The sequence below is a fragment of the Borostomias antarcticus genome (assembly GCF_949987555.1).
Source record: "Borostomias antarcticus genome assembly, chromosome: 9".
NCBI classification, from domain to species: domain Eukaryota; kingdom Metazoa; phylum Chordata; class Actinopteri; order Stomiiformes; family Stomiidae; genus Borostomias; species Borostomias antarcticus.
In genome coordinates, this window is record NC_140242.1 from 15,632,019 (window position 1) to 15,704,107 (window position 72,089).

General features: G+C 44.4%; 1 protein-coding gene across 1 annotated transcript; it reads left to right on the forward strand.

Annotated features, from left to right (window-relative positions):
* Positions 1–1,580: 1,580 nt before the first annotated feature.
* Positions 1,581–52,483, forward strand: LOC311312850 (phospholipid phosphatase-related protein type 4-like; the record flags this gene model as incomplete). The annotated part of the gene is made up of 7 exons (XM_084442857.1): positions 1,581–1,661; positions 7,079–7,264; positions 33,543–33,672; positions 33,901–34,096; positions 47,627–47,684; positions 49,386–49,559; positions 50,852–52,483. The coding sequence occupies 7 exons, from the start codon at positions 1,581–1,583 to the stop codon at positions 52,481–52,483; spliced, it is 2,457 nt and encodes an 818-aa protein (XP_084298983.1).
* Positions 52,484–72,089: the final 19,606 nt, after the last annotated feature.

A 72,089-nucleotide genomic window follows, 5' to 3' on the forward strand; every position in this document is an offset into this window, starting at 1 on the left:
TTCCAGTGGGGATGGACCGTCTGGACCCAGGCTAGAATGCCTGCTCTGGAGCGCTGAGCACACTTGGAAGGAAGGCACACAGATAAAGGAGGCTTTGTCATCTGTGCTGCAGTGCTGTATTTCCACATTCTCCGCACGAAGGGTAAACAGCCAAGCTGTCACGACTACAGCCGCAAACGCCTTAATAAAAACCGTGACAGTCGCTGAAACGCTGCTATCCTTTGATAAAAGCGGAGAAGTCCTACCTTGGACAGCTCCAGGAGTTAACACCAGAACAGCCTGACTTCAGAAGTGGCAGACAACCACATAAGCCTATGCCTTTTAAACCTATGTGTACCTCGTTGTGAACAACCAACCCTTTACTTTTCGTTAAGAACCAGCTGTTCGTGGTGTCTTCTACAGAGATTGAGTCATTGTATCGATACTTTCAATGTGTCTGTTTTGGTAATTACCTTTGCTGCGTGAAACCCAGCGCAGGCGCAATTCGGGTGACTTTTTTCCTGAAAGGCAATTTACAGATCGTGCCTTACCCCCATCTCCCCTAGATTCCCCCACCGAGTAACATGTCTCCTGACTGGCCAGCTAGGTTACACATTAAGCATGCACACTAGTGTCCTTTTACTAGGCTGGTGGTCAGGTAGCTCAGGTAGGAAGTCAGGAGCAGCCATAGGCTATAGGCTATGGTTACAGAGTCTTCCACACATTAGAATGATCATTAAGAAACTGATTTGGAATTGCTGATTAACTGTTAATCCCCACACCAAGCCTATAGAGGGTCATATGTGGCGATTACACTTCTCAAGTTAAAGTGATAGCGTGGTTCAGCACCTGACAGCGCCGCTGACTGTCAATTCTCATGTCAATCAGCAAACAGTTCTGATCGGCCGGTGCACCAGCCGCAAGCATGTGTCGTGAGATCGTGTTGTATCTTTCAAAGATACTTTGCAATTCACAATTCACTTCATTTGTGCACTTTTCTGATCTTGTGCGCTGTTAAAATTGGGTGCGCTTCATGTGTGGAAGAATCCGTAATATAGTGATAATGATCATGAACTGAACACTGAACACATCTGCATGTCAGGGTCCACACTATAACGTGCAACACATGGAATATACTAGCCTAGGCTACTTCAGGGCAAGTGATTGATTTTTAGCACTTGCCAGTTTTAATTCATATCGTTTCACAACATAAATTGATTCATGTGTAGACTACTTCAATGCGCCTGCGCACATTCATCACGCACGGCGGAGCGAGGCTTTAATAGGCCTACTGGTCCCCGCGCTGCAGGTGTCTGTCGAGTCTGAAGATATGCAGGTCGCTGCTCTGTTTTATTAACGACGATAGACTGAGTGTAGGTTGGAAGATTTCGTATCTTTGGCAAAAACCCATGGAGCGCGCATCTATATAATAAAAACCGCACACTTGATCCCCCAGCGTCACTCCGGAATGGAGCAAGCGGTAGCAGGGCGCGTATGATCTTCGCACGCCAGACGCGATAGCGGCGTACATTTCAGCATTACCCCTAACAGGTTAAAGCTGTTTTATTCTCGAAACAGGAGAGGACTGAGGCGCCCTGACCATGGCTTCGATAGAAAGACCCAAAGCGATCATTATGACCAAAGACAGCGTCAGCCTGTTGCCCTGCTTTTATTTTGTTGAGGTAAGTTAGTCTACCCTCCTCTCCATCACTGAAGCTTCGCTTCACACAGAACACCCCATTCTATTCATATTCTATTCTGTTTGATTGCCTTTAATTGGCACCTGCACGCAACTCCAGATGAGACGACAGATGAGATTAACTATGGGTTTGATGTTGGCCACTTCCATCGTGCTGTGACACATGGATTCTGATTTATCTGACTAAACTGCATTTTATCAAATATAATATCACATTTTGATAAATGTTTTAAACTAGTTGTGATTGGATTGCCATGTCTCTCAATTAATCTACCCCATAGAAATAAAACAGATTATCCAATTTGAGAGTTTGCAAATCTAACTGGGTTTCGATTCCTACAAAGGGGGAGTATGCATTAGTGTATTCACAGCAATAATAATAATAATAATAATAATAACATTTCCCACAAATTCACACTATATATATTAGAGTGCAGTCATGTTGTCAGTTTAGTTCTGGTATGTGTGTGGTCTGTCAGTCTGTATCCCTACAAAGTGTAACATCAAGACACCACCCCTGAGAGAGAGATCAGAGTTTGTCTGAGTCTGACCTCCATAATTGTGCAGCAGAGGTGGTTGGAGGACCACGTAGTGCTGTCTGAAGAATAGGAAATAGGGTTTAGCTTGGCCAGTTTGTTCAAGTCTCAATGTGAGACACGTTCAGTTCTCATTTCCATCACATTGAGTAAGAGTAATATCTCATCCTCTAGCCTGCAGTGATGGAGGAGCCAGAGTAGGTCTCTAGGTCTTTAGATCTAACAAATAGAGATACTTAATCGCTGGGTCACTGAAGACGTCTCTGTTAGTTAAACAGGTTGTATTGCCAGGTCCATGACAGCACAACACCACCAAGTACAGCTTAGATAGATAGATAGATAGATAGATAGATAGATAGATAGATAGATAGATAGATAGATAGATAGATAGATAGGACAAATAGATAAAAGCTTTTACTTAGACATAGAAGAGCATACTGAGACCAGGTCTCTTGCTGCGTTCAATTTGGCCCATAAAGTTGTGATCTATGAGATACTACTCACAGTTTTAACTAAAACACTCCTCTCGACTTGTTTTCTCCACTCGTGAACTCGTACCCCTCCACCTTACCCCGAGTTCACTCTGTAAGTCGTGATCAAGATGGCAGCTCCCTGTGTAACTAAGTGAAACTTTATTAATACCTTTTTATTAACATTTCTGTCTTATTTGTGTCTCATTAAATCAGTTGCACAATCAGTACCCAACTGTTATCAGGCCATGTTTGCTACCTCTTTTGTATGAGCAAAATACCTCATAGTGCATTGTTATCTACTGGTTTGGCAAACAAAGCTAACGTCCATCTTTGTTCCGAGCTGTTGTTGGTGTCTACTGTGATGCATTTTCCTGGTGGATGATGTCGTTCTCTGTCTCTCCCACCTGCCACCTCACCACTTCCCAGACAAATGGAACGCAGCATCTTTTTCACATGTGCTCTGCTTAGAAATAACATATACAGTAAAAATAACATATACTGTACAGTAAAAATAACATATACAGTAAAAAGTAGCAAAGTACAGTCGTTACCTGAGGGGTTTTCTTTCCAGGGTGGAACTAATGGAAGCATGACGCTTAGCCAACAGCCGTTTTCGATAACACGGACAAGGTCTTTACATTTCAGATATTAGATCAAACTTCCTGTACTGTACCTATATCTTAACCTGACCTCCGGTGAGTGTTGCTGGAGGGCTGGAGCGCTTCGGGGGTTTGTGCAGCAAGTAAAAGAGCCTTTAAGCAAATGCTTTCAGACTGAGGGACACTCATTCTGCTTGTGTTCGCTATGCCGGGGGACTGGAGGACTTAAAGGGCATGGAGACAGGGTTACAGCAGTCACTAGAGGGATCTGCTTTGAACAAAAGGAGGGTTAGGAGTACTTACAGTGATGGGTACTATTACATCTCACAGAGCGAGGTTCAAAGAAGAACGAGAGTAATTTACTGCTTCGCAGACTCATAAACACCAAGCAAAGCCTCCGTCAACACTAGGGCTCTAGCAAGTCTCCATAATCACGAGGGTACTAGCTAGTCTTCTTCATCACTAGGACACTAGCAAACCTCCATCACTAGGGCACTAACAAGACTGATTTATCACTAGGACACCAGCAAGCTTCCTTCATCACTAGGGCACTAGAAAGCCTCCATCACTAGGACACTAGCAAAGCTTGCTTCATCACTAGGACAGCTAAGCTTCTTCATCACTATGGGACTAGCAAGCGTCCTTAATCACTAGGGCACTAGCTAGTCTCCTTCATCACTAGGGCACTAGCTAGTCTCCTTCATCACTAGGGCACTAGCTAGTCTCCTTTATCACTAAAGGTTAAGGTTAAAGTCCAAATGATTGTCACACACCTGAGTGTGTGAAATTTGTTCTCCGCATTTGACCCATCCCCTGGGGGATCGGCAGCGGTGCCGCGCTCGGGAATCATTTGGTGATGTAGCCCCCCAATTCCAACTCTTGATGCTGAGTGCCAAGCAGGGAGGCAATGGGTACCATTTTTATACTCTTTGGTATAACTTGGCCGGGGATCGAACTCCCGACCTCCCAGTCTCAGGGCGGACACTCTAACCACAAGTCCACTGAGTGTACTAGCAAGCTTCCTTCATCACTAGGACACTAGCAAGCTTCCTTCAACACTAGGACACTAGCAAGCTTCCTTCAACACAAGGGCACTAGAAAGCTTACTTCATCACTAGGTCACTAGCTAGTCTCCTTCATCACTAGGGTACTAGAAAGCTTCCTACAACACTAGGGCACTAGCAAGCCTCCTTCATCACTAGGGAACTAGCAAGCCTCCTTCATCACTAGGGTACTAGCAAGCCTCCTTCATAGGGGACCTCCACCACTGTGCTTCTAGCCGTGCTGGCATCCTCCATGCTGATGCTAGACTCTAAAAATAGCTGCCAGCCCACCGAGCCGAAGCCCTACTCTCCATTAGTATACATCCATTATTCAGACGTCACTGGGCTTCATTCTTGTAATCACCCCTGCTGAGGGTTCTGCTTCAGCCAGGCTGGAGGGCCACCTAGCCCCTCCTCCGACTGACGACCAGGCCTGGAACAGGACTCTAGGGTGTCAGTCACACCACACCTGGAAGCCTGGATATGAAATGCACCAGAAAGTTGATTAGGAGTAATATTGTGTAACTCGTCAGTTTGCTTTGGTGAGAGCTGCACGAGTGCAGATAGTAGGTTAATGAGTAAACACCCACATTCTGTGATCTGTTGTTATCAAACCTTTAGTATCTCTCTAGGACCTGAGACCTGTCGTAGTAGTGTAGGAGGACGGCAGCGTGTGGGTCTTTCTGCTGAATGAACGGCCCCCTGTGCCACTGACCTATATTCCTGCTATCCTGCTGTTAGAGAAGAGGGAAGGAGGGGAGGGGAGGGGAGGGGAAGAGGAGAGGGGAGAACAGGGAAGGGGGGTGGAGTTATGACCACTTCTATATGGCACACGTTCATATGCAAGCAGAGAAACATCCAAATACTCAGATATTTAGGCCTTTTGACTTAGTTCTCTGAACTCCAAAGATCCCCCCTCTCCATCAATCCCATGTAATGGGATGACTAGCTCAGCGATTTGACATTCATGAATTACTGAGATCACTGGACAAGTAAAATATGCTGGCTACACATTTTTGGATTTATGGGCAATACTGCAGGTGGCGGGGGGGCTGTGATTAGATAGATAGACAGACAGACAGACAGACTCAGACATACAGACAGACAGACAGACAGACAGACAGATAGATAGATAGATAGATAGATAGATAGATAGATAGATAGATAGATAGATAGATCGATAGATAGAGATCGATGGATGTATTTGGCTCATAATAAGGAGTTAGCTTCCTGCTGCACATGACATGCTCCTTGTCCCTATATCCTATATCCGTTGAGCTAGGCTAGGCTAGCTGTTAGTGCCGACGTCATGCCTTCTACTACGCCACTGTTATGAATCTGGAGAGTCAGCTGCGGACCCGTGGATACTGCCGTACTTTCAGATAACTTATTTAGCAGACATATGCATTTTTATGTCTGTCTGGTGCTCTGAAAAATATAGCCTGACTTTCACGTGCCAACCAATCCCTGCTACAGTAGCCTGTGTTTAGAGACCAGTCTGCATGCCAGTCCCAACACAGGCTACCGGCAGACCAGAAGGACAGTCTCCTGGTTCATATACCGTCAGACCAGGAAAGTCTCATATACCGTCAGACCAGAAGGACAGTCTCATATTTCCAATGCATCTCTGCTACATGGAACAACAGATGGTGCTGAAAATAGTTATATGTTTGTCTAGGGAACATTGCTACCGCATCAGAAAAGGTGCATCCACTAGTGTGACCATGGTCTTAGATACCTTTAATTAGAATCTCAGGTTGGTATACTCTCCTCATGTATTTGGCTTTGTAATGTATGAGCACTCCCTTTCCTGTCATCACACCTCCATCTCGTGGCCCATAAAGGCTTCTTCTCTAAAAAAGGAGGAGGTGCGATGCAATATCCTGTTTGTCTGTGAGGAGCTGCGTTCTCTGGGCACTCAGAGATAACCACTTGGCTGAGCAGAAGAACCGTGACAATTATGTTTAATCAGTGCAGCAATGTGTCCTATCATAGCCAGCAAGACACACACAAACCGCACCACAGCATAGAGAGGCTTTAAAAGCTGATTTGAATGCGTGTTGTGACTGTTTTCATAATTTAGAGAGATGTTTTCCTTTGTGTGATTTCATGGTTGTGATTTTGTCATAGATGGAAACTGTTGAGTTTTTTTCCCCCACTGAGGGTTATAGACACAAATGATCAAAATTATCAAACATTTTTCGTACTTTTATGGGATTGATAACTAAATGCCACAAGCACTTGACATTCCGTGTGTGACTGAAGAGAAACTGGACGTCTCTCTACTTCCCTGAGGTTACACCAGGTCTTTCTCTTGCACACCTGCTCTCTCATTCATTCATTCATTCATTCATTCATTCATTCAAGCTTTATTTATAATTACACTGAGTAGTTAAACTCTTTTACTGTGTAGCAGAGTAATTACATAGCAATAATCAACATCAAGAAAAGAAAAGGTTTTTGACATAAACAAGAATGAACAACATTACATAAACAAGAATAAATAAACAAATTACATCAACAAGAATCAATTAACAATTCAAAAACAGTTTCAGAAAATTTAAAAACCAGAAGAACAATAACAACAGTAGCCTAATACACTTTAACCAATTAAAACAATTACAAATCTCTGGAACAATAACACTAATGAGATCGTCCAACAGTACAACAACACTGACACTGATTTCCTCATTATTTTGTTTATGTCCTTGTTTGTTTGTTTGTCTGTCGACATCCTCGCGGGCGGCAGCTCCCTATCCTGGTGTCATTGGTGGCGAGCCTATACTTCCTGGAGCTGACGGACATGTTCAAGCCGGTGCATTCTGGGTACAGTTGCCATGACCGCAGCCTGAGCCTTCCATACATCGAGCCTACCCATGAGGTCGTCCCCCTGCTCATGCTGCTGTCACTGGCCTTCGCCGGACCCGCCATAACGGTCAGACCCTGGAGCTTACACCGCAAACGCACACTCACACACACACTCATACACACACACACACACACACACACTCTAAGGCAGGCAGTGAACTACAAGGCAGTGAACTACAAGTTACCAGGACAGAGGAGTCACCAGGTCAGCCTTTGCTGCAGGTCATGTTTCATTCATGTTGTCCAGTAGCAGTTGTCACACAGACATCCTCAGGTCTCAGTTGTCCATGTGGATTTACACAGCATGTGGCTATCTTGTCTCTGCAGGGCTTTCTGTATCTGTATCAAACTCCAAACTGACATTTTCTATCAGCTGCTGTTGTGATGCTGTGATGTTCCTCTGACGTCCTGAGAGCGCGAGGCGAGGGATCCTGGGGTTTCAGTCCGTCTCTTGTCAGAGTTGTCCGCCAGTGGCAGATACGCTTCAGCAGAGCTGCTGTCAGCCAAAGTTTGGCCGCCGCCCCGCCACAAGGCATGATGGGAATGTGAGAGCTGAAGACTGTCAGTTGTAAGCTACTGCGCCCTGGCCTCCACAGTCCGACACACATCCTGAATCACAATCACAATACATGTTATTGCCAGGTAGTTTTTACACATACTAGTAGGTATGTGCTGTGGTCAGTTGGTGCATAACACTTGCAACATTAGACAGGGTGCAGGGACTAGACAGGACAGTGCAATCCTCCACGTTTTCTTCTGAAGAGTGAGCTTGCGTTCCCCTCTACCTGGGTCTAAAAGTATAGGATTAGCGAACAAACCTAGCCTGGACCCAATCTCCTATTTTTTTTCCTGCTTTTCTGTGTGTATTTTGAGCCTGTATTTGTATTGATAGTGTTAGTGTTTGTGTTGACCTGCCCAGTGACTGCAGATGGAAAATAGCTGGAAGCTGAATCTGGCATCTCTTCTCCTTGTGAGAGATTAATATTTACCTCTGTCCCAGTGACATATTTACCTCTGCGACAGTGCGTTTTCCTGAAACTCAGTGAAGGGGTGTAACATGGGCCAATTTAGAACCCATTACAGTTTGGAGCGGATCCGAATCATGGGACTGGTCCATGAGCTGCCCAAACATGGCCAGCCATTCACCTCCATTTATTTTTTGGACTCGGGACTAAAAAATGTCCCCCATTCATTGTCAATAGGGGGAATTGAAACGGCCATATCACGACATGGGAAGGTCACAGAGACACAGGGTTTGGACTGGCACAAAGCTCTCGACCTAACGAATGCAGTAATAATGTACCAAACATGTCCTGCTCACACGCACTTGTGCGCGCACAGAGCCATGAGATGCATTCATGGGAGGATGTCTGTGCTCTCTTCTGGTTTTGTATGGTCACTGACCTGTGAACCTATAGCCTGACAAATAAATAAATTAAACTGAACTAAACTTTTAGATCCATGTAGGAGAAGTGAGTGGGCGGAAAGCAGGCAGAGGGAGCCGCAGGGCGAATGTTCATCTGTCGCTCAGTATGATGAAGGTGTTGGTCCCCAGGCGAACTGCCTGATGGGAAATATAGTCCAGGGTTATTTTTCTACTGTGGCCAGGTGGTCAGGTGTGTGTGTTAGAACTGTGGGGTTGTGGGGGAGGAGAGAAAGTGTGTGTGTGTGTGTGTTTGTGTATGTACGTGTTTGTGTGAGCATGCATGTGTGTGTGTTTGTGTGCGTACGTGTGTGTGCATGTGCATATGTGTGTGTGTTTGTGTTGTATGTGCGTACGTGTGTGTGTGTGTGCGCGTGCATACGTGTGTGTGTGAGTGTGATGTTGCAGTGTTTCCAGCCTACTCATGCATACGTGCTTTGATTAGTTCACACTTGGATTCTCCTAAAGCCTAGAGGCCTAGTTACTCTGCTTCAAAACGACAAGATGACTGAGCTGTGAGCCATCTCTCTGGACTGAAAAACAACGCGATTTACAATAAACTGGACTTAAAATGGTTCAGAGGAACACGTTTTAAAAACAAGAAATGCCCAACTGTGAAATTGCTGGAAAAACAAAGCTTTACTACCTTTAATTAATCTTAAAATAAAATCTTAAATTAGCTCTGTTGTGTCCTGTGTACAGTGTAGGTTTCTGAAGCTGGGATTTACGCATGATTGATCTGCCGCCAGATTCAGTAACACTTTCCCAGTCAATACTTTTCAATTAACAAGATGGTTCACAGCAATCAAACTTAAATCACATTGTGTACACGCTCAAATGAATGTGTAATTAGGATTAGTTCGAAAATGAATCACAAGTGAACACAAGGCGTTTGAGATAGGAGTGCAGATTAACATGGTTAGATAATCCCCATGTAGATTGCTGAGTGGGACACAGTAACCTAAATACCACATACATAAACCATCAACTCACATTAAAGTTAGATAAGATTATAATACCACATACTGAAACTTATCAACTCATGTTGAAGTTAGATAAGATTATAATACCCCAATACAACACACACAGTAAACACACACAATACAACACACACAACACAAGACACATTATAGACAGCTCTGCTCTTGTCAGTTCAGTCAGTGTTTTGGAACATTTGGAATACGTTGAATACGTTTGGAATATGTTAAATAACGCTGTTATTTAATGTGTATTGTGTGTGTGTGTTGTGTGTGCTGTTATTTAACGGTCATGTTTCTTATGACTGGCTGGGATGGGCTGTTTTAATTCTGTGGTCTCGGCTGTGGTGATGACAGAGATTCATATTGACTCACAGGTGTGGTGGGAATGTGATTCCAATTGTCTGTGCTCCACTGAGCAGAGCAAGGGAGTGTGTGTGTGTGTGTGTGGGGGGGTGTTTGTGTGTGTGTGTGATTGCCTGCTGCCGTCACAGCCTTTATTTTCCGCTGACCGCTTTAGCCTTGGAGCCTGTCTGTTTAATACTGTACCTGTCAGTGATGGACTGGTGTACATAGGTCTTGTAATTTCTTGATATTCTAGCAGCTGCTTGAGAGTTATCTTGCTACGGAAAATATAGAGTAAAGACAATTTGGGCTTAAGCAGGGGTGTAGTGGTGACTAAAGAAGTGGGTATACTCTGACTAAAGAAGTGGGTATACTTTGACTAAAGACGTGGGTATACTCTGACTAAAGACATGGGTATACTCTGACTAAAGACATGGGTATACTCTGACTAAAGACATGGGTATACTCTGACTAAAGACGTGGGTATACTCTGACTAAAGAAGTGGGTATACTCTGACTAAAGACGTGGGTATACTCTGACTAAAGAAGTGGGTATACTCTGACTAAAGACGTGGGTATACTCTGACTAAAGACGTGGGTATACTCTGACTAAAGAAGTGGCTATACTCTAATTAAAGAAGTGGCTATACTCTGACTAAAGAAGTGAGTGTCCTGTAGCAGAAATGTTACAGTTTTTACATTGGTGGTGTTTAAAGAAGTGGGTATACTATGGGTCCATGGATAAAGAAGTTGGTATACTTGGTATACCTCCATATCCCCTACTCCACTACACCACTGGGCTTTAGCCAGGATGGTCTGTGCCCCACATGGCTGAGCTAGCCTGCAGCGCTGAATCCTGTCCTTGTGTTGAGGGATCTAGTCCAGTCCTGGGGTGGGATCAGGTCCAGTCCTGAGGTGGGATCTAGCACCAGTCCCGGGGTGGGATCTAGCACCAGTCCTGGGGTGGGATTAAGTCCAGTCCTGAGGTGGGATCTAGCACCAGTCCTGGGGTGGGATTAAGTCCAGTCCTGAGGTGGGATCTAGCACCAGTCCTGGTGTGGGATCAAGTCCAGTCCTGGGGTGGGATCAAGTCCAGTCCTGGGGTGGGATCTAGTCCAGTCCTGAGGTGGGATCTAGCACCAGTCCTGGGGTGGGATTAAGTCCAGTCCTGAGGCAGCGCCGTTGTTTAGCGGTGAAAGGTGATGATGATTATAAGGGCCCACAAGCAAGCAGGGCCCACAAAACAAACAAGAGGTCCCTCTTTCTATGACGAAATTATTCTGCATGTAGATCAGTCACACTAATGCTGCATCAGAATTCAAATTAAGCCACAAATAATGCAATACAGATGAAAAAGGTTTTAATTTCCTGAGCAATATCCCCCTTCTTAAATGGTTTGGTCCATGCCATGGTTCATACTGGCAAGTCTCTGGCACTGTCTCTGGGACTGGCATGTCCCCCTTTTGACATTAACGTCACTATACCGACTGGCTGTCAAATACTAACACTAATAGCCTAACGTTAAATCATAAACATCAAGCCCATACATAAATCCGGGCACCAGAAAAGAGTGGAGAGAGAAGCCAGGAGAGCAGAGCGGGAGCCCATAAGGTTTTTTTTCCACAAGAAAGGTGAGAGTAGCTATGTTAAGATGGTCCGTCAGTTGCCCGCGGTCTCACATTAACCCCCTACTAACACAGTGGGTTGCAGCAACGTTGCACATAAGTTGTACTTAGGTAAGTAGCAACATTACCATCAGGCGATGTTGTGACAACGTCCATCTATGGTCGAAAATAACTTTACCCTCCTAAGTCTAATTAGACTTTACTGCAACGTTGCAGAAACATTGGCAACATGGGTCCCTGCAACGTCATTAAATAACGTGACAGTTGTATTACAGTCCTATTAGGCTAGCAATCGGGCTATCCCGTGACGTCACTGCTTGCTTGGTTCACAGTTGAAGTAGGCAGGATTCTTTGCCAAACTGCTCCTGTCTTTTTTTCTTTTTTTACATTTTCGCTTATATCCTTCATATTGTACTGTATGTTGAGGTTAATAACTCATCTTAGAAATGTTATTGATTATATATTTCCGTTTGTTATAAATTGAATGCTTTTTCATTAATAAAAAAAAAAAGTAGGCAGGATTCTCTATCACTGCGACCCATGGTGGAAATTATGTGTTTAAAGGTGCCATCTCCTCCGGAATGTAATCAATGAAATAAGAGATTTGACACATGAATGCTCAATACAGATAAAAACAGAACAACCAATCACACTTCTGACCAAGTGAAATGATTGGAATGACCTGTCAAACTGCCTAATCAACCTGCACACAATTTGATGTTTCTTTTCTAATCTACTAACGGTTTATGCCCCCTTGCTGAAAACAGAGCTGGAGGGAGAGCACCTTTAAATGACACCCTCATGAGCAACTGGACGTTAGTTTTACATTTTCATAGTCACAGCTAATTATTTAATATAATTCGGATTGTGATTGAAAATCAACTATGATCAGCAGAATCAATAAAGTTTGTCTCCAAGTATTTGCCATTTAAGGCATTCTACTAACTTTTCGGTGTCGACCAAGATATCATTTTTGTGTGTTGGCTGTAAGCAGGGGTGGGGGGTTGGGGGGCATTGGGAGTAATAACAATGTCAGAGAAGACCCTGTGCAAGACCCCACGGTACGCTACTGCATTATAGACAGACAGTGCTCATTACAATAGGAGTAGGACACTTCAAATCCTATAGTAATTAATTTTTGTATAGGATGTGATGCACCAGTCGCTGTACGCCTATGTGGTTTATTTTCAGTGATTAGACTGACTGTTGACTGGCACAGCTTTAGGTGGTGATGGAGAAATGAGCTTAATGTATTGATGTTTTTTTGTGCGTGACTTACAGTGCCAGCGCACCTAGTATAGCGTTCGTCCGGTCATCACTCCCTCCCTCCCTCCCCTCCGTTACTGCGGACAATGTTGGCCTGCATTTCTCTGTTGGCACCACAAGAGGCAGTAGTCCCAGCACACCAAAATCAAGAAGGACACCAAAATCAACCCGCCGATCTACACTGCACAAGTAGAGTAGTGGTGAGAGCATTGGACTCCCACCCTGGAGACTGGGGTTGAAGACCCGGTGGGGATGACTTTATGGGACTATACCCCAAACCTCCACATGTTCATCCTTTCACTCCAACCTTTACCCCTTGCCTTATACTGTAGACCAGATCCTGTCCCAACCCCAACCCATATTCTAACCCCAACCCACACTAAGGACTGGAAGAAGGACACCAAAACCCACCCGCCGATCTCCACTGCACAAGTAGAGTAGTGGTGAGAGCATTGGACTCCCACCCAGGAGACCGGGGTTCCTGGTGGGGATGACTTTATGTTATCATCAGTGTAACTGCTTTAGCCTCTGACCGCTACCATTAATGTTATGGAAGCTGCTGCTAGTTGTTGTGAGCCCTTGAGCTAACTGGCTATCCTGCTCTTATTGTGCTGGATTAGCATTGGAAGTGTAACCCACTTCTGGATAAACATACGCTAGCTAGGTTCGAAAGGAGCAAGGTATAAAGTCAGTGCAATAACCACAACCACAAGTAAATCCAAATAGTTTGCAACTTAGTTTGCACTTTATATTCAAAAGGTAAGCAAACACAACATATATACAATTACAATATAAGAAAAATAATAAACTGGGCCCAAATAAAATATGAATGGTATTGTGTGGATGTAAATCATCCTTGTTCAGGTGTCCTTGGTAGACGTCCAAGACTGTAGTTCAGTCAAACTAGTCGGGATCTGAGCTGACCCAATGTCTGATTTCTGTCTCTCACTCAAGACGTGCTGCTGTGTTGGGCTGGTGCCATGCCAGCCTGACTGGCACAATCCTACCACAAGGCTGATGGTCAAACTGCTGTTGCAGTACTGTAGCTATGTAGATCCTGAATCCTGGAATCAAGTTGGGTGGCTCGCCATCAATTGGTTCTCTGGATCATCCTCATGGGGTTTTCTCAATAAGAGAAAAAAGACCTGACCTGCACACAAACAGGCTCACAGTCTTTCTATTGGTTGTACAACATCATTTCTAAATCTAAATCTAAATCTTTGGAATCAACTGAGTACGGCTGAACACAATAGCCTACACTTGTATGAAAATAATATTATTCATCATTCTGTAGTCCAAATTTCACCTTCTCAATTATTAATTGTAATCCAAATTCCTCATTCTCATATACAAAGTAGAATGGTTTTGTTCTACACAATGTAGTCTCACATATTAATAAACTGCATCATCCATAATATTTCAAAAAGAATAGTACACAGTTCAATATGGAATCTGGAATATGATTAGCCTATCTCGTGAAGTGGTGAGGCTAGCTGAAATGATTTCTGCCTTTTCTTTCCTCAAAGTAATATGCTCCAAAATAATACTAAATTGTCTCTATAAATTCCCAAAGCATTCACTTTCAACATACAAACATTCCAAACACACCTAACATTTGTTACACATAACTTAGTGTTCATTGTCCTTAGTTATCGATCTCATTGCTACAACATCGCGGCTACAACAATCTCAGCACTAGCAATGGAGGGAAGCTAGATTAGCCTAGCTCTTACCGAGTCGATGCAGCAAGGCAACAACCGATGACAAGAAAATGGATATAAAGGTTGTTGGTGTCCTTGCAACTTGTAGTAAACACTAATTCACTCTATCTTAACTCTGATCTTACTTCTGATTAATTCTACCCGTTTTCTCTGTAAAATAGTTATGCTTTTTCTCTCGACGTTTCTCTTCACGAGGCAACATGAGCTCCGCTCAGAACTTGTCCAGACAAATCTGGCTGAATATCGCGAGCTCCCGGTTTTTCAAAGTAAAGGTCCCTAATTATTTAAGGAAGTGGATACATTTATACCAATGAGTTTACCGGTTACCATATAACTGGAGCATCAAAAAACATAAAGTTACACATGACTAATTAACTCATGGCTCAAGTTAATAGTTTACTTGTTATAATAAACTATAAGCAATTCTATTTAACCCATAATTTCAGCTGGGTTACAGAAGCATTGGAACTGATGTGTCCAGGTGACAAGACCTATCTTTATTTATCAAACATTACCGTCCTACCAGTCCCGCACAGAAACAAGCCAGCCAACACACATAAGCCAGGCTTGACCTGGCCTGGTTCAAAAGACGTGTCTATGAGAAATCCCATTCATTCTCTCGGCATTATGGAACACCTCCACTAGGGGGCGATGAGATTACTTTCCCTCCCTATAGATGGGTTCGCCGCCTACGTCATAGCAGAGTGCGCACGCAGCCTCTAGGCAAAAAGGCAAACAAACTCGCTAGCCACAGTAGCCAGGAGCTCCGTTTCATGTAGCTAATTATGCCTCAAAGCTGCTGTGCTGTGAACTGTACAAACAGAAAAGGACAAGATGATGGCCTCAGATTCTTCAGCATCCCCTCGAGATGTCACCCTTTTCAGAGGAACCGCCGAAAGCTGTGGTTTAAAGCCATAAAGAGAGCAGATTGGGGACCAACAAACACTTTTTTGTGTGGTGCGCACTTCATCTCTGGTAAGTTATCTAGCTAACTTCACCTCAGGGTTTTTTCTCATCAAATTACATTGATTTGACTTGGTTTAGATATTTATTTGTTCACTTACCGGTAATATAAGATTTAAGTAAACAGAAGTAACTCATAACCTGCACGCTAAACTAAGTTCAGGAATTGGAAGCCTAATGATAGCTAGTTAACATTAGCTAATGCGAGCTAGCACGCTACCTAGTGTTAGCTAGCTAAGTCAAGGCCCAAACTTGGCTAACGTTTAGACAATATTGCAAATACTCCGACAAACTATTGCAAACCTTTTTTCTGTTACTGCTGGCTTTGTGTTCGCCGCGAACATTTGCAGAGACATAAGCGAACAGTCTGAGCTGGTAGTTTGTGTTAGTAATGTGACTCTAAAATGGCCGCTGGACATGTGAATTGTTTTTGTTTGACTCTGCTGAATGTGAGACTCACATTGGGAGCTTGCTCGTGTCAGGCTTTTTAAGGCCATCACGAATATTAGGCTAATATTACATAGGCAACAGTGAAGGCGAAGCCAAGATAATGCTTTATATATTTTCCATTTGTCTGGAAAGTGGGAGACTGAGAACGATGCCACCCACGAGGTAAGCGGGGTATCATGGACAATAACGTTAGCTCGAAACAAAGATGGAGGCAGCTTTTTTTGCCACATTAGTAGTATCGGTGTGTATTGTTGGAGTTCACGAGTCAAAAACAGGCGTCCCTGTTAAAACTGCGAGTAGTAACGCGTGATTCACGGGCCTTATACATTTAATCTGTGCACTGCAGTGGCTAATGCCTAAACTAGCTTCATGTTTCCCACACTGATGATTGACCGCCATTGACCGCATCTGTCCTGGGCAGATGCCAGCAGAGAATTTAAAAAAAGGAATAGTATAGAATAGTGGCGTGTCACTAATTACTTATCGGCTGTAATGACTTGTTGAATTGTTCAGTTTTAGTCGCTTCTTCCCCTCTGCCTACTTTCCCATAGGGTCCTTATGTGTTTATAACCTGAATATTTTTTGTTTATTGGGCAGACTGTTTTGCAGCGTGGAGTTTCTGGGGGAGGACACTGTGTCGGTTGTCCCAGTATCCTGGCTCTCCAAAAAGGATGGGTTAAGAACATGTTTGTGTGAACAATGTTTCTGATTGGTGTGCTACTTTTCAATTGTACAGGGAAGCGGGTACTAACATGGTTTCACTCACAGTTGCAGATGTGTTCCTGGCCAATGAACAAAGTCAGCCAACGGATAAAGAGCTGTTTGGAACCTAACCCTGGCTGGGCGCTCCACAGAGTCCTGGTTTTCCCAAAGTCCACAACAGGTACTGTTTGCATTTTAAGCTGTTAAAAAATACTGATGGGGGAAAAAAATCATGACTCATTATTCTGAGGAAAAAGGATGGCTGAAATGTATTGATTATGGTATAATATTTATGCACACAGATCATTACGAAGGTGCCAGGCTCATGGCAAAGGTCTTCGAGCAGCAGTCGTCAATGGACGAGTGCCAAGACGTTAGAAAGAGATGGCGCAACACGCGCTATCACTCCAGTGCTGAAGGTAATATACTAAAGTGCATTCAACAGTCCCAAAAGAGTAGTACTTTTGAAATCGAGTAATCTGAGCTAATTTACTGATATTTCACTAGATATTCCAAGCCCCGGGCAGCCATTGGTCCCCACAATGCAGGCCAAAGATAGTATGCCAGGTGCCGGAGTTGAAAGGCCTCTGCCGGCTGTCCTGTACAATCCAGGTATGCATGTTTGTGTTGAAATTAAATGAATGAAATGTCTATGCCTGCTGCACACTGATAGTTGGATTTTTTATTTTGATTACCATTTTACTCATCTTGCAGATTTTCCAAGCTCGTCCCATGTGAGCGAGCGGGGCCCAGACCCCAGGTATAGCACCCCAGCCAGACCAGGTAAGAGTGGCATGTACTGCTGTGGTGTTGTGGTGTCTACCTGTTCCATGTCTTAATTTAGTTTCCCTCCAAATGCCAGAAGCCAAAGCCAACACCATAGTGTCCTGCTAATCCCTTTACTGCTAATCCCTTTAGGTTTTCAGTTAGCTCTGTGATTGGCTTTTTTAGATTGAATACCATTTTACTCATCTTGCAGATTTTCCGAGCTCATCCCCTGTGAGCGAAAACCATATGAGCCCAGGCCTCATGTATAGCACCCCAGCCAGACCAGGTAAGAGTGGCATGTACTGCTGTGGTGTTGTGATGTCTACCTGTTAATGTCTTAATTTATTTTCCTTCAAATGCCAGAAGCCAAAGCATGCTGCCAACACCATAAAGTTTCCTGCTAATCCCTTTCCTTTATCCCTTTTGGTTTTCAGTTAGGTCTGTGATGCCGTCGACAAAGAAAACGGCTCCAGCACCATTGACTCCATGTACCCCTCTACCCAATTGATGCTGCTCTGCAGATGCTGGTATGGAACTACTTCATGTTGCATGCAGGGATATATTTTGAGTTTCATTTAGTTTTATGTCAATGTACTTATAGCCACATCTGTGTTTATCTAGATTTCCAGAGGTCTGTACATCTTGCGGGAGCAACTCCGTGAGCTTGCGCAGAGTGTGAAGGACCGGGAACATCAGAGGAAGATGGTGAGTGTCTGCAGGGCAGAACCTTGTCTTATTTTTACAGGGAAGGGTACAGTAAATGACTGTCTTTGTTTTGCAGACACAATACCTAGCTTAGCAATACCTTAGCAATACCATCAATGTTCAATGTTCTAACATGTAAGAAATGTTTCATATTTTTTATATTTTTTAATACATCATCTTTGTTCCATGACCGATGTGAATTGAAACCATTACCTTTCTTGATAACTTAAAGGTGCAGTTATCGTCTCCATGCCGAAGGCCACGACGGCGGAGGTGGCCGCCCAGCTGCAGCAGACATTAAAATATGCCTCTGCTAAATGCAGAAGGGTAAGTGATGTCTTCTTTTTTTTTTTATTTCTCCTACCCAGTGACACGGCATGGTTCCAATGATTGTGTACCACTTTTTTGTGCATATATGTGCGTTGTGTATTTACAGCCATTTCATTATGTCTTTAGGTATCTGCAGAAGTCTGTCTGAGCACAGCCCATCCAAGCACAGTCCATCTGAGCACAGCCCAGCATTCTGATGAGGAAGACTTCCCTTCCTAGCTGCCCCCCAGCCCATCTGACACCCACCCCCAGCCTATCTGAGCACAGCCTGTCATTTTTTTTGTAAATAACTTTTTTGTAAATAACTTTTTTTGTAAATAACTTTTTGTTTTTATGTTTTTTAAAATCCTTTTTGTTTTTAGAACTTGTTTATTATGTTGCAGGCCAGACATTGTGTGTACTTTTTTAATATAATAAATTGTTCTTAACTGTTAATGTTGTGTCATCACTTTTGTACCATAATTTTGCTTGCTGCATTGACTATGGCATTAATAGGCTCTTTGCACAAGCTCCACTACTTCCTGACACGATGACGTTGTATTTTATTATTGTCCTTATTTCAGCTCTGCGTTGTGTTTTGATTTCAATAAAAGACGGCCCCCAATATCACACAATACCACACAGTCCAGTGTCTCCTTTTCAGGTGTATTCCAAATGAATCTCTCCAACACGGGATCTGAGCCTCAAGCAGAAGTGGTTTATTACAGAAGGTTTGACATACAAAAGACGATGGCATGGCCTAATGTACGGTTGACCTCTCTGTATGCTGTCTGGACCCAAATCAAAGCATTGGTCTCGTTGCAACGTTCTTATGTGGTTTGAGTGTCCCCACTCCCTCGTCTCTTCTCCGATAAGACTGTCTCTCTGGTTTCTTCTGTGGCCTTGTTTTGTCCCGTTAACCTACGCCGCCTCGGCGCCCAGGCCTTTATCTCAAACCACAACAATGGCGTTTGGCACAGAGTGTACCAGCCATGGAATGTCTTTATCTCATAAGTCTATGGAAGAGAGACACCGTTTCTTACCGAAAACTCAAGCCGACAGCCATACTCAGAGGTCAATCATCATAATTAGGAAATAGCTAACAGGATCATATTAAAAGGCATTTCTCTGAAAATCAACCATATTCAACACACTCTACAGGCGTATTTCTTTCCTGTCCTATACTAGTGGATGGAAGTGATTGATCAGGTGTGCTGCACACCGGATTCATCGCAATTGCTATCCAATAGTATAGGACGGTAAAGAAATATGCCTGTAGAGTTTCAGGAAGTAGTGGAGCTTGTGCAAGGAGCTGATTTGTTTTGTAATGCAAATTATAAATGTAGCCAACGGAAGTGTAGACCACGTTGCAGCAACATAACAAAGTCATATAAACGTGTTACTTTCTGTCCACGTTGCAGCACCGGCGACAAAACGTGCGAAATATACATCGAAATCACGGAAATCACAACGTTGTGTGCACATTGCAGGCACGTTGGACCTGCATGTTGCAGCAACTTGTGTGCAGATACCGCGTTTGCGTTGCATGCACGTTTAACTTGACGTTGAGTGGACCATACAAAAGTCTAAATTGCACATTGCTGCAACATTGTTGTGTTAGTAGGGCCATGACAACGAGAGCCGTTAGCCTAGTGTGTGAAGAAAGTGCTAAGATAGGTAGCTAACGTTAGCTAATAAGCTTATGTTCTGGTAACAACTCGATCTGGTTAGCTAGCTGCTAGCTAACGTTAGCTACCATTAACTAGACAGCTAGCTACAGTGCTAGCAACCAGCCAACTACTGTTCTGGTAAGCTAGCTGCTATAACGTTAGCTACCATTAACTAGACAGCTAGCGACAGTGCTAGAAACCAGCCAACTACTGTTCTGGTAAGCTAGCTGCAAGATAACATTAGCTACCATTAACTAGACAGCTACTACAGTTCTAGTAAGCTAGCTTTCGCTAGCCAGCCTCAACCACTGCACTGTTCTAGTGAGGTGGCGACTGTTTGCTAGCTTGCTAGCTGGCACACTTGCAAATACTTCCTGTCCAAATAAATACATAAAAATCTAGTAGCAGCAGCCAGGACGCATGTTTCCATTCTCATGAATGCTTAAATTATAATGTGCTATGCTAGCTAGCCAGTCCTGTTGACACGTCTTTTTAAAACCTTTATGTGCTGCTACCATGGAGGTATAATATAACTGGAGACGGCATTGAAAATGGCTGCCTATTCATTTCAATGAAAGTTGCTCACCGGCGCATGAAGCCATTTGACGTAGTGGCCAAAGCCCGGTATTGCAAGTCATGTCACGGCATGCGGCCCAAGAACCCTTATTTCCCATGTTAGTGGATGATGATAGATAGGGCTAGAAAAGGAAAACAAAATTTTTCTGGGTATCATTCAGCATCAGAGACCAATCTTATCAATATAAACTTTTAATTCAATGGGGTTTTGGGGTTTTTGAAGCCACCAATACCTGTATCGAGCCATTTAAACATGTGCTGTGCACGAGCCTCGGGGACGCGCTGGTCGCGCGTTCGTGAGTCCTGCGAACTCGGGAAAGCACGTGACCATAGGAAGACCCGCCCTACTCTGCCTCTGATTGGATAGGAAGTCATGTAATGACGTCGCTAACATTTGCTATGCTTTAGCAATGAAGCTTATGATCATGCTAATCAGAACGTATGTCTATGATGCAAATGATCATGACATGTGGTTACTTTAGGACATCGTTGGAAAAGATCTAGATGGTAAGTGGGTCAATGTTGAATAACTTAGCTAACATTATCTAATGTTACATTTCTTTATATTAACATCAACTATATTGATAGGCTAGGGAGCTATGCTAACGGTAGCTAATGCTAACGGCATAGGGTTAACGTTAGTTAATGCTAACGTTACGTTCGGAGGTCTCAGATGTATTTCAATTTTAACAATGTTGAGCATGATCAATGTAACATTGTTCATACATTGATTACAGTCTGTAATCTTGTCTGGCATTATTTAGCTATAGTGGGCTGATGCTTGCTGCTGCTACTATAGCATTTGCCACATTATACATCAAATTAATCAAGCATAGTGTTATTACCTGAAGGCATTATTACCATTGCAAGTAAGCATGCCATGTATATGCCATGCCTGGAAATCAAATTAATAGTGTAATTATTCCCCATCATAGCTCATTGTACACTGATATAATCATTCTCCTTGCCTTTGCTAATACTCATCTCTTTTATCAAACTTTGTGCTAGGAAAGAAATCTGGCTGTGATTCGTCGCTAGTGCTCATCCAGGCTGTTGTCATCTCCCGCCTGGACTCCTGCAACTCCCTACTTGCTGCCATCCTGCAGCGTTGGCCATCAGACTCCTGGAGAAAGCTGCTGCTGACCTGGTGTTCAACAGCCCCATGCTCTTCCACAAAACTTCCCTACTCTGTTCTCTGCACTGGCTCCCTGCGCTGTCCCATCCATTTTAGGACTGTGGTTCAAGCCTACAGGGCAAATGAACAGCTCCCTCCGACCTCCAGGCTGTGGTCAAGCTCTGCTGCCTTGAGGTGATTGGTTCCCCAGTTGCTCCAAGCCCCCCTACGGCAGATTGTAACGGCCATGGCTTTTTTCTGTCCTGGCCTCACAGTGGTGGAATGAACTGTGCACTGATGTCAGAACAGAGCCAATAATACACACTGTTCATAGTGAGCCTAGTTATTATTGATTAACTTGGACTGTTTCCTCTCTCCTTGTCAGTCATTAAAATATGTTCAGTGTTTCACAATACTGATGTATAACATTTCATTATTTTGTCTCAGACCATTTCTGAAACAATCATCAGTGTCAGTATACATTTCCCTCCAATGTTATTGCTTGCCCATTTTTAACCATTTAACTACTAGACTGTACAAACGAATTGCACAACTATAGTATTTTCTAGGTATAGCCTACTTCTCCACTTTCTCTTAATGTTGGTATGAAATGGCAGTCAAACTATGCAATGATGTTCCACACTGTTTCCACCCAAATTCCCAACAAATGTGGCCACCACACTGTTCAGGACATTCTCAGGTCTTGCTCTCAGGGATCGGTAAAAGAAAGGGACATGGTTCCTCCATAATGTGCTAAGGCTCTGCTTAGATCAAAGGCTTGGTCATCAGAAAATATCACAAAGACAGTGATCTAAAAACAATTAAAAACATGTCACCAGTGTATGCCTTAACCCTAGTCAAATTTCTAGTATGTGTGAACCATATACATGGCAGTAAACAGATCTTGAGTCATACAAACTGGAGGATGCTTGACCCATACAAACTACTTTAACTCAATTTCAATAAACAACTCCAAAATATGGCAGACAGAAGAGCTGAGCAGACTTGGTAGATGACTGGATGATCTTACAGAGAACCAAGGGAAATTGACTGGTATTAATGCTAAGAGTAATGAGGGATGAGGTGCAGCTGGGCAGAGTGGAGACAGGTGGCAGGTGATGCAGGAGATGGGAAGGTGAGTAGGCAACAACCAAGCATGAACAGGAACTGGACCACTGGCTCCCCTTGACTGTCCAACCCATCCATCAGCGCCAGCAGAGTGGACACGATAGAGCCAGAGAGAGAGAGACAAATGCAACGCAAGGTTAGTTTAGTTCCAATCGCCCATGTGCAACATCAATCAAGTACGCAGCCAAGCTGAAGAACCGAGTTACATCAGAGGCGGAGCGAGGCGGTGGCTCCGTGACAGACAGGCCTCACCTGTGTATCTGGTCCTGTCTGCTGGAGCATACTGGGGCCAGCCGGTCTATCTTGTGGAAGAAGATGAAGGAGGGTCTCATTAGGTTGACCTTGGGAGAGACCAACAAACAGCCATCACAAGCTCTCAGTCAACACTGAGGATGATGGTCAGGTGTCCTGTCCAATAATTATACCCCCCTCCCCCCACCGCCACAGTTGCCCCATTGGCTAACCTGGTCAAAGAGAAGGCAGAGCTGATTATGTGTTCTGATTCACCAACCCACTTGCTAAGGCAGTCAGCTCCTTTCCTTATAGACACCTTTGTGTTTCCCTGCCTACACTCGTTAGTCTGCACCCGCGCCACTGGGGTCTTGCCTGTACTTGGGGGACTGTAGATCAGAGCACTACACATCTGTAGGTGGGGGGGGGGTTGGGGGGAGTATGTGAAAAACAGGGACTTCACAAGACAGCTCAAATTAGACAAGACAGCTTAAATACGGCTGGGTCTTCATATGTTTACTGGAGCAACGTACTGTAGTGTGGTCTCACCTAGGAGGTTCTTCTATCAGGTGATCGAACACAGAGGGGTTGCTCTGCTTCCTGTTCACTGACTGAAAAAGCAATCACAGTGGGATTTAGTGACATCATTATGCACATCAGGAATTCATTATCTCATCTAGTCAGTCAAAAAATGATTTTGTCCTCACCAATAGGTGGCGCCTCATATCACTGCATTTATCTTTTAAAACAGCAAACACTATGTGTAAATAAGGTTTTAAACTTCATCAACATCATTATAAATAATCAGCCCCTATGGCTGGATACAGGCGCAGCAGAAGTCGAGGGTGACAGTACTAGGTTTTTTAGCTGGCAGGTGCCCGTCAGGCTCAGTGAATATCTGGTTGAACTGGTTTAAACTCAGTCCTCAGTATTAGTACTGCCCATGTGCACAATTGATTCGCTAGCTTTTCATTGGGATAGCTGGTGGCAGTGTTCTAGAAAGGTGGTCATGTGCGTTCCTAAGTCAGAGGACCCGGGTTTGAACCCAGTGTGGGCAAGTGTGGTGGAATCAATACACCTGTTACAATCGCAGGAATTTTATGGGAAGGAAGGGGCTTCTTTTTTCTTTCTTTTTTTAAAGGTTTTGTACCTTCAATATTAGACACTTAAGCAAACAGAAAAACACAAAACACAACTATAAAAGGCCTGGCTTGGTTTAAAGCCCACTCACCACGTCAAGGTGCAGGCCAAGAGTGGGGACACGACAATCACTAACAGACAAACCCTGACAAATACACATGTAAAGACATGTAAAGAAACACGTAAAAACATATAGACTATACATATAGGAGTAGGGAAGTTGTGTGGAAGAGCATGGGGCCGTTGAACACGGGATTAGCAGCAGCTTTCTCCAGGAGTCTGATGGCCAACGCTGCAGGATGGCAGCAAGTAGGGAGTTGCAGGAGTCCAGGCGGGAGATGACAACAGCCTGGATGAGCACTAGTGACGAATCACAGCCAGATTTCTTTCCTAGCACAAAGTTTGATAAAAGAGATGAGTATTAGCAAAGGCAAGGAGAATGATTATATCAGTGTACAATGAGCTATGATGGGGAATAATTACACTATTAATTTGATTTCCAGGCATGGCATATACATGGCATGCTTACTTGCAATGGTAATAATGCCTTCAGGTAATAACACTAACTATGCTTGATTAATTTGATGTATAATGTGGCAAATGCTATAGTAGCAGCAGCAAGCATCAGCCCACTATAGCTAAATAATGCCAGACAAGATTACAGACTGTAATCAATGTATGAACAATGTCACATTGATCATGCTCAACATTGTTAAAATTGAAATACATCTGAGACCTCCGAACGTAACGTTAGCATTAACTAACGTTAACCCTAAGCCGTTAGCATTAGCTACCGTTAGCATAGCTCCCTAGCCTATCAATATAGTTGATGTTAATATAAAGAAATGTAACATTAGATAATGTTAGCTAAGTTATTCAACATTGACCCACTTACCCTCTAGATCTTTTCCAACGATGTCCTAAAGTAACCACATGTCATGATCATTTGCATCATAGACATACGTTCTGATTAGCATGATCATAAGCTTCATTGCTAAAGCATAGCAAATGTTAGCGACGTCATTACATGACTTCCTATCCAATCAGAGGCAGAGTAGGGCGGGTCTTCCTATGGTCACGTGCTTTCCCGAGCTCGCAGGACTCACGAACGCGCGACCAGCGCGTCCCCGAGGCTCGTGCACAGCACATGTTTAAATGGCTCGATACAGGTATTGGTGGCTGCAAAAACCCCAAAACCCCATTGAATTAAAAGTTTATATTGATAAGATTGGTCTCTGATGCTGAATGATACCCAGAAAAATTTTGTTTTCCTTTTCTAGCCCTATCTATCATCATCCACTAACATGGGAAATAAGGGTTCTTGGGCCGCATGACTTGCAATACCGGGCTTGGCCTGAAAGCCCATGGTGGCTTCAATGCGCCAAGCTGATCCTGGGGGCTTGGCTGCTACTCACAGAATCAGCTGTGGCCCCCTCTGATCTAGACACCCACTCCTAGCCCCCAGAAGATGCTTTAGATCTTGAGTGAGTGACTGCCCTACTAACACAGTACGTAAAACTGACGGGACACATTGGTGTAATTGTGGTAACTTTGCGACGGTACCAGCAGCGGACCTAGCTGACACCTAGCTGACACTTGCCTTTTCAGTCGCAAAATAACCAAAATAGCCGTCCTCAAGGACAATGTAAGGGAACGTAGCCGCCACTGCTGCTTAAATCCGTAACTACGATGTAATTAAATAACGTGACAATGTGGTTACATCACAGTCCCAATCTGACTTTATTGGAAATGTGTCACAGTGGGTCAGAACATTTGTAAATTACTTAGGTTTTAAAATAAATTTTGAAGTCATACAGTTACAGAATTGTAATAATGAGGAGAAATCCTGCATGTCTGTTTTGTGTGTAATTTCTCATTTACAGTTAATATTAACACTAAAGATTTGCAGTCTAGGCCTAATGAAAATAATGATAAAAAATATGCCTATGAATAAAGTCCTAATTTTGCAACCTAAATGTGAGCAATGAACGCTGAGCAGTGAACGTAAAACAAAGAATACAAGGCATTGGGCTACTTTCTTAGGTGACACAATTGAAGAACTAGACAAACAAGTTACACACTCTGGTACAGTAGGTGGCTGTATGCACATTAAAGTTGTTTGCGATCCGCCACTAAACCCAGCGAAGAAGCAGAAAACGACGACGGGTTACACTTCCTTTCCGTTTGAAACAGAAACGATTGAGAAAGACCAACACGCTGTCTTTGTCCCCTCGACAACACAGATCTTGTAAGTATCTCAATTTCAATGTATACATAGCTAGCTATGTATTTTGGTATCGTCCCAGATAAAACACCAACGTTATGTGCAAGCTACCCTTTGTAATGATTATCTATATGCAGATGCTCTCTTTCCAATGTTAGCTAACTAGCTAGCCAGCTAACGTGATTAGCTTTTTTCTGTACATCATGGCTAGCTAAGTAGCCTACGTAAAATTACTCTGTCGCAATTATTGTTATAACTTTCGCTTTTGTGTAATTGTAGCTTAAATTATAATGTTGGCTTGGCAACTTGAGAATATTTCAGTTGTGTACACTATAACTTTTATGAAGTGTTGTCGTGGGCCATTGTTTCCTAATTACGGGCAATGATGGAGTCTTCTCGAGTCTAGCAGGCTCGCGCGAGCTCCTGCACGTTCATACTGTTTCATCGCTTGGAATAAAATGCGATAATTAGCTTACCCATTGATTTCGTATTAACCCACGACACCGTTAGTATGTGTTTGTTCTTAGGCATTCATTTTTCCGAAGTTAACGTTAACAGAATACTAGAAGCCCCAACAACGGAGCTAGGCTAGCTAGCAGGATTTGTTATAGCAGCCATCTTGGCTTTTTTGGTTACAGCAGCCATCTTGGTGGATTTCATGTTACTCTTAACTGTTGAAATGGTTGCTCATTCTGTCAAACGGGTAAAGAATTGTGTACTACGTTTTCACTCACATACAAATCCAAATGTTGCATAATAGGTACTCATGATGTGGACTACTAATATAGTGTCTTGCAAAATCTATTTAATTACTGAGTGTGAAGGGTGGTAGACATGTTGCCCTGTTCCTCTAAACGTGTCAGAAATCACGTGGTCCTGTGGAGTGTGCATGTCAGCCAACGAGAGGGTCACCCACCCACTCTCTCTCTCTCCCTCTCTCCCCTCCCATGCTCTCAGTTGCCAACCTCCCAGTTCTTGTTTGAACTGAGCAAGAAGCAGGTGAGCGGGACAGGAAGCGGCGCTAAGACGGGGACAGGCGTGGCCAGGGGCAGTCCTGGGACAGCACCACAGGCTCTGTGAGTCTTGTTCAGTTGAATGCCCTCATGAGTATTAACAGAAGAGCACCATATACATATGCACACATACACTCTAACATGTCGCTCTCTCCTCAGCTCAGCCCAATGGTCTCTGATGGTTCTGTCTGGCCAGCCCTTAGGTGGAGAAACACCTGATCATCAATATAGGCAGGCACACGTAAGTACAAATGCACATACGTTTCCATAGACGGGATAAACAAATGGGAATATTGATATTGAGTTAATGTTAGCGGTAGACATGTGAGATTCATAAGACGCATCACTGACGCCAGTGACGCCACAATATCAGGGAAATTGAGCAATTGCTTCCCTGTAGTGCAAACTTGCAAGATTCGCTCAGTTATTAACCCTTCTTGCCTTTTTTGTTGTTGGTTTTCTCTCTCCTCCTTCCTCTCTGTGCAGTTCTCCTGTGTGCTGAGCCGCTATCCCATGTATTGCCACTGCTGACAGGGTAGAGCTCAGCCCCATGCAGAAGTGAGTGATGAGGAGAGGGAAGATCATTTTCCCGTTTTTTTTCCCTCCAGTTTTAGGAACCGTCTCAAGAATGTGTTCCCCACTTTTATGCCTTTAAATCAGGGTTGGAGTATTCCAGGTGTGTGGCCATGGCCATGAACACCAGTAGAGGAGGGAACCAAGTGTCTCATTCTCTCTCCACAGTTGTGTGGTTGTAACCCCCCACTAGCTACATATTCATTCAATCTTTTTTTAACCTCGTGAATCAATTGAGAGTAAGCTCTCATTTACAATGACGTATAATCACTCTATATTTGAACTTGTACTACAGGTGAGATAATCCTTTTTAATGGTCTCTCTCATTCGCTCTCCTAGCTGTGATGTTAGAGTTGTGCAAGACTTGGGTGTTCTCCTGCTCTGAGTGCCCATTCTCCTATACCTCCCAGATCTACCTCCACAAGCACATCAAGAGGAACCATGACAACCTCTGTCTCTGCTGAGGAACACACAGAGCATTATGAAGTAGCCAGTGCCTTGGCGAAGGTGTTTGAGCAGCAGTCATCAATGGATAAACTCCCAAGACACAAGGAAGAGACAGCGCAACACGCGCTATGACTCCAGTGACGAAGGTAATATAATAAAGTGCATTCAACAGTCCCAAAAGAGTACTACTTGAGTTGACTAATCTGAGCTCATTTACCTCTACTATATGTTCCAGTGCCCAGGCAGCCGGTCGGCAGAACTCAGACCAGACCAGCGTAGCCAGGTGCCAGAGCCGGAAGGCCTGCTCTGCCAGTTATCAATGCAGGTATCCATGCATGTTTGTGTTGGTGAAATGTCTATGCATATTTGCACACTTACAGTTAACTCAGGACTTTCTGAAGACTCATGTACTCAGTTCACTAATTCGCTCATCTCACATCTCACTACTCGGCAGTAGATGTTCATCGCCCGGGTCCTTTGAGCCAAGGCGCTGTGAGCCCAGGCCCTTCAGCCCTTCAGACGTCCAGGCACGAGCAGCATGCATCAGCGATTAGCACCCCGGCCAGACCACGTCAGTGTCTGACATGTCTCATGTCGAGTTGATTCTTCCCCTTATGCCAGAATCACTACGCCGCCAGCACCATAGTTTCCTGCTCATCCCTTTATCCTCTGGTTTTCAGGTAGTTCTCTGATGCCATCGCCTGTGAGACCAACAGCTCCAGCAGTGTTGCCATCAAGCTCTGCAGATGCTGATATGCTGAATTTTGTGAACTACTTCATGCTGCATGTAGGGATATACTTTGAGTTGAATATCCATTATGGGACCGTACAATTACTTATAGCCACATCTGTGATTAATATCCAGACTTCCAGAGGATGATGTGTCAGCAGTTCTCCAGCGTCATGCAGAGTCTGAGGGAGATGGCACAGACAATGATGAGGCTGGAGCAGAGGCTGGAGCAGAGACTGTCCGGCGAGTCTGCAGACAGCTATCGGGGAGCAGTACTGGATGACCTGCACCCTGCTAAAACGGAGGAGGAGCTGCTGGTCTTGGAGGAGCAGCTGAAGGACAAGGATCATCAAAGGAAGATGGTGAGTAACTTCAGGGCAGAACTTTGTTCCTTATTTTTGCAGGGAAGTGTTAAGGAAATGTAAGGAAATGTAAAAGTAAATGATTGTCTTTATGTTTTGCAGACACGATATCTGAGTTCCATTGGCGGCAAAGATCTGCCAGATGTGGTCCGGAGGGTGCTGTCAGCCATTGCCATACACAGAGTGTGGTGTGTCTACAGCATCCATGGGAAGAGGGGGAAGAAGCCTCTGAAGAATATGACCCTCTACAATGTCATATTACGTAAGGGATTGTTCATATTTTCGCAAAATAATACATTGTCTTTGCTTCATGCCATGTGCATTGAAACCATTCCCTTTTTGGTTAAAAGGTGCAGTTATGGCCTGTTAGCCAAGCACCACTGTGACGGAGGTGTCTGCCCAGCTGCAGGAGATGCTGAAACATGCCCCTGCTCGATGCAAAAAGGTATGTGATGTCAGGCAGTTAATTTTCTCGTATCCAGTGACATGGCACGCTTCCAATGAACGTATGCGACTTGCTTTTACAGCCATTTCATTATGTCCTTAGGCATCTGCTCCAGCCCAGCTGACCTCCCCAGCCCAGCCCCTGACCACAGCTCGAGCCCTGACCACAGTGGAGTATTCAGATGAGGATGACCTCTTCTGCCCAGACCCTCGATTCAGATGTGGGTGACCCCCAGCCCGTCTCCCTAAACCTGCCTTTCCAGCCTGCCAGGATGGATGCCTTTTTTGTAAATAGTTTTTGTAAATTTTAACCTTTTTTTTGTGGGATACAACGGTCTGTTCCCGGTCTGCCTGCCACAGAATGCGCACTTTGTTTCATTTTTGTTTTTAGAACTTTAGCAATTGTCAGATAATGGGTTGCTAGCCAGAGCTTGTACATACTTTTTTTTGCTTTTCGGGCTATGCGTAATGTGACAGACCGTAAACCTCATCCTTGTAAATATGTATACTTTTAATTTGTAATGTACTTTGTGTAATAAAATGTTCTAAACTGTTAATGGTGTTCAGTCTTATATTGGTTTGTATCATAATGCTTGCTGCCATATCCCCATATAGCATTAATTCGTTTTTGTACTGGTAAATGCTAAATATAGCCAGTGGTACTGCAAATGCTAAATATAGCCAGTGGTACTGCAAATGCTAAATATAGCCAGTGGTCAGGGTTTAGTAAGTAGGTGACCATATTTGCACCGTGCGAAAAAGACGTGCAGACCAAGTCATATAAATACCTGTAAATCTAGTGTCAGCCAAGTGAGTTTATTACGGAAGTTCCTGCTCACGTTTTTTGCACGCGGCCGCAACCATATTTGCACCGTGCGAAAAAGACGTGCAGACCAAGTCATATAAATACCTGTAAATCTAGTGTCAGCCAAGTGAGTTTATAACGGAAGTTCCTGCCCACGTGATCACGTGCGTTCTTTGCACGCGGCCGCAACTTCTGAATGACGTGTCGTTCTAACGTAGCGGCTACTAATCGGCAGATCTCGCGTTTCCGTAAATGGCCGCGTAATTTCCGCACGTGGCGCAGATTAATCGTCACCTATAGCGGCCGTATGTAGAACGTTTGCGCAACCTGCGTGTGTTAGTAGGGTGGTGACACTGGTTGGCTATTAAACTTATTACTAAACTACTGTACTGTTATGAATAGCAAAATGTAGATGTAAGTTAACCCAGGATAAGATAGCCTACATATGAAACAGTTACATTACATAAAGAAATTCATGGTTAATAAATAAATAGTGTTAAGTTAATGAATATAAATTCATATAGTTGATTTCTTTTTAAAAACCTTTATGTCCTGCTACTCACAGAATCAGCTGTGGCCTCGTCTGACCTAGACACCCACCCCCAGCCCCAGAAGATGCTTTAGATGGTGAGTGAGTGAGGTAGACACTGGTTGGCTAAACGTATTACTGAACTACTGTACTGAATAGCAACATGTAGATGTAATCCAGGTTAAAGGTACCCCGAGGAGTTTATTTTTGGTTACGAAACAGTCTCATTTTAATGTGGGTGAATCTTCATTACCCACACTTGTTTATGTGTCCATTTTCGACAAATGTCGTTTCTTGTAGACCTACCTATGTAGTTTATTTTTAGATTATTATTTTGTGGTCGGGGCATCCAGAACTTCCTTGGAATGACGAAACGATTTACTGCAGTAGCCTACGCCGCCGACAAGACGAAGAATAATTTAAATATGACCGTTATATATTGTCAAAAGTAACGTTACTAGTAAGACCTTTGTAATTACCTCGTCGGTGGCCATCATTCCGTCTTCAAAACACCCGGCTTATAAACCTAAGTAATTTAATGTTCTGACCCACTGTGACACATTTCCAATAAAGTCAGATTGGGACTGTGATGTAACCACATTGTCACGTTATTTAATTACATCGTAGTTACGGATTTAAGCAGCAGTGGCGGCTACGTTCCCTTACAGTGTCCTTGAGGACAGCTATTTTGGTTATTTTGCGACTGAAAAGGCAAGTGTCAGCTAGGTGTCAGCTAGGTCCGCTGCTGGTACCGTCGCAAAGTTACCACAATACCACCAATGTGTCCCGTCAGTTTTACGTACTGTGTTAGTAGGGTAGGTAGCTAAGGTTTATGACATTGCGCGGGGAGGCTCATAGGAAATGTTTTTTTTTTTGTGGAAAACACTTACGCTTCCCGAAACTCCTAGTAGGGCCTTTAAGATAGCCTACATATGAAACAGTTACATTACATAAAGAAATTCATGGTTAATAAATACATAAATAAATAGTGTTGTTAATTCATCGAAATTAATATAGAGTTGATTTCAGTTTGAATGCTGATTTGTTCAGTTCGTTTTTTGTTATTTTAGAGAGGGTATTTGCTCTTGAAATAAGAGAGGCGTTTCTTAGCCAATCAACAGCCACCTAGCTCTACAGTGCTACATAGATTTATTCCCAAGTCTTAAGAAGACACTGTTCTGTTCTTACTGTCTACAGAGCCAAGTCCTAGCCAGTTAGAAACAGAGAGTGAAGAGGCTCATAGTAGTTCCAGTCATGAAACTGCTACAGACAGAGACAGTACACAAGTAAATGTCTATGGAGAGGTTAATTGGAAACAGAAAAATAAATACAAAATGATTCTTTAAGGGGGCCCAAAATTCCTAGCAACGGCCCTGCCTGAGGTGGGATCTAGCACTAGTCCTGGGGTGGGATCAAGTCCAGTCCTGAGGTGGGATCTAGCACTAGTCCTGGGGTGGGATCTAGTCCAGTCCTGAGGTGGGATCAAGGCCAGTCCTGGGGTGGGATCAAGTCCAGTCCTGAGGTGGGATCTAGCACCAGTCCTGGGGTGTAAAGCTGAGGCATGTACCCCAGGCCCTGGGAGAGCGGGCAGGAGAGATCAGAACATCACCACATATGAAAATGTTGATGGCAAATACTCTCCTCTGGGAGTATGTATTATATGTACATAACACACCCCTGCCCACGGGCTATTTATATCCATGTGTATATATACATATATATATTTGTATAGGTCAATTACATTCTGACTGGTGATGTAGGGCAGGTACTGGGTTCATACCTCAGTAAATCTGATGAAGATAAGAGTGAGCATTCTCATGTTATGGGCTGTTTGTCACCATTCAGACTGGCCTAATTTGGCTCTTTTTCAGAGATTGGGGTCTGAGATTTTAAAATAAAAGTTCACAACCATCCATGTCATTTATGGGAGACATATGAGATACTGTTGTGTTTTGTTCTAACTCGGGTAGGAGTAACTCGAAAAACTAAAGCCTTTTATGAGGACTTGTCGCTAGACTAAGAGGAGGAGGATGGAGGACAGAGCTCTGGTCCCAGTCCTGTCCAGGGCACCTCTGCTGACACAGGATGCATATCTCTGCCCTCAGATCATGGTGGGAGAGGGGATCCTGTTCTGCTGCCGCTCCTGGAGGAAGTGCGGCGTCGGGGCCGAGGCAGACCTCAACGCTGCCGGCTGCAGCTTCAACTCCTTCATACGGCGAGTTGTCAGGTTTGTAGGTGGGTTTCTAAACATCTCTCTTCTCTTGATCAGCTGGCCACTGGGCTGACGTGTGACAGTATTGGCTGTAGATGATTTTTAACGTGGGCAATGACGCCCGATTTCTGAAATGACATGGGATGGGTTTAAATCCAAAATGATGGTGTGTGTGTGTGCTTGTGTATGTTTGTGTGTGTGTGTTTGTGTATGTGTGTGCTTGTGTGGATGTATGTGTGTGTCTCCCGCAGGAGTGCATGTGTTCGGTCTGTGCGCCACGGCCATCGTCACTGACATCATCCAGCTGGCGACGGGATACCACGCGCCCTACTTCCTGACGGTGTGCAAGCCCAACTACACCACGCTCAACGCCACCTGCGAACACAGCCCCTACATCCTGGATGATATCTGCTCCGGCGCCGACCCCGCCCTCATCACCCAGGGCAGGTGGGACACGCAACCTTTCAACTTTGAACCTGTACTGGGAGCTCTGGGGGTCAATATGCTGGGGGTCCAGGTTGTCAAAAACGAGCATTGTCCTTTAATGAGGTCAGCTACAAGGAGAGAGATGTTGAAGCACAACATCTAATAGTTCCGTACAGTCATAGAGAAGAAAGTACTTCAGATTAATGTTGAAATATCAGTGATATCATACCATCGCTTACATAGCCCTACTTTAATAATTCGCTCCTCTTATTCACCTTCATGCTTCAGGACATCAATGTTATACAGTACTTCCAAGTATGGCATTAGATTATGCTCTGACTGGTCGGATTTCGCAATTTTGCCCAAGTCAAGCCCAGCCCATAAAATATGGGTTTTTATACATCAGCTGGTTCCAACCGCGCATTGTGATTGGCCAAGAAGCATTCAGAGCTGTGCCAATAACCACAATAAAGCACTCCCTCTCATGTTTTTTTTTTTAAAGATATTTTGTAGGGCTTTTCAGCTTTAATGGGATAGGACAGTTGAGAGAGACAGGAAACGTGGGAGAGAGAGAGGGGAGGACATGCGGCACAGGACCCGAGCCGGGAATCAAAACCGGGTCCGCCGCGCAAAGGACTAGTCTTCATATGGGGCGCGCCTTACCCGGTGAGCTACCAAGGCACCCCTCCCTCTCATGCTTTATTGCAATACTGTATGAACGTGAAAGCAAATATTGATCTGACATGATGTCGCGTTTGAACTTTGACAAGTGACTGTCGTAGCCTGCTAAGCTGAAGCCCATGCCTTTTCTACTGGCATGGTCACCTTCCCTCAACATGCATTGCTGAGGGAGGCACTACCACTGACCAGAAGAGGAACCTCCCACAGCAGTCTCAGAGCAGTTATCTAAAACCCGGCATTTGATCCTTCCCTCAGTACAGTCACATGATCTCATTTGATCGCTCCCTCAGTGCAGTCACATGATCTCATTTGATCGCTCCCTCAGTGCAGTCACATGATCTCATTTGATCGCTCCCTCAGTACAGTCACATTATCTCATTTGATCCCTCCCTCAGTACAGTCACATGATCTCATTTGATCCCTCCCTCAGTAGTCACATGATCTCATTTGATCCCTCCCTCAGTGCAGTCACATGATCTCATTTGATCGCTCCCTCAGTACAGTCACATGATCTCATTTGATCCCTCCCTCAGTACAGTCACATGATCTCATTTGATCCCTCCCTCAGTTCAAGATGTACAGTCACATGATTCCCCCGGTGCTTTTCAATCTCGGCCTCGAGAACAGTCCTCCTCAGAACAGACAAGATAGTTCAATTCTCCCTGAACCGCTTAACTCTCCTAATGCCCGGGGCGTCAACACGGCCTGCTGTCCTCGGAGACGGCTCCCAGAGCCCACGCTAATTAAACTACCGACCACGGGGGCCGCCGCCCGTCAGCAGCAGTGTGATCTGACTCTGTATAGAGTAGCTGTATAGATCACACCATGTCAACGAAGCCGCTGAGTCCGTCTCACATTCAGCTCACTGCCTCAGTCTTCTATAGATGACAGGATGTCCTCAAGAGCCTACAGCATGTTTGTCATGAAAGTAAATGTTTTGAAAGGAGCAAATTGTTTGGTTTTGGGGGTGGGTCCTCTGGAAGCTGTGTTTGTTATCTGTTTGCTAGTCTCGCATGGCCAGACCAAGCCCCCAGGATCAGCTTGGCGCATTGAAGCCACCATGGGCTTTCAGGCCAAGCTCGGTATTGCAAGTCACGTGACAGCATGCGGCCCAAGACCCTTATTTCCCATGGTTTGTGGATTATGATAGATAGGGCTAGAAAAGGAAAACACAATTTTTCTGGGTATCATTCAGCATCAGAGACCAATCTAATCAATATAAACTTTTAATTCAATTGTTTTTTTTTGTTTTTGAAGCCACCAATACCTGTATCGAGCCCATTTGAAACGTGCTGTGAACGAGCCTCGGGGACGCTGGGCGCGCGTTCATGAGTCCTGCGAACTCAGCGGAAAACACGTCACCCGCCCTACTCTGCCTCTGATTGGATAGTTTTAAGGAAGTGTAATGACGTCGGCTAACATTTGCTATGCTTTTAGCAATGAAGCTGCTATGATCATGCTCATAGATATGAACGTATGTCTATGATGCAAATGATCATGACGTGGTTACTTGAGGACATCGTTGGAAAAGATCTAGAGGGTAAGTGGGTCAATGTTGAATAACTTAGCTAACATTATCTAATGTTACATGTATTTATATTAACGTCAACTATATTGATAGGCTAGGTAGCTATGCTAACGGTATCTATGCTAATGGTAGCCAATGCTAACGGCTTAGGGTTAACTTTAGTTAACGTTAGTTAATGCTAACTTTACGTTCGGAGGTTTCAGATGTATTTCAATTTTAACATAATGTTGAGCATGCTCAATGTGACATTGTTCATACATTGATTACAGTCTCTAATCTTGTCTGGCGTTATTTAGCTATAGTGGGCTGATGCTTGCTGCTGCTACTACAGCATTTGCCACATTATACATCAAATTAATCAAGCATGGTTATTGTTATTACCTGAAGGCATTATTACCATTGCAAGTAAGCATGCCATGTATATGCCATGCCTGAAAATCAAATTAATAGTGTAATTATTCCCCATCATAGCTCATTGTACACTGATATAATCATTCTCCTTGCCTTTGCTAATACTCATCTCTTTTATCAAACTTTGTGCTAGGAAAGAAATCTGGCTGTGATTAGTCGCTAGTGCTCATCCAGGCTGTTGTCATCTCCCGCCTGGACTCCTGCAACTCCCTACTTGCTGCCATCCTGCAGCGTTGGCCATCAGACTCCTGGAGAAAGCTGCTGCTGACCTGGTGTTCAACAGCCCCATGCTCTTCCACACAACTTCCCTACTCCGTTCTCAGCACTGGCTCCCTGCGCTGTCCCATCCAGTTTAGGACTGTGGTGGAAGCCTACAGGGCAAATGAACAGCTCCCTCCTACCTCCAGGCTGTGGTCAAGCTCTGCTGCCTTGAGGTGATTGGTTCCCCAGAGCGGGGAAGAATCACAATATTAATTTGATTTTCAGGCATGGTTATACATGGCATGCTTACTTGCAATGGTAATAATGCCTTCAGGTAATAACAATAACCATGCTTGATTAATTTGATGTATAATGTGCCAAATGCTATAGTAGCAGCAGCAAGCATCAGCCCACTATAGCTAAATAACGGCAGACAAGATTACAGACTGTAATCAATGTATGAACAATGTCACATTGAGCATGCTCAACCTTATGTTAAAATTGAAATACATTTGAAACCTCTGAACGTAAAGTTAGCATTAACTAACGTTAACTAAAGTTAACCCTAAGCCGTTAGCATTAGCTACCGTAAGCATAGCTACCGTTAGCATAGCTACCTAGCCTATCAATATAGTTTACGTTAATATAAAGAAATGTAACATTAGATAATGTTAGCTAAGTTATTCAACATTGACCCACTTACCCTCTAGATCTTTTCCAACGATGTCCTAAAGTAACCACGTCTTGATCATTTGCATCATAGACATACGTTCATATCTATGATTAGCATGATCATAGCAGCTTCATTGCTAAAAGCATAGCAAATGTTAGCCGAAGTCATTACACTTCCTTAAAACTATCCAATCAGAGGCAGAGTAGGGCGGGTCTTCCTATGGAGACGTGTTTTCCGCCGAGTTCGCAGGACTCATGAACGCGCGCCCAGCGTCCCCGAGGCTCGTTCACAGCACATGTTTCAAATGGGCTCGATACAGGTATTGGTGGCTTCAAAAACAAAAAAAACCAATTGAATTAAAAGTTTATATTCATTAGATTGGTCTCTGATGCTGAATGATACCCAGAAAATTTTTGTTTTCCTTTTCTAGCCCTATCTATCATAATCCCCAAACCATGGGAAATAAGGGTCTTGGGCCGCATGCCGTCACGTGACTTGCAATACCGAGCTTTGGCCACTACGTCAAATGGCTTCATGCGCCGGTGAGCAACTTTCATTGAAATGAATAGGCAGCAATTTTCAATGCCGTCTCCAGTTTATATTATACCTCCATGGGCCAGACGCATACCAACGCTGGAGAAACGTCTGGCTGGACTCATCACCTTTCAGAAATAGGGGGTGGGGGGTGGGCACTATATAAAGCATAACCGGTGGGCAAACATGCAAAGACGTCCCTATTAGACAGCAAATGTTGTTAAAGGAGTAGTAAAGGGAAAATGCATGTTTAGCCCTGTTTTAAGGTTACTTATGATCATATAATATGGTTCAGATAAAAACGTTGACAAAACTAGCATTTTCGAGAAAGTTGATTGCTCTACCCGCGTTTTGGTCATACAATGGATGTGGATGGGCATCTTGAAAAATCATTCAAAAACATGTTAAACTCTCGATTTCAAAGACAAGAAGCTCACCGAGGGTGTAATTGGTGTCCGTTGGTGTTCTGACATCAAATTCGCCGCAAAGTATGAATCCTGTAGGGTTTTATTGATAATTATGAAATCCATTGACTTGTATTGATGCGACCGTTGTAGATGTGTAGACTAATCCGCAGAGGTTATTCAGGAAGCGGAACTACTTACGGTAGTGTTATAGAATTTATATCTGGCCTCAAGACCTTTCTATTCCAAACACCTTAAACCTTTGTTCTCTCTCTCCTTTTGTAATTCACCACCTCCCCCAACTGTTCACATAGCTGTGCTAACCTACAGAATGGCCTCCAGGAGGCCATACACCTAGAAATCTGTCTACACCAGAATAACCATCCTTTGTCCTTTTGTCTCCAAGAAATTGCCGCCTTTTCTCATGTCACATGTCTGTATTCTCGGCCACGCCTGCCATTTCACATGACGTACAATGGATTAGCCAATTACATCCTGGAAGTGCCGTACCTGTGTTTTGCTTGAATATAAGTCAGCACAAGATCAGGAGGCTTCACTTCTTTGGATAAACCACTCATGTTGCGTTGTCCAGGAAGTCCTTGCGCTCGTATGTTTTCTCAATAAACAAGACTTAACCTTTTGAGCGAATCTTGGTAAATCCTTTTTGACTAGATCAGTTAAAATCCATTACAGTAGCTATTGTTTATGTTAGCTAGGCTAGCTAGTTTGCTCACTGCTCACGCTACTCTTTAGCTCACAGACAAGGAAGCCCTAGGCTACAGTTCAGAAAACGCTTATCAAAATGGTTGATCTAGAAGAGTATGAATTTGATCGCGAGGAATTAGACTTTGATGGCAGCGCTTATCGTTTCGAGCCTGAATATAGTGAGGAGGAACTACAGCAAATGGAAAAGATGGAGGCTCGCCGAACCGCAGAGCCAGAGACGGTCGATGAAGCTGTCGCTATACCACGAACCACGGGTGTTTGGTGGTGTGCTTGCAAACATTGCCGACAGATGCCCACCGAAGAGGAAAGTTTGTGCTGTACCGAGTGGGACACCTTTTGGCAAACCTTTTGGTCTATGAGTCTGACTCCTTGCCTGTTGAAAGTGAGTCCTGCTTTTGCCACTAGTATTTATGTCCGAGCGAATAAATCTATTTCATGCTGTAAGACCACTTCTTACAATTCTATTTTTCTAAAGTTAGTCTTAGCAAAGGGATTGTTATTATTATTAAGCTTCAACACACACACACACACGGGCGCACACACACACACACACAGCTGGCAATAAGAACTTACTTCATGTTCTTCCACTCGTTCGTCTTCTGTCGTTCCTCTATGTAAAGTCGGAACAGCATCATGTTTGAGGAAGACCCTTTTGGGAGATTTCTTCGAGAATAGCCTAGGCTTATAACATTTGTCCTCAAAATGCAAAGCGCACACACGGTGATCTAAGACCCGAAGAACATCCACGGGTGTGTTTACGTCCAAGTAAAGAGATTCTAGCCACAACTTCAATCTTGCGTGATCGTTGTAGGGAATGTTATGGATTTTAACTGATCTAGTCAAAAAGGATTTACCAAGATTCGCTCAAAAGGTTAAGTCTGGTTTATTGAGAAAACAATACGAGCGCAAGGACTTCCTGGACAACGCAACAAGAGTGGTTCATCCAAAGAAGTCAAGCCTCCTGATCTTGTGCTGCCTTATATTCAAGCAAAACACAGGTACGGCGCTTCCAGGATGTGATTGGCTAATCCATTGTACGTCATATGAAATGGCAGGCGTGGCCGAGAATAGAGACATGTGACATGAGAAAAGGCGGCAATTTCTTGGAGACAAAGGGACAAAGGATGGTTATTCTGGAGTAGACATTTCTAGGTGTGTGGACCTCCTGGAGGCCACCCTGTCTATGTGAACGGTTGAGGGAGGTAGTGAATTACAAAAGGAGAGAGAGAACAAAGTTTTAAGGTGTTTGGAATAGAAAGGTCTTGAGGCCAGATGTAAATTCTATAACAATCCCCCATTTGTGCCTGACCAGGCACATACAAATATAATATAAAAATCCAAACACAAAGTGTAAACATTCAGCTATGCTATACATGTGGAAAGGAAATAATCTCTTCTTGTCCACTAGGTGGCGCAGAGTAAAAAAAAAAAAAACTTTATTGTGAAATATTTAACAAAAATTAGATTATTTTCTTTCCACGTGCAAATCACGCACCAACACTCCCTTGTTTCAGAAATTTGACAGGAAACAAGGTAAAAAAGATGACATGGTTACTAGTCTAAAAGTGGACAACCATTCACCAAAAACCTTGATTTAAAGTTTGACAGAAACAACGTAAAAAGATGACATGGTTACCAGTGTTAAAAGGGCAAAAAACCTCTTGGTCAATTTAGAGGAAAAACCCCCCAAAATAACTCTTCAAACTCATTTATCAACTCATGTTTCAACCATTGTAACTCTTTTAAACAAATATGATATTTTTTCAAGATAATTTCAAAGTTCATTCACTCCTGTTGTGAACAATCGAATGTAATTTCCTCTTCTGGATCATAGCTTCCATGTTTGCGTCTCTGAATGTCCAATGTAGGTTCCAGTGTGTGCAGGGTTAGAGGTGCAGTCATTGCTGTTGAGCTTGTCCACGTTGTCATAACAACAACCACGAGAAGGAGGTGACCGGCAAGGTCAGTCTCCGATTGCTCATCAGAGGAGAGGACAGTGTGGCGACGACCGGCAAGGTCACTCTCCGATTGCTCATCAGAGGAGAGGACAGTGTGGCGGTGACCGGCAAGGTCACTCTCCGATTGCTCATCAGAGGAGAGGACAGTGTGGCGGCCCACTGCTTTGCCCTTGAGATCTCTGGTTCGGCTGTATGGACCGTCCTCTCAGCTACTTTTGACAGCTATTGCACACAGGCCTGAATGCCATGGTCCTGATTGTTCCATCTTTGACGGGTAGGTTCACCCCGCTACTTCTACTTCTCTTCCATGTTTTCTGGCCTCTTCTCAGGCTGCTCATCTGCTCCTTGGTTTGGGACGCAACGGCTCTCATGGACCCACAAAGTTCTCTCAGCTACTCTGGCAGCTGTCTGCGTGGTGAGTTGAATCTGGTATGGCCCCAGGTCGCGGATCAGGACCCAATGGCCTGGTTGAAGATGATAAGAAGAAGCCCTCTCTGGCGTCCGGAATGGTCGCCTTCCCTTAGTGGGGACTTCATACGGGGCAGGTCGGCAATGTCTGAGAGACATGGGAGGAGAGACCTGTGAATCCACAGATGAGAGAGACAGCATAGACACAACAAAGGAGAGCAAGAGGAGAGTCCTCTGGTCTGGTCTGGTCTCCCTGTTCCCCTCTTTGGTCAGGAAGCCCCTCTTTGGTCAGGAACGGTTATCAGCAGTCTGTTGAAGATACTCAGAAACATTGTTAAGTGCAAGTCACATTCTATCATCTCCTCTTCCTGGCAGGAGATGATCCTGCTTTTGGGAAAAATGGTGTTAGTCAGTCAGGAAAACTTAAACAGGGTGTCTGTTCAAGTGTCGTTAGAGCCAGTCGGGCTCGTCAGTCTATGTAGTTTGTCAGTGGGGACCTAGCTTTTTTCCATTTACCGAATCGGACAGTAGCAGGGATCTAGGCTCTGCAGTAGCCTACAGTGACATCAGGGGCAGTGTAAGAATTACTTTAACACGCCCAGTCCCCAGTCGTGATCAAGGCAATTGGATTTTGCTCTTAGAATTTCTCTCGCGATTTTAAGTAAATAAAAATAAAATAAAAACATTCTCGTCTCAACAAAACAACACCCCCTAAGGGTGAAAACGAAAATTCCCTGAAGTCAGGATAAAACAGAGATGGGGGAAAAAATGCATTACTCAAATAAAATAACACTAAAATGAACTCGCTTCATTAACAATTAACAAAATATCAATTATCTCAAATTCCCCTATTCTGCATTTGAGGACAGAGTTTTGGGCACGCTTCGGACAAAATGGTCTCTTCCCTATGTCCTACTTATCTGTCGCTCACGGTGAGTCGGTGACATGGCGTTGGCCCTGCATCCCACGAACCAAAGGTGTCGCCCATCTGTAGGGAAGCAGGCCGGTAACCTCCATCTCCAACTCCGGTCCCGTGCCCGTCTCCTGGTTCGGCATTCACCCATCACTCCCGGAACGACAGTCGTCTGTAAAAACACTCAGAAAAACACTCAGACCCGATGAATGTGCCTCAAACTATAAACATGAGATATTTTACATAAACATTTAAAAATATATATATATTTGGGTTGTTCGGAGATGCTGTATTCAGATTAAGACACTGGCAAACATCATCTATCCTCCCACCATCATGCACAAACCTTACGTCCTCAGCTACATCTGTCTTACCTCTTTATATACCTTAAAAATGGGTCTATATTGGCTAGTTAAAATCTACCTTGTGGGTTGTTCAAGGGAACTCCAGCAGGTGGCGCTGAAACCCAGGTTTGAGAATTCTCCATTTCTTTTATCTTGCGGTAACTGACATTCTCTAATCCATTGACCAACTTTACCACAATGAAAACATGTATCAGGTCTGTTTCCCTTCCTGTTTTCCATCCTGTGATCTGTTCTGTTTCTAACACTACGGTTCTTATTGTTCATGTGACGGCCCTGTGGTCGTTGTTGGTTGGGAGCAGACGGAAAAACAGAGTTGGGAGGCGGGCCAGCAGCTACAACAGCGGGTGAAACAGTCATAGTCTGGGAAGGATGTGTGAGCTCTGAGTGCAGAGTTGGCATGATAGAGTTCAAAACTGAATGACTAGGAGGGGGAAGGGACTTTGAATATTCATCTCTCTGATTAACTTCCTCAGCTACGCTTCTTTCTGACTTGAAAAAACACTCATGTGCGACTATTTCCCACTTCATGAATGCATTCCAATCTATCTATTTCCAGGCTCCCTTCCTAATCTAGTCATCTCAAACGCCTGTAACTGAGCTCTAACAGTCGCTAACTCGAGAATCGAGAGTGTACCGGACAGGGAGAATATCTCGCCCATAGCGAAAACTGCACCAAGCATCATCCCAAAACCTTTGCGCAACAATCTTAGCTGGGCCAGACAGCGAACTAGTATTGGTATTCATAATTAACACAATACCCTACACCCTATAATTCAAAACTAACGATGAAAAGAAACGTATAGTTAAAACACCCAAAGCGGGAAATAAACAAAGGAATACAATTTCGAAAGAACCAAAGACACATTAAACCACTACATAACTCACCCAGCAACTGGTCCTTTGTTGTCCCTCCGGCTCGGGCGGGATCACCGGGAGAGCGGAGTAGTTGTTGTTGTTGTTTCCTTTGTCTCCCAGACAACCAGCTACCGGAAACCTAGCAGTTATGATTTATGGCAGTCGAAACAGTGTCGAAAATGTAAACAATACTTACATTGATAATAGGCGCGCTTAACAAATACAAGGCAATAGCCGAAGCTCAAACAGTAAACAACAAAACGAACAACCCCGTGTAGGGACACGGAACACAAAGGACGAACAAAGGCCCACGTTAAAACAAGCAAAAAAACATATGCCTGCCCGGCTGAACCACCAGCCTCTTGGTTGGAAGCTAAAACTCGTTTAGGCTACACCAACCACCCGGAATAAAGGGGAAAACGTTTCTCCAAGAAACGCGGATCGGACACTACCAAATCACTCCCAGTAGCAACCTTCGTTGAGAAAACATACAACGGCTTGCGGTTTTAATTTCACCCGCGACCGGCCAAAGGGGAAGCCCGTTCTGTGCCAACTTTGGCGCATTGACTCAACACCAACTAAACCGTTCTAACTGCAGCCGATAAACAACCTAAACTGTACATCAATTGCAGGGGAATAAATGAGTCACAAGACCAAAATCACACTGCTACTGAAAGGCAAAACCCCTAGTAACGAAACAAGGACGAAGTCAAAGAACAATGCAATATCATATATCACTATTGTTGAGTAACAACTACTTAGTTCGAGCCCAACCACACAATTCGAAATGAAAACAAGGCAAATACAACTCAGAACCATAAGAGGGTTCGTTCAAACGTACCTGTGAGTTCAAGAAGCCAGTGGAAGAACTGGGGAAATAATCTCAGCATGCGCTCTGGCGCAAGAGAGAAAATTGACTTTCCGAGCCCACTATGGACCGACACGTCTGTCGACCAGTTCATCCACTGGAATCCCGAAGCAACACAACAGGCAGTCCTCCCATTTCGTCATCCCCGTCGCCAATTGTAATGGATTTTAACTGATCTAGTCAAAAAGGATTTACCAAGATTCGCTCAAAAGGTTAAGTCTGGTTTATTGAGAAAACAATTCGAGCGCAAGGACTTCCTGGACAACGCAACAAGAGTGGTTCATCCAAAGAAGTCAAGCCTCCTGATCTTGTGCTGCCTTATATTCAAGCAAAACACAGGTACGGCGCTTCCAGGATGTGATTGGCTAATCCATTGTACGTCATATGAAATGGCAGGCGTGGCCGAGAATACAGACATGTGACATGAGAAAAGGCGGCAATTTCTTGGAGACAAAGGGACAAAGGATGGTTATTCTGGAGTAGACATTTCTAGGTGTGTGGACCTCCTGGAGGCCACCCTGTCTATGTGAACGGTTGAGGGAGTGAATTACAAAAGGTGAGAGAGAACAAAGGTTTAAGGTGTTTGGAATAGAAAGGTCTTGAGGCCAGATGTAAATTCTATAACAGGAAGTCTATGACGAGTTACAGATGAACGGATTTTGCCACAATTGGCAACGGCACAATAGCATGTCAATGTTGAGATACCAAACAAACGAGCCTGTCTTGTTGTTGCGGCTAGCTTTTCAAGGAGGGAAGCAATCCACGGACGTCGCCTACTGCGAGATCAAGGCATTGCGCAAGATCGGAATCAGTTAAAGCGGAAGTTTACACACGTATGTGCTGCGACTAAATATTTAAATGCTAAATATTTTTAAAAAGCCTTTCCAGATGAACTAGAATCTTACTTTATGGCGAATTATATGCCAGAACGCCAACTAACACCTAGGTGAGTTTCTTGTCTTTGAAATCGAGAGTTTAACATGTTTTTGAATGATTTTTGAAGATGCCCATCCACATCCATTGTATGACCAAAACGGTGGTAGAGCAATTATCAACTTTCTCGAAAATGTTAGTTTTGTCATTGTTTTGATCTGAATCATTGTATATGATCATAAGTAACCTTAAAACAGGGCTAAACATGCATTTCCCTTTACTACTCCTTTAACATAATAGCTAGAACTTACACGCTGAAAATGACACGTTTATATAATATTATTTCTGGTAGGAGGGTTCCCCTATTGTTGAGTAAAATAATTTACTATGTCATAGGTCAATTTTCAAAATAAATCTAAGTTCAAAATGGTTCTAAGTTCAGAATAGTTCAAAGTTCAAAGTCCAAAATGAAAACAAGTTGAGGCACACAGAAGTCCAATGCGATGACTTTATTGCTTTTTCAGAAACAAAATAGCAGTAGCTATTAATTAATCAAAATAGCCAGTGCTTCCCGGCTTCCTTGTCTTTGTGTTACCCCTTAAATAGTCTGCCACCTTCCCCCCTCTTTCTTGACCACAACCCAATTTCCAAACCTCATCCCTACTTTGGCACAAATCCAATGGTGTCTAATATGCCGACTCAGCACCAACCTATGCCAAAATATGTCCCTTTAGTACGCCATTATTTCCGGCAAAGGGGGGGGGGGAAATAGGAAGAAAGTTGGGAACCCTATCGGTACATGGGCAATCGTAGACTGTTTTTGTAGACAAGACTGCAGTGCCAGCATTAATTAATTCAATCTTTTGACAGATCAGGGGGGAAAATAGGAGAAAATTGGGAATTTAACAGGAAGAAATCGGGATATCTAAGCGGTCAGGGAGAGCGTACACTATTCCAGCCGCCATAAAACTGCTAGCCTCAGCAGCCTTAAACTGCTGACCTAAGTAGGAGAACTCAACTTTCAACAGATCAGTTCCCTATGGCTACATCTAGTGGTCATATCTGATATTGCTGTTGAGCAGTTTATTATTGGTTTCATCTGGTACTACTCTTGAGCAGACATCTGTTACAGAATTTAATGTTGTGGCTGTCTAAAACAATGTATACCATAGGATGATTATGATTACAATATTATGTGATATAATAAGATTATTAAAATGCAGGGGAGCTAAATCAAATTAAATCACAGCACTATCTGCGTTTTACCGTTTTCAAAGTTCCCTTCACTACGTGAAACAACAACAGAAGCAAGCTAGCAGCCTATATATTATTATATATTATTATATAAATGTGCCATTTTCAGCGTGTAGGTTGCTAGCTCACTTCTGTTGTTGGTTCACATACTGTAGTGAAGGCGAAAACGATAAAACACAGATAGGGGAGGAGTCTGGATTGAATCTAATTCACTAATTGGCCGACCTTATGAATCGGCACCACTGATTGGGCAGTAATAAACAAATGACAAGGCTTATCCCCAAAACCCTACATCCGTTGAGTCAGACTGTCTGTCTGCCAAAATGATTAGCAGTGTGTGCTTGGCGACAGGAGCAGATCTTGGCAGAAGGTCGCTGCACGACTGCAGATTTGTGACTAACTGGGGCACCAGTTCAGCTACCCTGGGTAGTTCTTCAAACAAGCTCTCATCTGCTGTGATAAGCTTCACTGCACATGAGCACACTAGAGCTCGCTCACAATGGTGCACTGTGCGTTGTGTGTGTACTTTAGCGCATTGTGTTGCCTCTGGGTATGAAATGCGCTATACAAATAAATTGATTGATTGATTGATTGATTGATTGTACTTACCTGTTCATATGTGTGTGTGTGTGTGTGTGTGTGTGAGGTATGTGAGAGAGTGTACAGTGTGTGTGTGTGTGTGTGTGTAAGGGAGAGAGAGAGAAAGTGTGTGTGACCTGTGTGTCACACACTCACCATTGCTAATTACATGTAAAAAAGCAGAGGTGCGTGTGTGCGTGCATGTGCGCGCGTGTGTGTATTTGTGTGCATACGTGTGTTTAACTGTGTCTCTGTTGATTTGTTTCTGAGGGTTGATTGAAGCTGTAACAACATTGTTTCTGCTCATCCGTCTCTTCTAGAAAATCCTTCCCTTCGCAGCATGCCACACTGGCTTCCTTCGCTGCAGTCTACGTCTCGGTGAGTAATCGGTCATACCCCCGCTCAGCAGTCAGCCCTATTCAACGTCCCGGAGCCCTGATTCGATTCACCGGTTCACTTGGCCGGGTGCTCTGGCGAGCCGTAGTGTGGCAGATGACGTGGGCTCGGCCTCGGCCCACCATACCGTCCTTCACCTCTACCTAGCCAAGTTCATCACGCTCACAGGCTATATACGTAAATTCCCTGAGCCTAGATTAAACCTAACCCTAGGCTATGGAGCAATGGATTATTCATCAACAGCATGATTTAGTTTCGAACGCGGCAAAATCTGTATCAGAGATACTGTAAGGCGGTGGGTTTGTCAGGAAGCAAAATGCACGGCAATGGAGGAGTTAATGCCTCGCTGGGCGTTTTATTGGCAAAAAGCAGCGCTCCATGGTGTTGCGCCTGGGGAGGTAGTATACCCCGAGATGGCGGTGAGGGGGCAGGCGGGGTGCCTGGGTTGGAGCAGGGCTGAAGAGCAGGCAAGCCGGGCGCACACACTTGGTAGGATCCTGGGGGGAACACAGAGAAAAAAAGGATTAGGCTGGTGCACAGAGAGACAGCAAAAAATGCCGATCATAGATATATATATATAGGCTGCGATCTGCGGTTAACTTGCCAGGCGATTCTATGGGAAGATATGGCGACGAGTGGAAGGAAAACCGGGGTTCTTGTAGGCAGCAGAGGAGGGTGATCAGTGGTGGCAGCTGTGCAGCGACCCGGCCATAAGCTTGTTCACTCGTCAGCTCAACCGATTACACCTGTGCGACGAAGCGCACGTTGTGCACGAGCAGAGGTGCTGGGTGCCGGCTCATCAGGGACGTGCGCGGCAGGCGGGTCGGGGAGAGGAGGAGACCGTGGAGGCGCAGCCGTAACAGATACTCACTCCATAGTGAGTGTACGCACACACTTGCACTTCCCTTACAGTAAAATTAATCACACAGGCAAAGACAGACACCCCCCATAACCCCTCAGGTTAGAGCAACAACATCAGCAGCGCTTCCCTGTGTGGGCTGCTGGGAGAATGAGTCCTCTCTGTGTGGGCTGCTGGGAGAATGAGTCCTCCCTGTGTGGGCAGCTGGGAGATTGAGTCCTCCCTGTGTGGGCTGCTTGGAGATTGAGTCCTCCCTGTGTGGGCTGCTGGGAGATTGAGTCGGTTAATGCTGACACACGGAAGGATGAGCCCCCAGGTGCCTGTGAGGCTTGTGTGGCAGGGACCGTGTTACCCAGAATTCCGATCTGAAAAGGTAGCGCTGTGTCCTCACTGGGGGCTGGCAGACATTCATCTGCTGTAATAAAATACCAAAAATACCTCAAAAGGGCAGCCGCTGACTCACACACTCTGGAACAATCCCCCCCCTACACACACACACACACACACGCACAGAGGGAGAGAGAGAGAAAGATTAGAGTACTTTAAAAAATCAAAGAATCATAACTATCTTAAGAAGCGAACTAATACATTGAACCTCATAATTTACTACATTAAACATGGTCATTTAACACATCCAGGGATTGTGACGACAGTACATCTTCCGCTCTCTGCTGTCTGGACTGGCAGTGACTGAGCCCTCTCTCCTGTGTGTGTGTCCCGTTACAGATGTACTTCAACAGCACTGACTTCTCTCTCCTGTGTGTGTTTCTGTGTGTGTGTATGTGTGCATCCCTGCGTGTGTGTGTGTGCGCTTGTGTGTGTAGATGTACTTTAACAGCACGCTGACGGACTCGTCCAGGCTGCTGAAGCCGCTCCTGGTGTTCTCGTTCTCCCTGGGCGCCGTGATCTGCGGGCTGACCAGGATCGTCCAGCACAAGAACCACCCCATCGACGTCTACCTGGGCTTCCTGCTGGGTGGAGTCATCGCCGCCTACCTGGTAGGGGATTGACCACTCCAAAACCCGTGTAGTTCACACACATAATCCGACATGGGTTCATTATCATCAGTTCACACGTATAATCTGATTATTACATGACTTCATTATCATCAGTTCGCACACATAATCTGATTATTACATGGGTTCATTATCATCAGTTCACACACATAATCTGATTATTACATGGGTTCATTATCATCAGTTCACACACATAATCTGATTATTACATGGGTTCATTATCATCAGTTCACACACATAATCTGATTATTACATGGGTTCATTATCATCAGTTGACACACATAATATGATTATCACATGGGTTCATTATTTTCTTCTGTCAAATTGACCAGTGTTTAGCGTAGCCTCACGGTGTTCCGTACAGTTGACCTTATGCGTATTAAAACACAAGAAATACTCCCAGGTTATGGATAAAATATATAGCAGTGTCATCCTTATTTCCCCCACTTCCTGACAAGTCCAAGGATAAGACACCCACACTGATCCTTCATTGGAGTCATTGGTGCTTCAGCAGAATGAGGTTTCTGGGAGGGGGGTATAGATTTTTCCGAAAACTATTGGCCCGAATCCCATGAATCAAAGTTCACTAGGTTGCTATGTAAATTTTGCAAACACTAGAGTTGCGTTCCGAATTGCATACAGTACTTATACTTTTTACTATTAGTATGTACTAGAGCTGCCCCTAGAAAGTACTATGCACGCAGTATGCATCCAATTGGGACATGCTACCTTGTCCTAACATTGCGCCTTGAAATTTGACCTCATCCGTCGCAGACCATAAAGCGACATTCATCCACAACTGAGATTCATCAAAACACCTGACTGTCACAGCGCGACTCGCACGTGTGACATAAGTTCTGCTATGCACAGGATTGTGGGTCAGAATAGTCAGATAATAGACAGAAAAGTGTGCTGGCTTGCATACTGCAAAATAGGACCGGATGCAGAAGGATATCCTGGTATTTTTGGTGCACTGCATGTGGCATACTATTTATTGGGACATACTACATACTAGTTTTTGGCATACTACTGTATTTAATATGGAAGTACGCGATTCAGAATGCAGCCTAAGCCATCGTTGATGCTAGTCAGTGCATTGGTAGCTGCACTATTGACATACTACTACGCCGAGAACACCATAGGGCACGGAATACCGTGAGTCTACACTCTCCCAGTCTCTGAGGGTCCCCCGTCACGTGACGACGGTCGCGGTCAGTAGAAATGAGCAGATGAGCATGAACATGTTCATCTGAAGCCCCTCGTCTCCTGTCCAGGGTCTGTACGCCGTGGGGAGCTTCCAGCCCAGTGAGCGGACTAGCCCCGCCCCTCCCCCTCTGCCCCACCCCGCCCTCCGTCCCGCCTGCCACCTCCCCCACATCAGCCAGGAGGCCGGGCGCCATCACCTCCATCACCGCGGTGGCGGCCACAATACGGCGGCGTGCCGGCCCGGCACCGACTCGGAGGCCGCCTCACCCCGCATCCCCCCGCCGCCGGGCCGGGAGGGCATGGTCACGTTCAGCCACACCCTCCCCCGGGCGCACACCCCGGCCACCCTGGAGGACGCTGCCGCCGCACGACGCAGCGCCACCCTGCACCACGCCTCCCTGGACGCCAGCCGCTCCAAGCAGCTGCTCACCCAGTGGAAGAGCAAGAACGACAGCCGCAAGTTCTCCCTGCAGACGCCCCCTCCCCCCGACTCCTGCTCCTCCTCTGAGGTGGGCGGCCAGGGTCCGAGCTTGCTGCCCCCCCACCCCCAGCTCCGGCCCGGCTCCGACCCCTCCTCCATGGGCCTGGGAGGGGTGATGAACGGAGCTGGGGTGAACCACCTCTGCCCCCACCCCTACCTGGCGGCCGGCTCCAGCACCACCCTGCCCAACAACTGCAGCAGCCTCTCCAGAGGAGGAGGTGGGGGCGGAGGCGGCGGGTGGCTCTCCGTGCAGGCCAGACCCAGCTCCTCCCAGCTGGTCCACATCCCGGAGGAGGGCCACGGTGGCGGGGACGCCTCCGCCAGGCCTGGGAGGGGGGGTGTCGGGGCGCCAGGGGAGGGGGCGGCCAATGGCTGCGCCCAGGCCAACTGGGCGAAGGCGGCGGAGAAGTACGGTGGCGCCCTTTGCAGGACTAGCGAAGGAGGAGGAGGGCAGGCCCAGCCCAGGATCATGCAGGTGATCACCATGTCCAAGCAGCAGGGCCTACTCCACTCCAAGAGCCTGGACGAGGGCAGCTGCTCCGGAAGCTGCCAGGCCGGACCCGGTCTGGGGCGGTACCGGGCCTTTACGGACCAGGACGCCCCCAGCCCTCCACCCGGTGCGCTGGGCAGCGTGGGCAGCATCAGCGGGAGCACTGGCGCCATCGTGAGGGTGGAGGCCCATCCCGGGAACGACAGCCGCCCCCTGGTCCCGCCTCCGTCTGCGGATGGGAGCGGCTCCTGGAGGTGGAGGCTCCAGGTCGGGGGAGGGGTGGGAGGAGGAAGAGGAGGAGGAGGAGGGGGCGGTGGGGGGGCGGTGGGCGTGTGTCAGCCCTCTGAGCTCAACGACCTGAACAGAGACGGATCGGAGAGCTCGGAGTCCGCCAGAGACGCCACCCTGGACCGGAAGAGGATGGCCGTCCACAACCCTCCTTACGGCGCTAACAATAGCACTGTCGCCACAGTCACCACCCAGCACCCTGGCGACCCTCGCCTCCAGCCCCAGCCCCTCACCACCATACGGGTAACCCCGGTAGAGAGCGGCGGGGGCACGGAGGCCCCCTCGGAGGCAGGTGCGCCCTCTGCGGCCTCCAGCCGGGACTCCACACTGCGGAGGAAAGGGAACAGCATGATCCTGATCCCGGAGCGAGGAGACAGCCCGGACGCCACGCGCAACATCTTCTACCGGGGGACGTCATCCACCCCGGCATTTAGGGAATGACGACTCTGCAGAGATACAGTTTCTAGTCTCTTGACTAGTACGTTTACAGCAAACCTCTTAATATGGGGCAGTCATGGCTCAGGAGGTAGAGCGGGTCGTCCAGTGACTGCAGGGTTGGCGGTTCGAATCTCGGCTCCTCCTGTCCACATGTTGAAGTGTCCTTGGACGAGACACTGAACCCCAAATTGCTCCCAATGAGCAGGCAAGCACCTTGCATGACAGCTGGCCGCCATTGGTGTGTGAATGTGTGTGTGAATGGGTGAATGAGAGGCCTTCCTTGCAAAGCGCTTTGGATAAAAGTGCTATATAAGTGCAGTCCATTTACTATCTGTGATACTGTGAAGAGCCGGTCTGTTTGTCCATCGCTGTATCCAGGCGTCTGGCCCTACAAAACAGGCCTCTTCAGTCAGCATGTGGATTTTCTAAGTGTTCACTCTAAAGCACAACCTTCTGGATTGTTGTAGAGCTCTTCCTGTTCTTTGTTTCTTCTGTGGTCACAGACACACATATGTTGTAGCTTTGATATCATGCCAGTGTCTTTTTTTAAATTAAATTATAGATTGAGTTGGATAACAGTTTTGAATGTTGACCTTTTCACATAAAAAAAACAGAGAAAGACTAATAATGTGTAAAGCTTTAGTTGGATATTACACTTTTGCATCATGACTGTGGAAACACTGTTGCACTGTTTGGCTAATGTAAATATTTTAGAATTTGGTGCTAAAACACCAGCACTATTTAGAGTCAAAACATATAATTAAAGAACAGAAAATACATTATTTTACAAAGATCAATGGTTAAGATCTTGACAGACAAAATATGTTATGTATGATACTGACTATATATGTACACATAATCTAGAGAAAAACTGTGTTGATGACCATAAGTGCTTGGCATACTAACAGTAGTGATGACATCAATATGCTGTGACATGCACTGATGTTGTGTCCCCGTGATAGATATCACACCCAGTACAATAAAAACACCCTTCCCCCCAGTACACATCACACTCATACCCAAATACAAGTATAAATACAGATGTTTTTTTCTTATTAGTAGTATTTGTTGCTAAGACCTTGATACTGTATACTAGCATATGTTATCAAACGTTTGATCAAAACTGTGCACACCAGTGACAAGTATTAGAGATATTATATAATTATCCTAAATATAAAATGTTCAACCCTCCTATTCCAGCAGCATATGGTGAACCTCTCTCTTTCCAAGGAATTTATAGGGGCAAATTCACAAAGGGATTGCGCAGGTTTTTCTGCCGTTATACCTGTGCAAATAACCCCAAAATAAACCTATTCACAAAGCACAGGAAAGCAAAGGGTGAAATACCGTGCTAACTGCGTTGCCATCATCATAGCTTTTCTGTGCGTTTGTGCTATTTACGGATATTTAAATTAAGTAATATGGGCGGAAAAAATTCCCATTTCTATGCAAATGAGCCTCAGTACAAAAACAGTTCAATTCACAAAGATCGGTGTTAATTGCCATGCGCAATTATAGTGAAATTATTTGCATCTTCAGAGAATTGGTGGTAATTGAAGCGCATTTGTAAGGGGTGTCATGGCCAGTGTTTCTGATGATCATGGCAGCAGTTATTGTAGCTAGGCGAAGGTAACGTAATGCCAGGCGTGCTCGTGAGAGAATATTTCAAAGGATAATATCACTTTTTGATTTAAGAGACCGAAATCATCCGGAGATACAGGTTGCCAGCTTAAAGGACAATGCTCGTTTTTGACAACCTGGACCTTATTTACGACATATTATAAGACGTTTGACTCACCGAGATCACTTTGGTGTAGTTCGGAGGCATGTAGAAGAAATTTAAAATCCAGCGCGAGCCAGTATATCCATGTAATGGCGGTAGTCGGGGCACTTAGAATGCAGTTTCTAAAAATCTTTTTTCTGCTGCGAAACGGTTGTTTTCATCAATCTGTCTTGATGAATCGCTAGTTGTGCTTACATAGAACATAGGCCTGTTGTGGTTTTCACATGCCATGATCTTTAGAAACGTCTTTCGAAACGAAATAGCTTCCTCACTTGCTCCAGCACGCATAGGCACAGCGCGCAATCGTTGCTCCAGCACGCTGTGCGCATGCATGCTGGAGCAAGTGAGGAAGCTATTTCGTGTCTAAAGACGTTTCTAAAGATCATATTACAGAGGCATGTGAAAAACCACAACAGGCCTACATGCTCAATGTAAGAGCGTACGTGCGCGTATCGCTCGCTCATACACTGACTTTGACTGTTCTCTCCCCTCCCAAATATTTTTTACAATATTCGTACGAATTTACTATTCGGGAAAAAGTTACTATTTGTGCTCATCCGAATACCGTATTCGGGCACACCCCTAGTACGCACATGTCAGGCAAACATAGTCGACTCGCACATTATTTGCTTTGCTGTCTCTGCAACCAAATAAAGTTGTCAAACTACACCTGTGTGACCAAGAATACAAATAGGCCTACATCTTTAGGCCTACGACCAAACATTAAATGAAAAGTAAGAAAAATAGCCTACGCCCAACTTCGGCCTAAACATTCAGCACCATGGACAGCTCTGCTCAAACTAATTTATTTTGGGATTCATTCATTCATTCAAAGCTTTATTTATTCTCAAAAAGACGATTGAGGCTCCCTCATTTACAATGTCACCGAGATTACAAACCAATGTTTGTTGCGTCTATCAGTGAGCGATGGCCAGCCAACCTTTTCATAAAGAACACAGTGATAAGTTTTGTAATTGTCTCCCGTGATGAATCTGTGCTTAGTGATAAACGGAGTCCAGGGATTTAAGGGTTGTAGCCGCAGCATGTCTATAGATTACATCACCATAGTCCAGAACAGATTAAAAAAACTGATTCAATAACCCTCTTCCTACAGATCGGAGGAAAACTGGATTTCTTTCTATACAGAAGGGGCGGCTGTAGCTCAGTTGGTAGAGCGGGTCGTTCAGTGATCGAAGGGTCAGTGGTTCGAATCCCAGCTCCAACTGTCTACATGTCGAAGTGTCCTTGAGCAAGACACCTAACCCCAAATTGCTCCCAATGTGCAGGTTAGCACCTTGCATGGCAGCTACCGCCATTGGTGGGTCAATGTGTGTGTGAATGGGTGAATGAGAGGCCATTGTAAAGCGCTTTGAGTGCCGCTAAGGTGGAAAATTCCAAAGTCCATTTACTATTTATTTACAGAAAGCCAATTTTCTGTCGCAGCTTAGCAGCAAATGTATCCACATGGGACTTAAATGAACATTTGACTGGACCCAGCACTGAACCTTGTGGCACACCTTTAGTGATAAAGGCGTGCCACAAGAAGTCTGACTGGGCGTGACCAGTCTTCACCCACAGCCTAGTTGACAGATAATCCTGAAACCAGTTACAAGCACTTCCATTCAAACCTAAGTTAGATAAGCTCTCCAGTAGGATGACATGACAAACAAATGCAATGAAAAAAGATACAGTGAAAACAAAGGATGCCCGTTTTTTTGCCTGGGAGTTATTTGAATGATGTTTTCTCTTTGTTCTCTTTTTCAAATCATTCCACCTCTGTTTGCCGTCCATACTAGCCTATTGCGTTTGGAAACACCATTGCTGGCCGCAATCCATTCTTTGTGAATTCGCCCCACAGTTCCTAAATAGCTCACACTGATTCAGTTTGAATAACAAACCACAGTACAGTGCCAACTGGAGTTGGAAATATAACTCTCAGTACAGTGTGTACTGTGGCCCCTATTGTAAGGGATTCTCTTAGTCGTCTATCTGCATGGTCATTTGAGGGGATCTCCATCAGATTCTTGATCAATCCAGTATGTCTGTATTTAAACCAGCTTCTATCTGCCTGGCTGACAAGATTCACCATCATGGAAATCAACTTGACGTTGAAACCAGATGATCTGTACAAAGTGTTGCATTGACTGAAAGCAACCAAATGGTGTTAAATGAACATTATTTATTTCCTGTGAGTCATACTGAACATTAAGAGCACGTGTATCAGGGTAGATGGCAAACTGAGCCTTGTCTAAATATCTGAATAAATGTTTGTTATTTAAACTGATAAAATAATTTGTTCTCTTCTGTGATGAATTGGAAAAGATTTGATCTCAGTTCTCAATATGAAGGTATTTTGCTCTCACACTGTAGCTATTCTTACAGTAGGTATACATTGAGACTCTTTAGTGTTCAGTGTGAGCGTTCTAATTGAAGTAGCCTTTGATGTTTTTAACTGCCTGAAGAGCTTGTGTCAACCTTATCAAAGACCCATTTTGTTTCTCAACACAATAACGCTTGGCTGGCCATCTAGCAGTTCCTCTGTCCTTCCTGGTTGGTACTGCCTCTAACAATCTTTCCTGGTTGCTACTGACTCTAACAGTCTTCCCTGGCTGGTACCGCCTCGAACAGTCTTTCCTGGCTGGTACTGCCTCTAACAGTCTTTCCTGGTTGGTACTGCCTCTAACAGTCTTTCCTGGTTGGTACTGCCTCTAACAGTCTTTCCTGGTTGGTACTGCCTCTAACAGTCTTTCCTGGTTGGTACTGCCTCTAACAGTCTTTCCTGATTGGTACTGCCTCTAACAGTCTTTCCTGGTTGGTACTGCCTCTAACAGTCTTTCCTGGTTGGTACTGCCTCTAACAGTCTTCCCTGGCTCATACTGGCTCTAACAGTCTTTCCTGGTTGGTACTGCCTCTAAGTCTTTCCTGGTTGGTACTGCCTCTAACAGTCTTTCCTGGTTGGTACTGCCTCTAACAGTCTTTCCTGGTTGATACTGCTCCTAACAGTCTTTCCCGGTTGGTGCCTCTAACAGTCTTTCCTGGTTGGTACTGCCTCTAACAGTCTTTCCTGGTGGGTACTGCCTCTAACAGTCTTTCCTGGTTGTTACTGCCTCTCTCCATTTCTAAATCCAAAGCTCTCCTTTTGTGAAAGTGCATGAAAGCAATGTTCATTTCATACTTGTTTAGATAGAGTATCTCAGTTCTCTCTCTGTTTCTCTCTCTCTGCCCCTCTCTCTCTGTCTCTCTCTCAGCAGTGCTTATGTCCATTGATCATTGGCCCATCAGTAAGTCGGTGAATTGACCTAAATAGAAGAGAAAGCTTATCTTAGAGGATACAAGGAAAAACCACATGGCTGCTACATAAACCCATATGTGGAAACTAGTCAAGGATAGTGCCCTTGTACATCTATTCTCATCCCCCCCTCTCTTTCTCTCTCTCTCTCACACACACACATACTTATGTACTCAATCACACATGCATACACACACAAACACATTCAATTACATTGCCAAAGCTAACATCACAAAAACATTATGTACTGTACCTACACACAATCGCACATGCATGTACACACACACACAAATACATGCACATAGACATACCTACACACAGGCGCACACTCACACAGAAGCCATGCACTTTCTCCCTCTGTTGCACACACACACACACACGAACCAGGAATACAGCTGTTTTCTGCATCAGAGATCAGTCAGCCATGTTGAGAAAGGCTTACAATAAGATGTAATACTATTCTCTAATATTCTCTGCTAAAGAAAGTGACACAGGCTGGTTATGTAAGCACAGCCGAGGGCCCTGCTTTGAAACATGCTGTAGCTGTCACGGTCCGTAGCTGTCATGGTCTGTAGCTGTCAGTTAATTTGGGTTAAGTGGAAAGTTGATACTAGGTGCTGGATGGGAGGCACTGCAACAGAAAACCTCTGACCTACTGTAGTAAGGCCTCTGATGTCATCACTGGGACGCCAGTTTAAACTGGCATGGACCGCTGGTCCATTGGAAACGACCATCTACTGGATAGTGGCAGTCAGATTTCACACTACTGAAAACATACTTATGTGTAATCTATTTTCAGTAGGCGAGTTATTTCCCTGTTGTAAATTGAGTTCTGAAGGCATAGAGCAGTGTTGGAGAACGTCACAGCACATCAGAGACCCGCTCGCCCACTCAACCCAACATACTGTAGGGCAGGGAGAAAGAGGGTGATGCACCTTTAAATAATTTGTCACATTTCTCCATCTTTATGAATGATACAGCTTAGTATGTACTACTGAATTATGAATCCAGGCACTTTGAATAATTCACTCTCACTTCACTTCGAGATAAGCCTGTAGAAAGCTGTTTGATTGTGGTGGTCTCCAATACTGAAGAGGATCAGCTCCTTACGGTGATGTTATGTGATTTATTTCCCCAGAACTATCAGAGAATGCTATAATTATATGGTACTGCATGGAACTATATTATCCAACATGGCATAACTGGTGCAAAAGCAGCAGTCCTTTGTCTTAAAGGCACAGGATACAGTCAACTTCCTCTTCAGCAGAATCCCTCCGGAGTCCTGGCATACAGATAGAATAGAATAGAATAGAATAGAATAGAATAGAATAGAATAGAATAGAATAGATAAATAGAATAGATAGATAGATAGATAGATAGATATATATATAGATAGATAGATAGATAGATAGATAGATAGATAGATAGATAGATAGATAGATAGATAGATAGATAGATAGATAGATAGATAGATAGATAGAAAGAAAGAAAGAACACATTAGCCATTAGCAGCTAACGGCCCGATGTCACTGTTCTGGCAAAGCTGTCAGAACACTGCCTTGAGGGAACTACCTTCCGGAGGCCATGTCACCAACCCAGGAGCTAAACAAACTGTCAAAACTAGCACATCTATGACATACATTTTCTTTTCCCATCAACAGACAGTTGATTTAGGAGACTATGTACAGTATGGAGGCTAGCACTTCAGAGGAGGCTAGCTTCAGTAGTGTGGTTAAGCTGTAATGTCAGGGGATTGTGCTCTGTAAGTATCCCTTCTCATACTCTCTCTGAACAATGTGAGTGATCTTCAGGAGACTATAGGTCGCTAAGGAGATCAGAGACCACATCTTCAGAACTGTTGACAACAATGGAGCTATCACAGACCCCAGGCTAGAACACTGTGGTTACCAATGGAACACAACAGGGCCAACGACCGCTCATGGCAATCAGCCTTCAGAAGCTTAAAGGATTTTCACTTTTTCTAGGTTTTTATATGCTATTTGCACCAGAGGACATTGATTGCACCAAAAACATGATTAAAATATGAATTATGTCTGCTCTTTGGTTTTGGAGAAATAGCAATTTCTCATCCTGTTTTCACCCGGTTTAGAAAATCCCCAATTAATGACTCATAAATATGATAACCACGCCCCAAATTCATGACTCATTCGGGATAATCACGCCCCTAAAGGAATCTGCCCTATCAACGCCCCCTAAAGGAATCTATCTGAATACAGCTGGCTTTTACGTCATTCCACCATCTGACCGGTAAGCAAACCCACTACATTTCTAACGTTGAGCAAGTTTGATTACACTCTCACCAATGACTCTTTTATATTCTCCTTGTAATATATTATTACATATGTTATCTAAGTATCTTATCATTATTTATCTTGCTAAATCAACTGTGTTATGTCAAGACTCAAGACATGTTTGCCACTAGTGAAAATTAGCTACATTACTTGACCTCCCCTGGTGAATCCCTATGCCGTCGTTCCGTTTGACTCCCCTACTGCTCTCATTCCTAGATAAACTTTTACAGTAGGCAACATTTAAACAGCATAGGCTACATGATCAAGCAGTTTATCCAATCAGCCCATTACTTTGGGCATCTCCATTGACAGAGTCATTTACTTAGCAGCCTACACTTGCCAGGGCACGCAGTGATGCGACTGGAATGCAAAGTGATCATTAGAAACAGGACGGATTTGTCCATTTTAAAAATTATAGCCGTTATTTACTGTCATTAGGTTATTTGGTGGGGGAGCTTCAATCTTTTCTCCCATCACTTGGTCAAGGAAAAATAAAGGCTCGGCTGTTTCTGTCAGAGGGAGGGTCACACGTTTTTATTTCAGAGCACTCCATATCCAATGCATAACCTCTCATTCTAAATAGCCGTCCCCTAGAGAGATGAAAACACATAGATTAGATGTTTGCTAAAGGTGACGTCAACAAGCAGTTTAGACGTTAGCTATAGTTGTGCTTTTATCTTAACTTTATCTTAAAGGGGAACGCCGCTGTCATAGCAAGTTTAGCTCAAATGTCGCTTTGTCCTCAATGAAACCGATCTGTACACACCAACATTTAACCGATCCGTGCAGTAGTAAGCTAGCTCCTTTTTCCTCTGTGCGCACACCCCCTTTATAATGGAGGTCTATGGGCCTCTGCTAAAAACTGATGATAAACATGCATTTTCAAGGCAGGAAGCGCCAGGAAGCCCGTTACCGGTCTCAGTAGAATGTTGTCTTGTGAAATGAATCGCCATCCCCATGTGTTGACCTGTTAGGCATGGCTAGGAGGATGTAAACAATCGTCTAGCTTTACCGCGGCAGAAGTTTACAGTGCAAAAGGTATGGTGTAGTGCGTTTGGCAAAATAGTGCTGGCTCAAATGGAGCTTTTGTTTCAATATTCGGTTTGAGAATGCGATATATTTCACATGACATTTGTCTCCTAACAGGTACCAAAAAGTGTGAACACATAACCCCAGTACTTGCATCTTTGCATTGGCTTCCTGTCCGTTTTAGGATAGACTTTAAGGTTCTATTATTTGTTTTTAAGGCCTTAAATGGCCTGGCACCAGGTTATCTGGTGGACCTGATCAAACTACACAAGCCCGCTAGAGCTCTTAGATCAGCTCAGCAGATGGTCCTTGATGTCCCTCAGTCCAGGCTTAGAAGTAGAGGAGACTGAGCTTTTTCTGTTGCCGCCCCCTTACTCTGGAACTCCCTGCTGTTGGGCATTCGTACCGCAACTACTCTTACCACTTTTAAGTCTTTGTTTTGCAGTGTATTTCAAAAGCATCATCTTCGTGTGGAACAGAACTTCAAGGAGGCCAAAAACGTTGAATCACTTTATTGAGTATGCCTAACACAGGGTCGAATCTCTAGGCAAATACTGACATTCTCATGAGGTGCCGAGCTTATATCCTGGCTTCAGGCCAGGAATCACATGACAAACAAATTTGCATACAAGGAATACAAACATGGTCACAAACAGTCACTGAGTTCTGCCCCCCTCGGACATGGCTATTTGGGTCCTTCCTGTGTCCTCCTAGGATCATGTTACAACTGTGGGCTAATTGACTTCAAAGATGCTATCTTATTGACTCAGGACAGGAATGCTGACTCGGGGACATCTGCTTTGCTCACATGTTAAACTACTTAAGTTAACACAATTCCTACTAAAGTGAAGTTTATTCATTATTCTACGAAAATGATTACTACATGAGAGTAATACAGTATGATTGATGTAATACAGTATGATACAGTATAAAAACTACTACAGTTAAAAAAAATGTTTCTCTTTGGCGTTTGGTTGCACATAGACACCTTTTAGCAGATCACAGATTTTACATCTATTGTCTTTATTAATGCTTATTGTATTGTTTGTTGTTGTATGTATCATGTCATAGAAATTATAGTTTCATCATCTCCTTTTGTAATTCACCACCTCCCTCAACCTTTCACATAGCTATGCTAACCTAATTCATAACAGGATGGCCTCCAGGATGTCAACACACCTAGACCCAGAATAACCATCCTTTGTCCCTTTGTCTCTTCAAGAAATTACCGCCTTTTCTCATGTCACGTGTCTGTATTCTCGACCACGCCTGCTATTTCATATGACGTACAATGGGTTAGCCAATCACATTCTCAAAGCGCCATATCTGTGTTTGCTTGAATATAAGGCTGCGCAAGATCAGGCTGCGGACTTCTTTGGGATACCACTCATGTGCGTTGTACGGAAGTCCTTGCGCTCGTATGTTTTCTCAATAAACCAGACTTAACCTGTTTGAGCGAATCTTGGTAAATCCTTTTTGATTATATCAGTTAAAATCCATTACAATTGGCGACGCGGATGACGAAAAGGGAGGACTGCCTGTGTTGCTTTGGGATTCCAGTGGATGAACTGGTCGGCAGACGTGTCGGTCCATAGTGGGTTTTTGGAAAATCAATTGTTATCTTGCGCCAGAGCGCACGCTGAGATTATTTCCCCAGTTCTTTCACTGGCTTCCTGAACTCCCAGGTACGTTTTGAACGAACCCACTTATGGTTTTGAGTTGTATTTGCCTTGTTTTCGTTTCGGATTGTGTTGTTGGTCTGGCGTATTGTTTAAAACAAACTCCCCGGGGGAGGAGTAGGTGGTGTCGATCTAAGGAGTTGTAACTCAACAATAACGATACATGATTGGTGATATTGTATTGTTCTTTGACTTCGTCCTTGTTTAGTTTAGGCTACCGGGTTTCTCTTCAGAAGAAGTGTAATTTTGGTCTTGGAACTCGCTCTCTTACAGTTGATGTACAGTTTAGCGGCTCGGATGTAGTTAAGAAGTGAGAGTGCACTTCTAGGATAACGTTTTGCCAGCTAACGATTGCCAGCCAACCTCCGGAGTGTCTGTTTTTGTCCCCGAACGGCGTTGTGTTGTCTTTGTGTTTGTCTAGCGCTATTTCGCCGGCTCAGTGGGATTTTTGATTGCATTTTTGAGTTCGGCTCTGTGTTGTATGTTTTGTTAAACGCGCCTATTATCCAAGTAGGTATTGTTCACATTTTGTACACTGTTAAATAGTAACTGCTAGATTTCCAGTAGGCTAGCTGGTCGTCTGGGAGACGAAGAAAACACCACTCCGCTCTCCCGTGATCCGCCATGAGCCAGAGGGAGAACAAAGGACCAGTTGCTGGGTGAGTTACGTAACGGTTTAATGTGTCTTTGTTTCTTTCGAAATTGTATTCTTTCCCGCCGTGGGTTAACTATAAGGTTTCCTTTCATTTGGGGTTCTACTGCTAGCTTGCCGCTTGATATCGTCAGTTTGTCTAGCCCCGATGAGATTGTTGCGCTGAAGCATTATTCTGCGAGCGTTTGTTGGCAGATTTCGTTATGCGCTAAAGCATTTTCGATTTCTTCCATCCCCATCTGACACTTAGTGTTAAATTTTAGCTAGGATTCGGGCTCAGCTAGAGGTGTTTGAGATGTCTAGGTTAAGGGAAAAGCCTGATAATTCTATAGACTGGTCTGCTTTTAAGATTTGGGAGAGAGTAGCACGAGAGGGGTTTTTTAGGTCAGGAAGGAAAGATGGGGAGGTTCAGCAGACTGTCTCTCCGCCATTTCCCCAGCAGAATAACTCTGATTTAAGATTAGATCTGTCCCCCTCGACTCGTTGCCCAATGCTCACATCGTCTGGCCCTCCTCCTTCCGCTACTGCTGCTGGCCCCTCACTTCCCGCCACTATACATCCTCAAATTCCTTCTATCTATCCTGTGCCCCCTTCCATTATTGCCTCTGCACCAACCGATCCTTCTTCTCCGCCCCTGCAGGCGTCTCCGCAATACGATTAAAGAGCACCTTTTCCACCTAATGTACTTCCGTGTCCACACACATCTCCTCTCCATAATATTGCGTCTTTTACGAGACAACGGACTAGACATGAACAGCTCATGAGGGAAGAATTTGCTAAAGCTATATCTGAGGCTAAGGTTAATTTGGAACGACTGCAAACGGCTAGTGATAGTCTGGAGGGACTGCAAATTCAAGCCCCACTGATACGCTGCCCAAATCCTATTCCTCGCCCTTCTCAAATAAATGATGCAGCTGGCTACGCGGCCTGGACTCCAGAGATTAGGGTTTATAGACCGTGGCTTCTGATGAACTGCGTGATGTAGCTAAAACCTTGCCCGATCCAACCAAAGACATGAATGAGTTCGAGAATCTTTTTAACAGTTTAGTTCGAATGTATGATCCTCACGCGGAGGAAATCGCCATGATCATGCGACAAGTACTTGGGTTAAAATGGGTGGATGTAAAAGATCCGTTTGACATTACGTTGCCTTTTTCTCATGCCGATTTTACTGGCCAAACCGCTGCGCTGTTGAACAGAATCAAGACTCGATTCCCTAAGAAAATGGACTGGGACCATATATATTGTAAACAACAAGTTGATGAGAGTTTTGAAACATTTTGGGAACGGTTGGAATTAACTTTTGCCGCATACAGTGGCATGGACAAAGCAAATGCTGACTACAAAAAGATCTTGAAACAACAGCTAATGAATAACACTCTTTCTTCTTTGTCTGACCAAGTTAGGTTGACGTGCCACATCTGGGAGTCAACTTCTCTCGCGGAAGTTGTTGACCATTCCGCTATGCAGAATGTCTCCGTGCTCACATTCAACAACGTGATTTGCAAGAGGCGAGAGCGCGTGCAGCCAAATTGCAAGGTGCTTAGTTACGACAGCTGGACAATCAAACTTCTGGTGCGAGGTGGAACCAACAACGACCAGAGTGGCGACAGAGAAACAATAGGAAGCGTTCTGGTAGGGTTAGGCGAGGAAAAAGGTATAATCGAAGTGAAGACAGAGACGATTCATGCTTCCATTGTGGTCAGTATGGCCACTCGATTGAACGGTGTCACAGTTACCGCAGGCAAAATGAGAGGGAGAATCCTGCAACCTGTGGTTCGGCGCCACCTGCTGGAGTGAACAACCCACAACAACAGTCATGACTAGACCAGGAACAGGCAGAGAGTCTAGCTGAGGGACCGTCAGATAGTACAGCTGTGCAGGATGAAGAGAAGGTTGTTCATATTTGTCAAATACCTTAATTTGCAAAGAGCACTGCCTAAGAACCCAATTATATATATATTTTTATGTTTATGTTAAATATCTCATGTTTATAGTTGCTAGAGGCACATTCATCGGGTCTGAGTGTTTTCTGAGTGTTTTTACAGACAACTGTTCCGGGAGTGATGGGTGAATGCCGAACCAGGGAGACGGGCTTGGGCCCGGAGGTGGAGATGGAGGTTACCGGCCTGCTTCCCTACAGATGGGCGACACCTGTGGTTCGTGGGATGCAGGACCAACGCGATGTCACCCGAATCACCGTGAGCGACAGATAAGTATGACATAGGGAAGAGACCATTTCGTCCGAAGCGTGCCCAATACTCTGTCCTCAAATGCAGAAGAGGGAAGTTTTAGATAATTGATATTTTGTTAATTGTAAATGAACTGTTCATTTTAGTGTTATTTTATTTGAGTAATGCATTTTTTTCCCCCCATCTCTGTTTTACCCTGACTTCAGGGAATTTTCGGTTTTTACCCTTAGGGGGCGTTGTTTTGTTGAGACGAGAATGTTTTTATTTTATTTTTATTTCATGAAATGGCGACAGAAATTCTAAGAGCAAAATCCAATTGCCTTGATCACGACTGGGGACTGGGCGTGTTAAAGTAATTCTTACACTGCCCCTGATGTCACTGTAGGCTACTGCAGAGCCTAGATCCCTGCTTCTGTCCGATTCGGTAAATGGAAAAAAGCTAGGTCCCCTAGACAAAATCACATGGACTGACGAAGCCCGACTGGCTCTAACAGAGACTGTCCACAGCACCCTGTTTAGGTATTCCTGACTGACAAGCCCTTCCACCTGTTCACGAACGAGAAGGAAGGTTACATGTCAGCAGTGCTGGCACAGAAGCATGGAGATAGGTACAGACCGGTAGCCTATTACTCCAAAAAGACTTGACTCTGTTAAGAGGACTCGTGTCCTACTTGAAATCAGTGGCAGCTACCACTGGCTATGTTTAAGACCTAGTAGCACTGCGCACACTGTTTTGTCCATGTCTTGCATGCTGTGTCTATTCTTCTTTTACAGGGAGAGACATGATGCACTGTTCTTCACTCTGCTTCCTCCTCCAGAAGCCGGAGAGACATGATGCACTGTTCTTAACTCTGCTTCCTCCTCCAGAAGCCTGAGAGACATGACTGTCAACGTAGTGGAGGAAATCAATAAGCCACGCTCAAACCTCTCAGATATTCTCCTCTCTCACCCTGATTTTGAATGCATGCTCATTTCATCATTAGCATAACCTATACTGCATCTTCCATGCTTTCATAATGTTTTCAAATAAGCACACTGACCAGATCATGTTAAAAAAAAAAAAAAACAGGGGTAGTGAAGGATGTTAATAGATATTGCTTTACACCAGAGTTCACTGTTTTATGCAGAACAGGGAGACCACACCAGACCAGAGGAATCTCCTCTTGCTCTCCTGTTTTGTCTATGCTGTCTCTCTCATCTGTGGATTCACAGGTCTCTCCTCCCATGTCTATCAAAGACATTGCCGACCTGCAAGACTCTGCTCCCCGTATGAAATCCCCACTAAGGGAAGGCGACCATTCCGGACGCCAGAGAGGGCTTCCTGCATCATCTCCAACCAGGCCATTGGGTCCTGATCCGCGACCTGGGGCCGTACCAGATTTAACTCACCACACAGACGGCTGCCAGAGTAGCTGAGAGAACTTCGTGGGTCCATGAGAGCCGTTGCGTCCCAGACCAGGGAGCAGACGAGCAGCCTGAGAAGAAGAGGCCAGAAGACATGGAAGAGAAGTAGAAGTAGCGGGGTGAACCTACCCGTAAAAGATGGAACAATCAGGACCATGGCATTCAGGCCTGTGTGGAATAGCTGTCAAAGTAGCTGAGAGGACGGTCCATGCAGCCGAACCAGAGATCTCAAGGGCAAAGCAGTGGGCCGCCACGCTGTCCTCTCCTCTGATGAGCAATCGGAGAGTGACCTTGCCGGTCACCTCCTTCTCGTGGTCGTTGTTATGACAACGTGAACAAGCTCAACAGCAATGACTGCATCAAAACACACACACACACACACTGGAACCGAAATTGAACCACACTGGAACCGACATTGAACATTCAGAGACGCAAACATGGAAGCTGCGATCCAGAAGAGGAAATTACATTCGATTGTTCACAACAGGAGTGAATGAACTTTGAAAGTATCTTGAAGAAATATCATATTTGTTTTAGAAGAGTTACAATCGTTGAAACATGAGCTGATAAATGAGTTTGAAGCGTATTTCTTTGAGTTTTTCCTCTAAATTGACCAAGAGGTTTTTTTTACCCTTTTCAGAACCTCGACTGTTTAGACTAGTAATCATGTCATCTTTTTTACCTTGTTTCCTGTCAAATTTTTGAACCAAGGAGTTTTGGTGTGTGATTTGCATGTGGAAAGAAAATAATCTAATTTTTGTAAAATATTTCATAATAAAATTAATTTTGACTCTGCGCCAACTAGTGGACAAGAAGAGATTACTTCCTTTCCACATGTATAGCATAGCTGAATGTTTACACTTTGTTTGGATTTTATATTTTATATTTCTATATTTTTATGTGCCTGGTTAGGCACAAACCGGGGAATTGTCATAGAAATTATAGTTTCATCATCTCCTTTTGTAATTCACCACCTCCCTCAACCTTTCACATAGCTATGCTTACCTAATTCATGACAGGATGGCCTCCAGGAGGTCAACACACCTAGACCCAGAATAACCATCCTTTGTCCCTTTGTCTCTTCAAGAAATTACCGCCTTTTCTCATGTCACGTGTCTGTATTCTCGACCACGCCTGCCATTTCATATGACGTACAATGGGTTAGCCAATCACATCCTCAAAGCACCATACCTGTGTTTGCTTGAATATAAGGCCGCGCAAGATCAGGCTGCGGACTTCTTTGGGATACCACTCATGTGCGTTGTCCGGAAGTCCTTGCGCTCGTATGTTTTCTCAATAAACTAGACTTAACCTGTTTGAGCGAATCTTGGTAAATCCTTTTTGATTATATGTGTATGTGTACTTATTGTGTTTTGTATTGTGTTTTATTGTTTTTACTGTAAAGCACTTTGGCAAACCACTGGTTTTTAAATGTGCTACACAAATAAAGTTGACATTGACTTTGACATGACAGCATAATGACAGCGGTAAGATCACACCCTGCACTTCCTGCCTTAAAAATGCATGTTTATCATGGTTTTTAGCATTATAAAGGGGGTGCGCACACACAGAGGAAAAAGGAGCTAGTTTACTACTGCACGGATCGTTTAAATGTTGGTGTGTACGGATCGGTTTCATTGAGGACAAAGCGACATTTGAGCTAAACTTGCTATGAAAGCGGCGTTCCCCTTTAACTAGCTAAATAACCAAAATTAGGCTATTATTGGTCATTGTCCAGCTAGGCCTTTAGGAGTCTAACGTTAGCAGGGCCTATCGTTGGTGCTAGCTAGTTTGTGAAAATGCAGTTTCCCAAGATGAGCGCTTATCATGGTAACTATGGTAACAATTTTAAGTTTCAAGCCTGTATATGATGTTTTTAATACAAACATTATGTAAAATATTATTACCCTGCTCACAGAGAAATAGACAAATTACACCAGAGACAGAGACATTTCGGATTAGGCGCTGGTTTCAGTGGGTCTTATTTTCCATCCTATGATCCGATGTTTTTAAAATGTATTTTACTTGGTTTCTTATCTTTATCTTATTTTTATTGTGTTTTATCTTCCATCATATTTTCCCTGCTTTTATGTTCATTGTATGTCTATTTTTATGTTAGGCACTCTGTGCATGTAATTTCCCTGTTTTGAAGCACTTTGAGCTGCATTTTTCTATATGAAAGGTGCTATACAAATAACTTTTTTATTATTATTAACAAGGCCAGCAACAGAAAGCAATCACATCTCTTATCAACACAACACAGTTGTGTCTATGCTTAGGCGGTAGAATCTATCAATGCCATCTACACATTATCTGCTGACCTTACCATAGTGCGGTTTAATGGTCAGTCTGAATTACAGTACACTGTTGTCAGATCTTCCACATGATACACTTTATAATAAGGTCACGTTTTTCTCCATAGCACCTAAATGGCTGCTGCCAGCAGGGAAAGGTTAAGACACATATCTGGGGCCACTGAGAGGGATGGGGTCTGATAAGATGACGCAACCATAACCCAGGAAGATGATTGGCGGTCCTCAGCTCAGGCATTAAACCCAGAGCGTGTCTCCGCTGGCAAGATCCCAGTCTTCCGGTCCAGGAGAGTACAGAACAGAGAAGAACAGAGCAACTCATAGGACAGGGTAGGAGAGGGCAGGACAGGGTAGGGCAGGGTAGGAGAGGGTAGAAGAAGGTAGGACAGGGAAGGACAAGGGTAGGACAGGTAGGGCTGGGCGATAAAACGATAAAGACGATAAAAATCTTGCACGATAACGATGATAAACGTATGCAGCCTATTTTCGATAAAGTTGTTTTCCTATAGGCTGACAACAAAAACAATATGCGATTAGCCAATCATATGGCAAGAAACCCAATTGGGCTGAATTCACGGACGCGTGACGTGCTTTTCTCAAAGGACGGGGGAGTTCAATCTCGGGGACACACATCTAGCTGGTGCGGTTTTTCCCCCGAGACCCGAATCAGCCTGGAACTTGCTGAGAGTCTGGTACGTTGTTTGAACCTAGTTAAGAGTGGTCCCTTTGTTTGTTCAGCTGTGTGATAACTTAGACAATAGTGTTTATTCGAGCCGGTGTTGCGCACACGTGTCCTGGTTAGAAAGTCGGTTTTTGAGCCGCATGCCCGCTTAAAGACCTATATACCAGGGTTGGTTTTGTAAGCGTGCATTTTTGAGAACGGGTGTGTTTAGTACTACACAACGTCTCACTTTCGGAAAGCCTTCTCTTTTGATTGTTTTGGGATCCGCGTTGTGGGGGGTTGCCGCGGCGCGTGAGAGCTTGTTGTCTTAGGCTCGTTATTTTGTTGTGAAGGAGCACGACAGGAAGATGGCTGTTTCAATTTGAAAGATTATTTGGAATCCCCGGGGGGGTTAGCTAGGTAGTCGTACCTACGACGTAATCCTTAATTTGTTTCGTTTTGTTTGTAGACTTGGATGTGTTTGTGCTGCGTTTTGTGTTTCATGTGAAGCTGAGGCTTCTTAGCCATTGTATGTTTGAGTCTACGCCAAGGTAGATCTGTTTTTATTTTGGGATTTGAGGTCCTGTTTTACTGTTAAACCCATGGTTATGCTGGGTGTTTTGGGGTTATGCTGGGTTTTGGTTTGTGTACATTTGTGATTGATTTTCATGCTAGCTGCATTCTAGCTAGGCTACTGTTCTTGTTCTGCTCCAAACTAGCTACAAACTAGATATTTTCTCTGTTATATTGTTTCAATGCTAGCTGGTTCATCCACATGTTGATTAGCCCATGTGTTAGTTAGTTCTTTTACCCTCTGTGCACACGTGGTTAACTTCCTGTTTTGCTGCTTGTGTGAAGAAAAAAAAAAGACTTCCTGTTCCCTCTTCTCTTCTTCTTGAGGGTCAACCAATTTGGCTTCTGAAGTCTGCCATTTTGGGGAAAAATATATATATAACAGGATAAAAAAAAAAAAACAAGTATCTCTCAGCACAGCAGTAATTTGGTTGACTGAACGTGTTTAGTTTTTTTTCTGTAACTTTTTAATTACATTGTTTGTTCTCATATTTTCTTTTAAAATGGGAGCTACTTTTAGTACACGAAAGCATGTGTGTGAGAATAGTGAAGGGACAGATAGGCCCCCTTCCTGTTCTGACCTCCTATCCAAACAAGAGTTTTGTTGTTTCAGGCCACGTCCCTTGTTAAGCAGATGTAAACTGTTTCAACCAACCCCCAATCCTGGCCCCCTCCTTGTTCTGACACCTATCCAAACAAGAGTTTTGTTGTTTCAGGCCACGTCCGTTCCTGTCCAAACATCCCTTCCTGCTGTTCAACCAAATGTCACCTCTACGCCTGCTACATCTCAGATAACACCCTTACCGTTAACTGGTACTATTTTTGGAACCCCCTTACCCCAAACAAGGATGTCTGAAATAACGGCCCCCTTAGGTTATCACTCTTCGGACACACCTCCCTCTGGTTCCTCTTCCATTGACCATAGGGTTACTTCATACCCTCCTGCTGTGTCTCAAATTGGTGTCTCTGTGACCCCATGTCACCATTTTGACACTTCAGTGTCTCTGCCCCATCCCTTTGTTTCTGCTTCTTACTCACAAGTTGACCGTCCAGGTTCTGCTGATTCTGTTGGACATCTGGTTAATGAGTTTGGTAAACTATGCTTGCCAATAATCCGTCTGCTAAGTGAACAATGTGAAGCTGAGATAAGAAGGGACTCTGTGAGACGAGCTGCACAGTGTAGGTATTTCAACAATATCGCTCGCACTAAGCAACTACCGATGGGGGTACAGAAAAAACAAGATGGAGGCTATGGAGATAATCAGAGATATTCACAACAAAACAGCAGGGTTTACAAATCTGATCAGCGGTGTTATTTCTGCAACCGAAGAGGACATTTACAGAGGACATGTAGACTATATGCTAAATGTCAAAAGTCTTCTGTTAATACTCCACAGGGAGGTGGTTCCTGACTAGATGTAGGACAGGTAGACAGTGCAGTAGGGAAAGTCTAGGGAGAGTGAGGATGTACGTGACACGGGGGGGGAGGAAAGGGTAAAGGTAAGAAAGAAAAAAAAAACCATTCATATTTGCCAATATCTTAGTACAACCCAATTTTGAGAATTTTGTTTTGTTTAGGATTTCATGTTTTACTGATTTCAGATGCACATTCATTGGTTTTGAGTTTTACAGCGAATTGACGTTCCTGGACTACCGGATAAATGTCAAACCGGTTGGAACCGCAAGTATTTTAATAATTTGAAATGACTGCCACTTAAAGTTG